Below are 72,089 nucleotides of genomic sequence, written 5' to 3' on the forward strand. Positions count from 1 at the left end.
CCAAGAATGATTAGAAATGTGCATCCGATTTTGGGTTGTCACGGCAATTGTAGAACCAGTAGAGCATTGACAGAGCATGGCCAGGGTTGTTAAAAATTCTTGAGACAGGAGACAGAGAGCTGTTCTGTATGAATGCCAATAGTGCCCCTATTGAGAAACACCAGAGTGCACAAGGTCAAAAACCAAGAGAGCCCAATGGAGGCAGCAGGCCAAAGGGCAAGAGAATGATGAAAAGAAGACACAGCTAAGGAGTGGGGAAGCCAGAAGGTTCCAGGGCTGGTGCCAGCCAGGCAGAGGGGATCGGAATGACAAAGATTGTTGCTCTTAGCGGCCACTCTATATGGCAGAGAGGGAGCCTGTGTCGGTGTGCTGTTAAAAATTCAGAACAAAAGGAAGGATCAGAGGGAATGTTGCAGAAACCCAGAGCAAACGACGCTGTGTAATATTAGGTTTCATTTTGATTAATTTATTTCAAGAGCTCTAAGCACTGTGATCCTTAGATGTACATTAAGCAAGTGAAACTTCAAGTCCTCACTAAAAGGTAGGTACAGTAGCTGCTGTTGTTATAATTTGGACTGTCCAGGACTTGGAATTTGTCCTATGAAGGGCAGTCATGATCTTGAAAGTCTTGCTGAGGAGAAAGTCACCCCTGGTTTCATACAGCTTTCCCAGACATAGATACATGCTCCCATTTCTAGTTGAAATCAGTTGTTCAAGGTAGATTGAGAAAGGGGAAACTTCTGTTGTAGCATCAAGGCTGGCTCCTGAGGGCAGTGGAGTGGCTGAGCAGTGGCAATTCTTAGGGACCCAAGGATGAGGCGGTCAGTGTCAAGAGCAGCATCTATTCTTCACTGGTGACCAAACTAAAGGTGGGAGACCACACTGAAAGATGCTATTTGAATATGACTTATGTTCCTCATGGGCCTGGTTTCCAGACACACATATTTAAAGGGCAAATCCCTCAGCTTCCTGTAGATTGTGGCAATTACTCATCATCCTCGGAATAAATTCCTCTCTTGCTTTATGTCAGCTCCAGAGAGTCCCTTTGGTAGGCAGATGCAATCAACTATCATGTACCAAGCGCTGTATGATGGCAAAATCAGACTAAGTCAGTAAGGCAGACATGTACCTAAGTCAGATTCATGGTTCCTGCAGTGTGGGTCTGACCATAGACCATAGATGCTGTGGATAAGAAACAAGGAATGACAGTGTGCGTGATTTAGTTTCTAGGGGCATAGATAGACCAGTGAGGCTGATTAGAAACTCATCAATCAGGATCAAGTAGCCTGTTAAAAATAAATAAAGGGGATTAGCTGCTGTTGTTTTTACAGTATGGGCCAGGAATGAGAACCGCATCCCTTGAGTTGCTGACACTGGAGCCCGGGATTGGACAGGGGACACAGAGCTGCACCTGGAAACTGAGTGCTGAACCCAGCTTATCTTCTTAAAGAAGTCCCTGTTTCTTCTTCTTTTGTAAGTTTGAAAGTCTTAAGTTTTCCAAAACACTGTCCCAATGACTGTGGTTTTTGATTTCATATGAACCGGATAGAAGGTGTTTGGGGAAGTAGAAGCAGGGAGAGAGTCCTAGGCTCCTGATCTCTTTGGTTATGTAACCACGATCAGTGAGCTTGTATTCTAGGCCCACAGGATTCTCGTCTCCCTTTCAAACAACCCTCCAAGCAGAGATTATGAATTCAGTATTCTAGGGCAAGCCTATGGACTCAGTTTTAAAGCTCCAGAGTGATGGTGTTGAAACGCTTGACCCCAGGTGATCTGGCTCTAGTCCCAGTTGATGTCCACAAAACACAGTATCCCGCCTCTTTTGGGGAGGGGGATCCCATGGCAAGGCATCACGTGATCTGTCCATCATTGCAGGAGTCATAGCTCACCGCTGGAGTAGTGAGGGGCTAGAGATAAGTCCCAAGCTTACTTTGAGGATTCATTAAGGTCACTTACAAGATCTCGAAGGTATCAGTCAGGAATAAATCTTTCTGACTGAAAATCAAACTCCATGATGAAAAAAATCAGGTTGTATAACCCTCCTCGGCCTGATCTCTCTCACAGGCAGAGTCCACACGTTGTGCCCAGCTATCACTGAGGTCGGTGGGAGAGTGTTGTCTGTGATCTAAGCACGAGGGTGGACTCTATGGGGTCAGATCTGCCAAGTCATAACGTTTGAACATGGAGGGGGTGGGGATATTAACAAGTCATGGTGACTTGCCTGGTGTTGTAGATCAGGATGTCAACAATACTTAACGACCACCTATGACACATCACTATTGTGTAAGGATTAAGTTGTATCCTCTTTAGTCCTCCGTACAGGTCCTTGAGGCCTTATCTGTTTTTTTTTTTTTTTGTTGTTGTTGTTTTGTTTTTGTTTTTGTTTTTGTTTTTGATAGAGAGGCACACTCTGAGAGGGCTTGTGACTTTGCCAGTATCACAGACCCTGATGAGCTATTAGGGACTCGACCTGTAACTTCCTCCCTCTAAAGCTCAAATCTCACAGCATACGTGGTATGCACCAAGCATGTCCAGCTACACCCAAGAAGAGGTAAAGTTGCTACCCTCATTCGAGAATCAGTCACCACGACCAACAATTATTGTTATATTCTGAGTTATGGACACTGCCTTCATGGTAAAAGAGAAAGAGACTTTTAGATAAAGGGACAGATGCATGTTTTTTGTTTTGCCATGGGTTTAGATGGAAAGGGTGGCTACCTATGAGCCCACGGGGAAATAGGACAATCGCAATGAAGTCACTGTGGAGCTGTATAGAGGACAACAAAGGGGACTGTGAGAAGCACTTGGCAGCACGGGAGGCTTGTGTGCACATAGGCATTAAGAAAAGAACCTTATGTGCTCACACACTGCCGGTTCGCTGGAACATTAATTCACAAGTACTTAGTTTAGACTTGCAGACTCTTTCATGAGGATTGCATATCCACAGTAAATATAACTAGAATTAAACCTCGCCTAAATATTTAATATGGCAGGCCGTGGAAGATCTTCAATGCTTTAAAGAACTGACTGATACTTTTGATTTTTCTAATCATCGATGCTGAGAAGGCCATATTGCATACATATACAGCCCGAAGTACAGAAATATGTGTAAGGCCATTGTAAAACTTGCTGGAAATCCTGCCTTAAACCCAAGCAAAAGTTAATTGAATGGTGTTGTGTAGGAGCTCAGCAGTGACTTGGATAGCAACCATCAAACATTCAAACACAACATGATCCAAATCTATACTCATGGATGTGACACTCCCTGGCTGGGGCCAGATGACAGGAGCATCTTTGCTTTCCCTAATTCAGCTGTTAACATTTCTAGAAGAGCAGAAAGCTGTGCATATGATAAAATACAAAAAAAAAAAACCAAAAAACAAAAAACAAAACAAAACAAAACAACAACAGCAAAAAACCCCGCAGTCCATAGCGTGCAGGGCGTCTGAGCGTGATGGTTCAATGGACTAGTTGAGCATGATAGTTGGGATGAGTGACGGCATCCATAAGCATACAGGCTCCTGTGTGTTCCGAGCTGAGAGTACAGAGAAGCTGTGCGGTGTAACACAGGCGAGCCTAGCCTGAAGCACCTTGGGATTGTTACACAATTGAGGCTGAATTTATTTTTGATCATTGCACATCCAGGAGTCTTCTGCTATTGTCACTGTCTTTAGAACGGTCACCTTCAGCTAAGCGACCCTGTAGTGGGGTGACGACTTACAGTCAGACGAAGCTGGGCTCTGTAACATCTTTAAATATGCACACAGTATTAATACACCAGTGCAAATGCCTTATGAAAATAGAACATATTTACATATTTTACATTGCTAACCCCACTACTGTGGTGGCATGGGAAGCTGGGTAGCCAACTGATTTTTAATGTAAGATATTAGAAATACTGGCTTTCATATTCATATATATGTATGTATGTATATATATATGTATGTATGTATATACACACACACACATATAGTATGTGTGTATATATATCGTATGTGTATATATATACACGATAATATCGTAACTATACTACCTATACATGTGCATATATATATATATATATATATATAAACTAATTTGAATTGCTACTCCATTGACTAAGTACTTACGATGAATTGTATGACATACATCTCCAGACCCGCCCCCCTGCCAGCCCTGAAGGATATACCTCACTCATTTTCTTTTCTTTCAAGAAACCAATTTTGCTATCTTCAAGCAACCACTTCTTTTGTTGAAGCAAAACAGAACAAACAAACAAACAAAAAATCAACATTAAGATTTTCCTAAGCATTTAGAAACATGTCGAGCAGCCTGGGACATTCTGGAACCCTGTCAGAGCCCTGGTCTGTGAGCTAAGGAAACAATTTTGTTTGATAGAGTTACTATCTTCTGCAAAGGCTGAGTGTATATTATGTCGCATAGTCAGAGCACTGGGGGACACCCCCAGAGGGAGCTTGTGATGAGTAAATAACTTAGTAAGGCAAAGAATGGACACTGTAAAACCATTCCTTAATTCAAGGCCACGTGTTACTTTGGGATTTAAGGAAATATATTGGCATCTTCTATGTGATAAGATGCTTCAAGCATTTATCCTTAAAAAGGACTAAAACCCATTTTTTTTTCTCTCCTGTTTGTATCATTTCCTCCTCCTCCTCCTTACCCCTTCCCCCCCCCCCCAGTCCACTTTTCTCTCTCCCTCCCTCTTTCCCTCTCCCTCCCACTCCTATTCCCTCTGCTTCTTCCCCATCTCCTCTCCTCCCCTTCTATCTCTCCATTCTCCCTTCCTTCCCCTCCCCCTTCTTTCCCTGTGGTCATTGAGACGAAGTTCTTTTAACTAACATCCCATTTCCGCCAGCAGAGGGCACTGTTTGCGCGTTTAAGTAGATGTCTCCGCTTTGTTTTTCCAATGTGAACAGTATCTGAGTCACAGGCAGGCACGCTATTCGGCTGGAAAGATACTGGGGAGAAGGCCTGCCTGAGTGGTAGTGTTTCAACATCATTTTGCCGAACATTTCCTTTGTTCTCGGCTGCTTGGAGGGATGTTCATTGCAAATGCCCTTCTAGTTCCCGGTGGAAAATGTATGTTTTGAATGTGTGTTTTGAAGGCAATGGCATTGGGTCACTCAACGTCTAAATATCACAAGTGCTTCAAACCACTTTAGGTGTCAAATTCTGAATCAAGGTATCAGCCCCAGAGTAGATCGTCTTGCTCCGGGAGCATCATAAATAATTTCTGTAGCAGCATATGACATCATAAAGCAATCAGGCATTCCCTGTACACCATAATCGATGGACTTAGATGTCTTCGGATGGAAGGGTATGGTGAAAGACACTTTTCCTCTCACTGGACTTGAGCACTTTAGAATTAGTCAGTGGCTGCCTATCAAAAACGAAGTGAGTCACGTTCAACTTCCAATATATTGTGGAATATTTTCTCAAGAGTTTCATACACATCATTTATATAATATTGGATTATATATTTTGTGGTGAAGTAAGTACTTTTACATTTTTACGGCAATTATTTAAAAAAAATTAATCAAAGTGTAGATGAGAATGGCATACTTTAACAATGAAAGTCACGGTTAGTCAGATACCTACTTGACTTTCCCAGTCCTCAGTATCTCTCTCAGCTCAGGTATAACTTTTCATTTTGGAACCTGTATTTTAGTCCACCCCCCCACCCACCATCTCTGAAACAATCAGCTTGTCTTGCTATTCTCTAAGCTACTACTTTTAGATGTTAGCTGCTGTTTGACTGTAGCAGGAGTATGTTGCCCAGGGTTGTGTGTGTGTTTGTTAAAGCTCGGTCGCCAGTGTGGTGATGCTGGAGACAGGCACCTTTAAGAGAAGGTGGGGTAATTAGACCAAGGTAATTATTTCACACGGAAGGGATCAAAGCCATGTGTATGGGAACCCGCTGACTTCCTCTTAGAGTGGGTTGTTATAAAACATAACGCTCACCTTTCTCATGATCTGGCTTCCTGCCTCTGCCATGTGTTGTCTCTTTCCTTGCACTGGCTCCCCCACGGCACCATCTGCCACAGGGTAGCACACATAGGGGACTGTCACCAAGGGCCAAACACTCTAGGTTTACCCAGGGTTGAATTGTCAGACTCAAAAATTGTAAGCTAAACAGATCTCTCATCATTCCACAACCCAAGGTGGTTTGTTAGAGCCAAGCAAAGCGGGATTGTCTAATACTGTGAATTGTCCTTTTGGAATGTACCGATAGATAAGACTCTCACCTCTCTGTCCCTCTGCTCACCTTATTTCTGTCACATCTCTGTTGGTTACCTGTTCAGCTGTAGGAAGAGCACTTAGACCTTCCATGGTGAGCAGTCTACTCTGAGTGGCCTTGCTGTTCTCCGATGCCTTCTGCCGCCCAGGTTTAGTAAATTTCCTCTACACGATCAAGGTTACTAATGTTTTCCTTGTGCTCTCTGGGCACGATGATAACGTCTTTGTCTACAGTATGTGAACTTATCAATGGCATTTTCCCTGAAAGTCAGGGTTGCTTCTCACGGCGACCGATCGTGTGTTAGTTATTGTTGTACTCCTGTCTCTTACTATGGTGTGGCGTGTGTGCGCGCGCACGCATGCGCAGGAGCGCTTTCTTGTATTTCCATGTGTGGGGTTGCCTATGCATGCACATGCATGTGGAGACCTAGGGTCGATGTGAGGAGGCTTCTTTGATTGCTCTCTACTTTATATAAGAAGGCAGGGCTCTCACTGGCACTGAGACTTCACTAATTTGACTAGTTCCAGGGTTAGGTGGGTGCTGGGCCCTGAACTCGGGTCCTCAGGCTTGCGTAGCCGGCTTTCCTTCTACCCATCGACCCACCTCTCCTTCTTCATTTTCCTTTTTCTTAAATGCTGTTTGTCTTTCTCATGTCCGCATTTTTCTTTTTGTTTTTCTTTTCTTTTTCCATTCAGAGAGAGATCTGAATTATATAATCCCCGCTACCTGTCCCCCCCCAATTTCTTCTACGGCTGCTTCAAGACAAGCGTGAGTGCCCTACCACTCTGTAGCCATCTCCTGTGCTTCACTGATCTCCTTTGTCATCTGTGACCCCCCTTTCTTGGCGTCCCTTTTGCTGCCGTGGGATGTGCTCACACAGTCCGCAGGAGAGAGGGGAAGATATGTTTTTCTGTGTTCTCCCCATGTGTGGAAATCAACACGTGGAAGTGTGTTCTACCCCCATGCTTAAATAATAATATTATAAATCAGTATGGAAGATACAATTATAAAGTAACTTTAGAACTTTGAAGGCATTCTCCCTTTCTCTTGAGTGTCTGATATGCTGGTGTGAAGTTCAATGCTGTGTAATTTTTGCCTTTTGTGTGGAGGCTCTGCCTTTCTTATGGCTTATGGGACAGCCACTTGTGAGCTCAGCCAGTCTGACACCTTAAGCCTTTCAGGCACAAATTTCCGTTGTATCTTTCAGATGAACAATGTCCTCCCCTCCTTCCTGTCTTTCCTCCTCTCCACTTTCGTACTAATTTCCCATAATTCCTAATAATTACATGTTAGTTTCCCTAGAATGGTGTTTTATTCTATTTTAATTTTATCTTTTAGGGGATTTTTTTTTTAGAAATTAAATTCTACAATTTTTATTCCTTTTTCTGAAGCTTGGTTTGTTCTTTGCCTAGCCCTTTCTGTTCTTGCCCACTGCAGACAATGCACTTGTCAATCTTTCTGGCAATATTAGAATTTTTACAAAAGTATGCTGTTCATATTTTCAACTGAATGTGAGAATCAGTTTACAGTGTAAACTTTCCTCATCAGAACGTCTTATATGGAATCCCCACCCCCCATGTGTGAGGATCTATCTGTTCCTATTGTGGAGCACAGCCGGCAGTGTGCACTGGGCTGTCATTTCCACAGTGGAGGAACAACTTTCCTGAAGCTCAGGTTTCCTTGGGTTTCTCCTGATGCTAGGCTTGTGTTTTACACACGACCCTTTGCCGTCTGAAACTTCAGGATCAGGAGCGCTGTGCCCTTTGAACAGTGCTTTATCCTCATCGCCACATCTCTCTTCCCACTTTGTTTTGCTCTGATCTGCCATCCTTGAATTCCTATCATCAGTGACATGTCTCCCATCTTCCGAAAACTTGTAGACCTGTTTTTATCAATAAAAACCAACTCTTTATTGTTATTTTTACATTAGGAACTTGTATTTATTTATATTCTCTTGTCTCTCTCCCTGTTTGTGTATGTGTGTGTGTGTCTGTGCACAGGGGAGGGTGCTGGTGTGTGTGTGTGCGCGCATAGGGGAGGGTGTTGGTGTATGAGTGTGTATGTTCCTCTTTAAAAGTTCACAGAAGTCAGAGGAATATGTCAGCAATCCTTTAATACTCTCTGCCTGGTTTCAGTGAGACAGGTTCTCTCACTGAACTTAAGGCTCACTGGTTCAGACAGGCTGGCAACCCATCAAACCCCTAAGATCTGCTTGGTTCTTTTCCCCCACAGTGCTGGGGTTACACATATGCTCTGCCACGCTCATCTTCTTGTGTGTGCTGGGGGGACTGAACCCCAGGCCTTCATGCTTGCTCAGTAAGCACTCTTACACACTGAGCCATCAGCTGGCTACTGCTTTCTTTAATGACACTTTAGTGGGGCTTTGGGTTAGAAGAGACTATAAACACCTGCACAATCTACCATCCTTATCTAGAATCCCAGACCAGTTTGCCTGATGTGAAATTTTTATGCATAGTATTTATTCATACCTCACATTCATTGTTTTGAAACACACACACACACACACACACACACACACACACACACACACCTCTAAGACTTAGGGATCATCTCAGAAGTGGAGACAAAGATGATGATTTGAGGGTACTGTATAGGCAGGGAGGCAGTATTTACTGGACATAACAGGCCTATTGCACAATGAACTCACAGCAACTCTGATCACGTACACAAGACCAGCACAAGACCAAGCCAGCCAAAGTCCCAGCATGGGTGAGGGACGGGCCGGGGGAAGGAGAGTCCTTTTTCTTTCTTCATGGCTGAGGCTTTCAGAGACTGCCCATGCTCCAGTGGAGGGAATAGGGGTAGATTTGAGCAAATGTGTTATAGGCACGTATGGAATTCTCAAACAATACAAACAGATACCTTTTGGCACACTTCTTTTGTTTGGTCCCAATACTAAGAAGTCCTTTCATTCTGTCCCAAGTGGTCTGCCCCAAACACTAAATAAACTCAATTAATATTGGAATATGTCATACTAATTCAAACATCTGTTTAATCCATTTTCAGTAAAACAAACAAACAAACAAACAAACCAACCAACCAACCATACTTCAATTATTACAATTTTTGGTTCTTTATAACAATAGTGTGAAATAGATAGTATCACAATCTCATTTGAAGCTGGAAATGGAGGGTTTTTTTTTTTTTTTCCAGAAAGATGAGTCTGCTTAAGATCAAAGAGCTGATGGGCTGACTGGCTTAGAGGCAACCTTTCGGTGCTTTTAAAATCCTGTACCGCACTATCTCTCTACTGACCCATGGATAAAATCAAATAAATGCAACAGCACAAACAAACGATTTAATCTGTCTGCATAAATTCCTACTGCCCCAGGGTTTCATGGTGGGGAGTGCTTTAGTTTAAATCTTGGGCATGCTCTTAATAGTATTTAAGACTAGTCCTGCCTGAATGTTTGGTATAGTTCCAGCATTTCTAGCTTTTTCTACACGAATGTGTGGAAGACTTCTCTATACAGAATAAATCCTGTTGTGAAAAGGAAAGTTGTGGTTTCCATAGTGGGGGCCCGGGCTAAGGTGCAACTATGTTATTCTAATTGCTTTGCCTTCTTCTCTATCTTGCCATATTTTAGGTCAGATAATTTGGCTTATAGCATTCAAAACTGTATTAATTATGGGATTTTAAGACAGGGTTATGCAGTATCTGTTTGCCAATTGGGAAAGAAAGATAATTATACTTGAATGTAGGTCACATTTAAGAAACTCTTTCAGGCCTATGGGAACCATGTTTCCTTACAACTCAATGTTAATGACATTGTGGAGTGTGATATCTACTATGTGACCCAGTTCTTTTGGGTAGAGATGAGTTTGCCACCCCCCTTTTTAAAAAGTGGGTGTACTTAGGAAGAGAAACCTGCTTGATGTCATGTAGGGCAAGCTGGTCAGTTGTGGTAGAAGATGAACTGGATCCTGTTGGTTCTATACAGCTGATGAACCCCTGCTTTGCCAAGTTGGGTGCCTACGGGTGCGTTTCTAGGGTTATTTATCATAAACATCACTCTCCCGAACTCCTCAAAGCTGGTTTCTACTGATTTTTTTTTTTTTTCTGGGAAGATCTTCATTTTCTATGTAGTTGTTTCATTTAAATTGGTGATGTTCAGACTTTTAGTATTTTGGATCCAATCCACTCCTGGATTTTTTTCTTTCATTTTATCCAATAATAAACCTAAATACTAAGTGTGGGGTCCAAGGAGATATCCCAGTCAATTAAACACTTGCTGTGCTTGTAATCCCAGCCAGTACTGGGGGTAGAGGGTGGACTCCTGGTACTCACTGGCCAGATCACCTTGCCTAACTGGTAAGCTCCAGGCCATCAAGTGACCCCTTGCAAAAGGCAGTCAGTGGTGCCTTAATAATAACACTCAGGGTTGTCTTCTGGTGTAAATATACACTTGCATGAGTGTGTGCGTGCACGCATCCTATCCCCAACACACACACACACACACACACACACACACACACACACACACACACATATATATATATATACAGGAACAAGTTCCTTGGAACCTAAGCATTTGATGAGAGGGTTTGGTACATTGTTTTTTTGTTTTTTGTTTTTTTTAAATCCCTGTATCTCCTCCATGCCTAATTAATCTTTTAAATTAAGGTATTATACTTACTATTCCCAAATCTCTGCCCTATCCCACCCAATCTATTCCTTGCCACCAGGAAAGTAGATAGATGTAAGAGAATAGCGGACTGCTTAAAATCGATTTCACGGCACACAATGAAAATGCTTTCCAGTGGTTTCAGGTGAGTGCCCTGAATGGTGTGTGATTGCACATGAGATGCAGCTAGTTCCACAGTCCTAATATGCAGAGCAAAGTTTGGGCTTTTGACACTGTAATTTAGATGATTTAGTGGTCTAACCGGTGCTGGGCTTAGGGAAAAATTGCTTCTCTGAACAAGGAAGGAGGGAATCAGATTAGTGTAAATTTTAATTGACAACTTTAACTGAGCTGGGATTTTTATCCGGACTATTTCTATTTTCATGTTTCCTCATCTTCGCCATGTATGTGTATAGACAGCATCAGGCTAAGGCATACAATTTGGAATGAAGAGGAAAGATACGGAGGTCGGTTTTAGAGACCTGGCTTATTTCTAGATAAGTCAGGTCAACAGCATGTGCATGCAATTAGCCCAGCAGCTTGACTGAGTGAGTCTCTTAAAGGATGCTTCCTATTTTGTTCTCCATTGACAATATATCCATGAAACTGTGATGCTGTTTATGGGGCACAGTAAAAACTCAAGGGTATCTGTCTGGTCCAGATGCATCTCCTTGCCCAGTCGTTCATACTCAGTTCTGCCTGAGTCCTGGGTAAAGAGTCTATAAAATATAGCTATTCATAAGCCGATGAAGGCTGTTAATCTCCACCTCAGAGTTCTTTCAGGTGATGCATGAGCTGGTGGATTCAGCAGGGTTATGAACTCCCTGATGAATAAGGAAGTCTGAGATCAGCATTGACCAATAGGTGAGCCAGGTTGTTTGTCTTTTGGGTGTAGTATGTTTAGCTTATGCTGTTGACCACAGTTCTAAATGGGTGTCTCTGGCTATGTCTTTAAGGGAACGATGTAATCTTCAGGCCATGGACGCATGAAGAAATCCTTCAATTATTCTTGACACTCCTGAGGCCTCAAAGCAAAAGGTGGATTTATTTATTTATTTATTTATTTATTTATTTATTTTTAATCGAGATTTATAAGATACCTGAGAAAGAGTGCACGAACACTGCCTTCATCAGGCTGGGTATTGCTCAAGCTTCAGTTCAGGAAGAAGCAGAGGGCAGCTTTAAAGATGTGACTAATAGCAAGATCATTCGTTCAGGTCAATAGGTATGCCCCAGTGGTTTGTGGGTAGTCATCCTTTCATTTCAAGATTTTAATTTTTTTTTTAGATTTTAAATGTTTTTAATGTGTATTTATATTGCTTTTTCTCCTTCCTTTTCTCACTCCATTGGCCCCCTCCTAGCGGCTGCCCTTTGAACTCCTCCCACAACTTCCATTCTCACATTGATAACCTCTTTCTCTTTCATTACATTTGTTTCTGTGGGAATTCATTTTTAAATATTGGCAGAGCCAGACTTAGAGGAAGGACTAAGGTTGTTTAATTTAGTTGTGTTGCCTTCAGTTCTTTTGAACTCTCTAGGACAGTGGGTCTCAACCTGGGAGTCATGATCCCTTTGTGAGGGGTCACGTATCAGATATCCTGCCTATAAGATTTTACAATTCATAACCATAGCAAAATTATAGATATGAAGTAGCAACAAAATAAGTTTATGGTTGGGGTCATCGTAACATGAGGAACTGTATTAAAGGGTGGCAACACTAGGAAGGTTTAGAACCTCCACTGTGGTAACTAAGACTTGTAAATAATGTAAAGAAGTTGTTCCATGGATGGCCAAAAGTGGAAGAGAGAGAGAGAGAGAGAGAGAGGGAGAGAGAGAGAGAGAGAGAGAGAGAGAGAATTTAAAGTCTTATTAGGAAGGGGGCGATGAGTGGGTGGAGGGAAAATAGACATGGGATTGGCATTACTCACCTCCTACTCCTGTCTCACACGCAAGTAGATGGTTTTGTTCATTATTTCATTTAATCCTTGCTAAGGCCTAAAGGATTTTATTATTGTCATTATTCTAAGTAAGGAAACTCAAGGGAGAGGTTAAGAAAATCACCTTAGGTTACACAAAAAATCCACAGGGAAGACATTTTATTAACTCCAGTGTCTAACTAAAACAATGCTTTAGCTGGTACAGCACACGTAGGTACTGTTTCCATTCTCATTGAATGCTATTGGTCTGTGACTGTTCAGGTCACCTTAACTCTTTCAGGTCATGGCTGATTGAATCATCCTGCTTTGTAGGACGTTGTGAATCCTGAGTAGCGCCTCCTGAAGATGCACTCATTCGTTTAATACACAGTTGTTACCTGTGAGGTGTTGAGCTAAGGACTGGTATTCTATCAGATGATGAGAGGGATGTGATTCTGAGAGGCCAGATCTTCTGGGTTCAGACTCCATCTTAGAGATCCTGACCTGAGGTTGAACTCAAGTTAACAGGCTAGTACCTACCACCATTTTCTAGGCTACCACCCAAAAAGACCTGTGTCTAGCACCAGTTTGCAGGTTGTTCCCCCAACAAATCTGCACCCCCAAGTTACAAGCCCTCCCCTGACACCTCACTTCCTAACAACCACCAATCAGGAGGAAAACAGAAGTTAGGTTTATGGTTTGGCTCCCAGCACCAGCCATGTTAAAGGCCATCATGGGCCCCCAATCAGATGTGCTCAGTCTAGATACCTCCTTCTTGTCTTTATAAACACTTGCCTGAAACTTTATAAATGCTCTACCTTCCTGCTGTGTCAAGCTTGACAGAGGGCCCAAGCTCGAGCTTGAATAAAGAGACCCTAATGCGATTGCTTTGGATTCAGCTTCTTGGTGGTCTTTTGGGGTTCATGAACATTTCCTGGCACAATAGTTCCTGTCTGTGGGAATGTACACTCTGGTTGTGAGTGTTCACTCTTTCCACATTGAAAGAGGCAAGCTGTCACATTCAATGAGTGGGACCAAATGGAACTCAGCTCCAGGAGGCTATAAGGATGATATGTATAGGCCAACTGAATATTGTGGTTATATATGTATGGATATTATTAGGAACTTGGCCTGGCCTGAAAGCATGATGAAGTTCTAGGTGAGTAGGCTATTTCCCCCTTCTATTTCATTTGAAATGTTACTCCCAATTGCTTGCTAGTCCTTTCCTTTCAAGGATTTTTTTTTTTCCTGGATGTCACTGGTACCAAGATTAGCAGAGTGCAGCATCTCCGTATGAGTGATGCCAACCCTGTTTGAAGGTGCAGTGTTTGCCAGGAAGGAAGCAGAATTTTCACCTTTCAGATGCCACCTGGTTTTTGTTTACAGTGCCCTGAAAGACATACAGGGGAGTTTAAAGTGAAGTTCTCGATGGTTGACATATGAAACTATCTATCAAATTATACTATTTTAAAAAATACATAAGCATGCAGAAAAATGTCTAGGAAGAAAAAAAAATACCACACACAGAGGAAGGACCTGGGACCATAGTTCACAGTCAAATGGAATTTTATTGTTGCCATTATGAGATTTTTAGAAAATATATTCACTTGTGATTCTTATATTTAAAAAACAACACAGCAAGCAAATTTAATGAACTGATCTTGTGATGTTCCAGGAGAGAGTGGATTGTTGACCTGAAATAAGACAGAGGATAGCATATCCCAGGAGCTGAGCACAAAAGCTCTTGTTCTAGAGGGCCTGGGCTTGAATTTCTGCTCGCCAGCTGTGTCACCTGGATACATGACCTGGCCTATTTGTGTCATAGCTGTTCGATCCATCAATAGATTAGGACCTATAACCATACATAGATTAGATTAGTGATTGTTTCAATCATTACATGACTTAGGATATGGAAATACTTGATTATTCATACTGAGGCCCCTGTAAATATTACCTAGTATTTTAGGGAAACAGACAAGATTGGAGTAGGCTCACTAGGGAGAAAGGATAGATATTTAAGACAGAAGTGGACATGTGACGACTGATGCTGTCTTGGAGGTATCTCTCAAATCCCATAATCCTTTGATCATCCCTTCACTTGTACAGCCTGAGGTCAGGTGGGGTGACTTGTAAAGACTCTACCAATCCTCTGGCAGGTGTTTAACTTTCTGATCGGGAGCGAAGGGTCACATCCCTTAGCGTCTCCGGTCAATTCTGTGATTAGTGGGTTGTTAACTAGCCACACCACCCACCCTTCGTGCTTACATTTTCTCTTGTAGCTAACACAATGACTATTCATATTACAACAGATATAAAACGGCACTTCTCCTCTTTCCCTTCTTCACCCTGTTCTATTTTCAGTCACAGACAAGTCTACTTCTCTGAAGAATGTTATGGAAAGTCAGACAAGTCAAAGGAAAGTCTTTCTACCTCTCCTGCATTGCTTAGATGAAAACACAAAAGTCGAGGTGGGGTAGAGGTGGGAGGAACGAACACCCTGGCACGCTGCTCAACGCTCTAATTATTTTAATACAGGATGAGAAAATACTCTTTGAGAAGACATACAGCATTGAATCCATTAGTATTTAGGCACTGTCGAGAAAACTCTACATGGTTGTGTTTTGAATAAGCGCATCTACCAAGTTAGTACCTCTCTTGTCTGCCTTGTCTTTGAGTTTCTCAACCATTGTGGAAATTTGGTGTCTTATTTGCTTCAATTCATAAGACCCAGGTAGAATGGGTTCTTAATTTCTATCTAACTCTCCCTTCTCTTCCACCCACTGTCTCATGTCTACATGGTTTTTCATTATGACCCTAAGTGAAGTTTTGATGGCACTGTAGACATTCATCTGTCCAGGCAATTCTTTGAGCTTGTCCTGGAGGTCTTTGTTTAGCTTTTTTTGCCTTGCTGTGGATCGGATCATAAACCTGGCCAATGTCTAGAGTCTGCAAGAAGTGTAACCAATATGTGTGTGTGTGTGTATACACATATATCCTAGCCATGACCCCAGTGCCTTTCTCTGGTCCCCTACCTTAAGCACACATTCTTGTTCCTGTTGCCCTTGTTAAATTCTTTTTTTTTGTACCCAGAGTGTGGATTTATGTGTTTTGGGCTTTTCCTCATATTAGATTTTTTTTCTCATTCATGTATTGGGAATGCCTTCATGTAGCATAATGAAAGTGAAACACGATTCTCAACTGAGAATGTACTCTAATATCTTAGGAAGCTCTAAGGCGTGCTCTTGAAAATGTTCCTTTATTGCAGTGTAATTGGCATACAATGAACTGCATCGATTATGAGAGTCCAATTGTGAGCCCAATTATGAGGCTTTGTCTAGAAGCCCCTTCTTAGGGATGAGCCTGTCTTTCTGTCTTCAACCTGAACCTCTCAGGGGCATTGCCTTAACTCTCTTTAATTACTTGCCTTGTAAAAGTCCATTTCCAGTCCCTCTCAATCAGCCATCTATTTCCATTACTCACCTAAAATTGCTCTTTAAAACTTTCAGCTGCCGAATCCGGTGGGTATTTGTCTAGCCTTTTAAAAATGGAGATTCTTTTTGACATTTACCCCCATTGGCCAATCTGTTATTTATTTATTTATTTATTTATTTATTTATTTATTTGGAAAATTTAAACTTTCTCGGTATCCACTGCAACCACCTTCTGGCACTCTCTTACCACCGACGTGGTTGCTTCTCAGTGCCCATGTTCCGCTGGCTTACACTCTCTTTTGTTTATCCTCCTCGGCTATCTCTGTCTCTATACTGTCCCTACTACGTGAGCACCAGCACCCATTGGTTTAGTAGTATTAAATGCTTGTGAATGAGTTCAGCAAATTATTTCATCTTAAGCCTTCCTGATACTCAGATCCGTAAGCAGGGCTGATAGATGAAAAAAAAAAAAGTTCAATCAGCCAAGCAGATTAGCATAGTCAAGGGCTAAGTACTAACTTCTACAGAGCAGAGACCTCATCCTTTCCTAGACTCAACCCCTGGGGATTTCCCATGTGTTTCAGTGTATAGGCAGGTGGGGGTAGGGGTGGGGTCCTGCTCCCACAAAGTTATATTTCACCTCCACCTAATTAGACAATGACTATGGAAACCTTAACAAGGATACGCTTAGAAAGAGATAAATGCCTAAATGCCGCAAGGAAAGAATAGAATAGAACGGCCTAGAAAGCGATAGGAGGCTACGGGGTAGGGGGTGAGGGGTGGGGCGCTCCTTAGACAACATGGCGGGAGGGAGAAAGCGTCTCAGGGGTGAGGCACTCCAGCGCTTTGCTGGGCGGACACATGAAGCTTCCTTTCTCCCGCAGCTCTGTAGAAAAAGGCTCAACCGATCCCAACCATTCGAAGGAATCCGTTGGATGAGTGGGAGGCCTTGCGTTTATTAGACTCCCTCCAGTGTAGTCGGAACAAGTGTTCGTTTTACTTTCTTCAGTATTTGAGATGAGATAATCTCCTTCCTGACTTAAATTTTGTGCGTGCGTGCGAGAGAAACATCTGAATCGAGAGGGACTTAATGAGAAAAGCTTGGTCCCCTCCTTACCAACTGTAGCACCTTGAAGCCCTGCAAGTTTTCCAACATACAAGGAGGAGATCAAATCCACTTGCCTTGTAAGTGACATCCTGAGTGTTTATGGAGAAACTGGGTTCAGGGTACCGGGTTCTGGAAACCGATTCACGCAAAGATTTTTCTGGAAGGAGAAACAAACAGTAAAAAAGGAAACATCAACAAACGTGTGTCCAGAAGTGATAAACACTGTTCATAAAGAGGGGGTTGGAAAGTAATGGAAGAGATGAAACTTTAGAAAAAGAAGCATCTTCTAGGAGCAGATATTTTTATTTGGGGGTGGGGATTGTTGCAGTTCCCCCATTTATTTATTTATTTATTTATTATCATCATCATCATCATCATGTATAGACTGTTGCAGGCAATGGGTTTCAATATGACATTTCCATCAGAGCATTTAATGCATTTTGATCATATCTGCTTCTATTATTCTTTCTTATCCCCCCTCCATACCCATGTTCCTCTCCCTTTCACTTCCACGATCCATTTCCTTCCCCTGAACTTCATATGTGAGAGAACCCATGTGACTCCTGTCTTTGTGAGACTGGGCTGTTTCCGTTAACATGATACATTCTATCTATTTTTTCATGCAAATGACATGATGTTATTATTTTTCTCAGCTGTAAAAAGTCCCATTGTGTGTGTGTGTGTATCACAATGGCTATCTTTACCCATTAATTTGCAGATAGACAAGGAGGCTCATTCCTCAAGCCCGGCTGTTGTGAAGGGGGTTATGATAAACACGGATGTGCAGGTATCTTTACGGGGAGCTGGCTGATCCCCTTGGACAGAGCCCCGAGTGGTCCAGCTTGATCAGAAAGCCTTTCTATTTTTTAGTTTTCTGAGGAAAGATGATCCTCAGGTGGAGAGAGACATTTTCAGCCATGAGGAGAGTTAGGGAGAGATGGAACCTCGTATCTTCACAGAAGGTGGGGCTGGCCAGTTTGCCTAAAGCATGGCATGAAGGGGTGATCAATGAAGCCATTGCATCAAAGGCAAGGTCTCCTACACCATGGAAAGGAGCCGAAATATGTCCTCCATTCAGAGGGAAGCCAGGAAAAGCTTTGAATCATGGGAGCTTTGAATCATTTAGTGGAAGCAGCGACTGTTCTGTAGAAAACGAAAGCAAGGCTGTGTTTTAATCTGGCATGGTTTCTGATGCATACATGAATCAGACAAATATTTCTCAGGAAAAAGGAGTCATCAACCTATTGTACATATAAATGGATAGCTCTGGCCTTTACACGAGTTGTTTTCTTACTCCCCGAGAACAACACTACCCAGACGTGTAATGGATGTGGCTCATTGTCCCCAAGACCTGGGAACAAAATGTTTTTTCAAGGCAGAGGGCAGCAAGTCTGTTAACCAGAGGTATGGCCTGTTCAGCAAAATGATAATTTCCTGTTCTTGACTTTACTGTTTATATAATTTATACCTTTTTATAATCGAGTCACAAATATGAAATTTAGGCTAGAACACAAAGTTCTGTTGTTCTACAGACTCCGGTGTCAACAGAAAACTATTTTCTCCCGTGTTTTCATTGTTCTCAATAAACCAAAGTCTTAAAATGTCCGAGCTCAGTTCTTGTACTAGATATAAGATGGATAAAGAGTTTATGTGTCATGTGTTTAGTTTTGTTGTAGAAGAGGGAGGCTATGTTTAAGATAAGAGTCTTGCTGCCCTACAAGAGAAAGGATATGAAAACGAACCTGTTCCTAACTTTGTTCTTGATGGAGGAAGAGTACGTAGCAGGGGTTCCTTTGCCTAGACCATTTGGCTTCTTCATCGAAAGTCTCATAACCCTTTCACCCCCTAGGAATTACAATTTTTCATATGTTGTAAGGAAAAAGAACTAAAGAATTGCTACTGCTAAAGAGAATACAGAAATCCTTGGGTCTTGATTTTCACTGTTTTAGGTTTCTGCTTGAAGATGCTTGTTCTTAGAGAATGGATAATGCCAACCAGGGGAATTTCTGCTTGAGATTTTCAAATGTCCCAGCAGGTCACTTGACAGAAGCTTGTAGGAAGCATTTTGGGAGGAGCATGGGCTTTGAAGTCAACCTGGATCTTTGAGTCCTGTCCCCCAGAGTCTTGCTATGTGGCTTTCCACAAGTCACAAAAGTCTTTGTACAGGAAATGAGAAGCCAGCAAAATTGCTGACTGTAAAGCACTTTGAAAATACTGGTCCCCTGTTTTGATGATCATTGTTGTTATTCTGTTGGCCAGTTTCTCCTTCTAAGAGTGAATTTACTTAACAAACTTGTTTGGGTTTCTGGTAGCATCTTTACTTTGGAAGAGCATGTTCTGATGACTTAAGCACACATCTAAAGTTTGGAAGAACGAAGGTCTTATTAGAAGGTTCTGGGACAGGTAGTCCAGGAAGCTTAACTATAGCTTATCTTGAATGAGCATCAATTCAGAGCTAAGGATTGCAGCAGTGTTCGAGGATGAATTCTGTTCTGGGATGGGGGGGGGGGTTGGGGGGGGGAGCAGGGGAGAGTCTTCACAGAAAGAGGTAACTCAGTGGCCTGCACAGAGACAAAACAGACTGAGAAAGACCCTGTCCCAGAAGTAGACCAGCCCCTGTGAGGGGGCAGGCACCAGGCAGAAGGATCTATCAGGAAGTAACCCCAGCAGGTACAGCATGCATCTGGTGAGCATGGCAGTAGCCAGCCAGCATGTCATTTTTCCAGCATAGCTATCAACAGAAAACTGAGAGAAGGAAGGAAGGGCAGGTCCCCACAGGCCTGGTGACAGGCACAGAAGAGAGTGATAATGATAATGCTCTGTAGCCAGGCAGCAGCTAATCCAGACCAGGAGGTCTGAGAAGGAGGGTCTTAGAGAGCTTTCTTACCATTATGCCCTACCTTAATCTCCACCCCCATCATCACCTTCTATACCAAACATGTACAGGCCATATACAAATACACACACACACACACACACACACACACACACACACACACACCCCTCAAACACACACAGCCCATACACAGTTACACACATACACCCCCACCTTTACCCCAAACACATACCCTCACTCCACACACCCACACACAACCCATACACAGATACACACACACTCATTGCCATCACAAACACTTACAATACACACACATACACACTTACCCCAAACACACACAACCCATACACAGATACACACACTCCCCACAAACACACACACACACAAAACATTTAAAGATACACACACATACACACACACACCCTCACCCCAAACTCACACAACTCATATACAAATATACACACATGTAAATAATATAAAGATACACACACTCACCCCAAATATACACAGCCCATACACACACATACCCCAAATACATATAACCCACATACAAATGCACTTGCACATACACACCATCACCCCAAACACACATAGTCCATACATACACACACTCACCCCAAACACATACAACCCATATACAAATGCACACACATATTCACCCAAACACACACACACACACACACACACACACACACACACACACTCTGTTAAAAGTTATAGCTACTTATCCAGCAAAGGCTCTAGAGTTAGAAGGCTCTAGTTTCAGCCCTGTTTCATCACTGAATATCCATGTGGTTTGAGCAAATCTCTCCAACCTTTTCTAGCACAGGGTCGCTGTAAACTCTTCAGCAGAGGGTTACTGTGAGGAGGAAATGCCATCACGTACAGGAGGTGAGACAGACATTCATTCCTGAGCCCGGAATGTACCGTCAGGTAGACTCACTGAGAAGGATGGATGAAAACAAAACCTAGAGTCTAGAGGGAAAATGGTTCCACAAAGAGATGCTCTTTTGGAGGAGGGACAAGCCAAGTCAAAAGCCAGATCCCAGAGGGCAGAGCTCATTAACCAGAAATGTCTTTTGTCTGAAACTCCGGGTTGGTTTTGTAGTGTTGCGCAAGGCTGCGATTCTGGAGAGAGTCAACAGGAGGCACGCTGTGTCTAGAAACACGGGACGTATAGCACTTCACAGCAAGTAGAGGTGTGTGAGCGAGCTGTTCTGGAATGGAGGTAGAGGCAGCAGAGCCACACATTCACAGGCAAGTCTGGAAGCCGGATAGAGGTTGAGTCCCAAGGTCAAAACTGAGAGCTGGAGGTTGGCTTAAAAAATAACCAGGACTCAGCCTGAAATGTTCAGGAGAGTAACACATGTGTAACCCTGGGTTTAGTAACAGATGGGCCAGGGTGAGTGAGAAAGTAACTGAACAATAGTGAGCCTAGCTGGCTGGCCTGGTAGGCAAGTTCCAAAAGAGAAAGGCAGAGTTACCTGAAGGGTGAAGGAAGCCTTCTTTCCAAACAGAAGGGTAACGATTGTGAGGAACATAGAGGTGGAAATGAGAGAAGATGACAATGGTTTGAAGTGGTGGCCTCTGTCTTAGCGCAGAACAAAACAGGTAGGCTGGCTGGTCTTGTGGCAAATTGACACACAGATTAGTGTCATCTGAAAGGAGGGAACCTCACTTGAGAAAATGCCTCCCTAAGATCCTGCTGTAAGGCATTTTCTTAATTAGTGATCAAGGGGGGAGGGTCCAGCCCATGGTGAGTGGTGCCATCTCTGGGCTGGTGGTCCTGAGTTCTATAAGAAAGCAGGCTGAGCAAGCCAGTAAGCAGCATGCCTCCATGGCCTCTCTTGCCTCCTGTTTCCTGCCCTGTCCTGGCTTCCTTTGGGGATGAACAGTGACAGGGAAGGGTTAGCAGAATAAACCCTTTTCTTTTCAACTAGCTTTTTGGTCAGAGAGTTTAGTTGCAGCGATAGAGACCCCAACTAAGCCAACAGTCATCTCAGAGGGGTCAGCAGAGGATGAAGCCAGGGTATTAGTAGAAAATGTCAACTTTCTGATTGTGGAGAATTTGTGAGGGAGCTGGCTAGAGATGAGTCAGCCCACGGTTGTGGCTTGTGCATCTCTGGAATGTACCTACCCAGGCTGGGGCTCGTATGGAAACAGAAAGTCATCCATACAATGGCCAAAAATAGTAAAACCAGCCTCCACCCTCCATCCTAGCTAAGACCAATCGCCTGCGCTGCCATCCACAATTCCTACCTCTGCTTCTCTCTTTCACACCGCTGGGCAGTTTCAGTCCCACCTCACAGTGCCAGCCCAGCTCAGTGAGGCCACCCAGGCAACCCGGAGGCTCGCTACCTGCTCTTGGTTCTCACATACTAGATCTGCAGAATTCGAGTCCTCTTTCTTCTTGAAGTGCTGTTCCTATGTTTTGTGTGATGTGATGGAGTCTTTCTCAATTTGCACACTATTAATAATTAATTAATTATTTTACAAATGCACTTGTTGTTTGTTTTTTTGTTTGTTTATTTATTTATTGAGATAGGATTGGTCTCTCTTGACCATGCTGACCTTGAACTCTCTTTAACCTCCTGGCTCCACCTCCTGAATGCTAGGATTACAAGAGTTCACTACCACATCCAGTCCCAAGTCTCGTGTTCAAAGTCATAAGACCAGGCTTTCCTGAAACCCTACGGGAAGGCCTGTTGCTACTCTGTGATCGGATGTGCCCTCTTCAGAAGGCATATAACAAATAAGGGCAAAATATAGGATGCTTCGCTTGGAGGACAGGGTCTCCTACTCAGAGGTGAGTTCCAGACATATGTCGGAAATGAGATACCTGAAGTAGGTTTCAAGGAAGCCTCTGAGCAAAGGCCCCACATTTGCCTTCTTTCCTGGAGTCTTTTGGTGGATTCTACCTGCTTTTATCTCTTCTACCTAGGTTGATATCCATCATCTCTAATTCCATTGGCTATAAAGTCTCTGTTTTGATAAATATACACACAAGGAACCTCCTAATGGCTGTGGCAGAAGAAACAAGGGACTTGGGTTGGGACTTAATGACCTAGAAATCTTACTGTGGACCTCGGAAGTCCTGTGTAGGGAGTTTGCCAACAGGGTGTCTCAGACACAGCAGGGAAATCAGCGTTATACTCTCTTCAGAGACTCCTGGCTCATCTCTTCAATTCCTCAGTGTGACCCTTGGTTGTAACCCTGGCCAATTTAGCAACATGTCTCCCCACACAATGCCTGAATCAACATCTGAATCTTCATGTTTGAGGCTGGATGGGTCAACATCACATGCCTTACCATTTTGTAAGGCAATGTGAGTCTGTCCCTCCTGGTCTTTTCAAATGACCTGTCTTTCACAAGGATACACTCAGGTATGGTCCAGGGATCATCTGAACCTCTAGAAGCTACAGGTACAAAGCCCTTCATCGTGTGCTTGAGAAGGCCAACCTGGGGGTAATTATTAAGTCCACAGCAATAAGTATCGTGTAGACTGCCTCAGAAATTAACTCAATGCAGAAATTGAGGTCATGTGGCTTTCTGAAGTGCAAGGACAGATGGCATATGGGTTCAATTTTGCCTTCAATTTCTCTTTGAAGTTAATAGGCATGGCAGGTACTTATCTAATCATGCCATTTGGACCAGCGTGTTCTGCACATTCAGGACTTTGTAATGAGATGCAATGTTTATGTTCCAGGCTCTTCCCTACAGACTGCAAAAATACCCTTTGCTCAATCCTGTCTAATCATTACAAGTGTCAACAGTCAAAGCTAATGACAGAAAGTAGGTTTATAGGGCAGTAACCCTGCCTGCTTGGCACAAAAGACCTATTCCCAGAAGGGGAAAAAGAAAAAAGATTTAAACAATTATGTGAACCTTGGTATAGCTAAGGGAGTGGTAGTGGCTTGGGGATTTCAAAATCATAATAATATATAATATATATTATTATTATTATATACATACATACACACACACACACACACACACATATATATATATATATATATATATATATATACATATATATAATCAGATTGAGCCAACATTTAAATGGGCAGTATGGGAAGGCTGGTGCTATTTAGAAGACTGAATAGGTGTTTTGCCTTCTTTTATTTTTTTAAGAGCAAGCTTAGATCCTCCCAAATTTTCCTCTGTGTGTCCATCCATCCAAACACCAAAGAAGTCCCCTTTAAAATTAAGTTCTATATATTCAATATTTACCAAGTACTTTCTGGGTTCCTAGTGTTGACCTGGCTATGGAGAGTCACAGATATCTGGGGACTGAGTGTTAGTTTGTTCTCAATGTGATTATGAATCCCTGTGTTATAGTCTGGTTAGAGCCTGGCTTCCAGACCTTGATACTCAATGCACACCCTCTTAGAATGAGCTGCCTAAGGACTATCTTAAAAACTTGTAAAATATCCAGGTGCGAGAGCCCTAGCCCAGAAATTCCAGTCAGCCGGACTTATAAAAATCATGGGGAAGTTTTGCACTTTTATCTTAGCTACAGTTTTGGATAAAGCTAGCACCCAGGGCTGTTACTGGCGCAGTAACTGGGAACCTCTCCTGAGACGTTAAACACATTCTCAGGCCACAGAAGTGCTGACAGCTTTGGGAAAGACAGCTTTAGTTGTGGTCCTAATGTAATCTCTGCCCCTATTCCAATTGGATTCCTTGGTTTGTTTGTTTGTTTGTTTTTAAGGAATAATAGCTTAATTGATGTGTGTGTTTATATGTGTTTATATGTATTTATATATATATATATGTATTTATATATATATAGGTGTGGGTGGGTGGGTGTGCCTGTGCATGTGCATGTAAATACAGTGCCCTAGGAGGCTGGAAGGGGCATCAAATCCCATAGCACAAAAGCTAAAAGCAGTTGTGAGGCACCGGACATTGCTTTTGGAAGCTGAACTCAGGTTCTGTGTAAGAGCAGTGGGTGCTCTTAGCTACAGAGCCATCTCCCCAGCCCACAACTGTAGTTTTGTAAAACAAAACAAAACAAAACAAAACAAAAAAACAAAAAGCAAACAAGAAACAAACAAACAAACCCCTTCATTTCTACTTTTGTTTCAGCATTTTTTAGATAGTGGGCTTGAGCTGTTGAAGATGGAAAGGGTTGAGCCGTACTATGGGAAGGGTTTCATTTGCCTGCCTCACTGTGTTCTCAAAACAGATACATGAATATCATTCCACCACCACCCCCGTCCCCCCCCCCCCAGCTTGCTCACATGACAGGTGGTGACAAAGTACTCAAGACCTATTAGTGAATAGAATATTTGGAGCCCGTGTCTTTCCAGTCCAGTTTTCTGTTTCTTTCACAGCAATGCAGGACCAACTGGCTCATCACCTCCCTAAGTGTGCGTCATTAATATGGAGCCTGCTGATCACACTTCTCTTTGTAATTTCATATGTTTACACAATGGCAGAGTTTAGGGGTTTGTAGCATTGGCATGCAGCAAAGACCAGAAATCTTTTTTTTTTTTTTTTTTTTTTTTTCCGGAAAGTCGATCTGTGATCTGCCCAAAAAAAAAAAAAAAAAAAAAAAAAAAAAAAAAAAAAAATGGAAGTGATCAAGTTCGAACACGATTCTCAACTTGTTATTTTCTCTTCGCAAACACAAGGCTTGGCATAGACACAACCCTCAACCCATTCCTCTCATTTGTCACATCCAGAAACCTAATCCCTCTGTCTCCCATCCCTCTGCCTCTGGTTGTGCTCAGTCACTCCAGAGTGACCTTGGGGAGGGCATTGTTTACACTTCACTGAACCTGGGACTCTTCTTGCTTGGAGCTCAGGGAAGGGACTAGAAAAACCCGCAGAAGGAGCTCAGCCATTTCAGACTATAAACAAGCAGTCCAATGGGAATAGGGGCAGAGATTACTCTAGGACTGCAATTAAAGGCCTTTCCCAAGGCTGTCAGCACATCTGGCTGAGCAGTGGCCTGAGAATGTTGCTCACATCCCAGGAGAGGCTGCCGGTTACTATGGCAGTAATGTGGCACTGGGTGCCTGCTTTACACAAACCCCAATGTACCTTGCTTTATCAAAACAATGTTTTTCACACATGTACATATGCCTACTAATGTATGAATACATGGTTTCCACAGTCTACACATAGAAACAGTGGGAAGTCTAATGCTAAAGTTTCATTAGAGGTAACAAAATTAACCTTCAAAGGTTAATTTGTCTGAGGGCAAACACTTGGGAAATAAACGAGGACAATTTAGTTAACAAATGTTGTGTCGCTGCAATGGTATCATTTTCCTATTGGTAGCACAAATCTACACTAATTTTTAAATAAAGTTTTTACTGTGATCATTTGGGAGACACAGAAGAAACAGGCATTGTGCTTTCTGCCCTTTCATATTTGAGGAGAAAAGACTATGTGTATATTATTGAATGAGTTAATGAGATATGCATAAAACCACAATGAAGGGCTAGAGCAATGGCTCAGTCTTTCAGACCCCCTATTGCTTCTGCAGAAGACCTGGGTTCAGTTCCCGGCACCCACGTGTGGCTCACAATCACCTGTCACTTCAGCTCCAGACGATTTGACTCTCTCTTCTGACCTCTACAGATACAAGGCACAAATGCGGTGAGCATACATGCACATGCAGGGAAAACAGTCACACACGTAATGTAAAAACAAATAAACCTAAAAACAATGGCGAAGCCCCCAGATGAATGAGATAAACATTGGCTTTAATTCAGAGGAGAGGGTTTTCAAGGTGGATGGAAAAGAGAGGGAGGGAGGGGGTGGGGAGAAAGAAGGAGCAAGAGAGCAAGAGAGAGTGGAGGAGGCAAGCAGCCCCTTTTATGGTGAGTCAGGCACAACTGGTAGTTGCCAGGTAACTGTGGGGCGGAGCCTAGACTAAATGCTATAAATAGCGCGCTCTATGAGCACAGGCTGGAATACTCTGAGGCCTCTTTCTTTCTTTCTTTCTTTCTTTCTTTCTTTCTTTCTTTCTTTCTTTCTTTCTTTCTTTCTTCCTTCCTTCCTTCCTTCCTTCCTTCCTTCCTTCCTTCCTTCCTTTCTTTCTTTCTTTCTTTCTTTCTTTCTTTCTTTCTTTTTCTCATCAAAAGCTTTTTATTTCTTTTTTTTTAATTAGGCATTTTCCTCATTTACATTTCCAATGCCATCCCCAAAGTCCCCCATACCCTCCCCCCACTCCCCTATCCACCCACTCCCACTTTTTGGCCCTGACGTTCCTCTGTACTGGGGCATATAAAGTTTGCAAGTCCAATGGGCCTCTCTTTCCAGTGATGGCCGACTAGGCCATCTTTTGATACATATGCAGCTAGAGTCAAGAGCTCCGGGGTACTGGTTAGTTCATAATGTTGTTCCACCTATAGGGTTGCAGATCCCTTTAGTTCCTTGGGTACTTTCTCTAGCTCCTCCATTGGGGGCCCTGTGATCCCTCCAATAGTTGACTGTGAGCATCCACTTCTGTGTTTGCTAGGCCCCGTTATAGTCTCACAAGAGACAGCTATATCAGGCAGGGTTCTGAGGCCTCTTTCAATGTTCAGACATCACAAGTCGGGACTTTGGGGCTTCTAATGTAAAGGGCAGCCTCCACGTGTTCTCTGTGTCTCCAAGTGCTTTTTTTTTTTTTTTTTTTCCTCCTGGAAGATGACCAGATATGGCCCACAGACAGAATCAGCACTGACTACACACCCATGTTTTCCTTTCCCCTTAAAAAATTCAAGATTGTGACCCACATTGGGTACTTTGCAGCAAGCTTGCTAAGTCTTGACCAACTTGGTTTTGGAATAATGAACAATGAGTCAGAGTGGAACCATTCAAAGAAACCCACAAAACATTTCTTCGAGAAAAGATTTGCGGGTAAGGAAAATGATGCTCAGATGTCTAATACGCCCTGCTTGTGGTCATGTAGAGTAGGTTATCCTCATGAAAACTGGAGAGGTACTTGTGCTTTGCACTAATCCTCCTTGTTTATTCATGGAAGTATTAATTGCCTTATTTCTTATTTCCCCCAAGTAAGGGCAAAAGGTAGCTCCCGATACTGGGTCCAGGAAGAATAAAGCTAAGTAAGATTATACACTGGCCATTTCTTATGTAAAGTGCTGCCCTTCATAGAGAGACCTTAGGAATTGTTCTCTTCCTGGGACAGCCAGTGAGTGTTAACTGCTGGAAGCATCTCTCAGCAGTCTACGTAGACAGCTTATTATTTTGAGGGCTGTGAAATGCCATTTAGGTATGGATTGATGTTCTTTTGTTGTTGATCCTCAATCTTCTGAAACAGGAGACCTCAAGGGGTCTATTTTCATGAAATGCCCACCAAAATTTTGCCTCAGTCTGAGCCAACTAGTGGATCACTGATTGCCAGTGCCCAGATGATGACTACCGCCGTGTTTCTCAACCTTGCCATGAGGATAGCACTCTGTGATCTGTGACAATGAGTAGTGAAGTCATTCTTAGGGGCTTCTGGGACAGCTTTCTTTGTGCTCATCCACTGAGTTGATGGTTGGTGACTTGAGGACATGATGCATGAATCACAACCTCTGCCCTGATGTCTAAGGTACTACCGTCTGACTTCCAAGACAACTGTGATGAGTCAGATCTCGCCTCTTAGTAGTTAGTTACTTGTGCTGTTTGGAGGGTCTCAGATAAGCCCTTGGGAAGTTTGTCAGCTGGTCTGGTTGACTAGCAGGATTTTGTTTCCCATAATCGGGTGGCCATTTAATAACCTTCTTTGCCTTTGGGTTCCCAAGTTAATAGAGCTCTGAAAAATATAATCCCTTCTAATTAAGTTTTACCACATGGTTTAATGCTATAAAGACTTTTACCAGGGGGCTTAGGTCATACTACAAATGCCCCTCTTCCCACTCATGTGGGGGGACGTCTCTGCTTGCTTTGAAACTGAAGTGTTCCCAGATAGTATAACCTTCCTTCAGTTCTTACACGTAGGCTTCCTTATGGGCTTTGATTCTAAAAGAGTAGTTAGACAGTGCTCCTCAGACTGGACTGGGGCTGAGGGTTCTGAAGGCATCCTGCCCCCCCATGAATGCTAAGCAGTCCCGGTGACCACAATGTGGTTGACATTGTCCCAGTGAATGACAGGGCTTGAGAGATGGGGAAACCACACAGCCGTAAGAACTGGCAAGCTTCCACACTTACTGTGTGCCAGAAGAGGAGCCCAGTGGTTTACATGTGCTCTATTATCTGATTTTTCATCATAGTCCAAGAAATGCTTCTATATTCCCACTTTGCAGATGCGACTGTTGAGGCTCTGAAAGGCCAAATTATTTGCCTAAAGCCGTATACACAGTGACAGACTTATGTCACTTGTGTAATTTGGATCCATGGGCTGTTGAATTCTGGAACCTATACTTTAACTGTTATACTGGCTTAGTTCTGTGCAGATACTGCCAGCATCAAGAACAAACTGTATCTAGATATAAATAACACATAAATATGAGCAGGCCTGGTTCATGGACATATTCCTTTAGAGCTCTAAGGAACAAGTTAGCTTTGTGACTTTGACAGAAAACAGAAGGTAGGTTGTGAAGTTTCTTGGGTAATTCTAGGTACTTGGACACCTGTTCAGCTATTCTGGGATTCTGTGGTGGGGGTAAGGGGATACAGGGAGGGTGAGGTCATTATTGCAAAAACCATTTCCTGAAAGCTTGACTTCAGGAAATGCAGGAGCATTAAAAATACCCATTGTGTGGGAGCCGTGGCCAGATCATGACTCACATTTAACAATTGTGTCCATAGGTCACAAAGGATTTGAGGAACATAGGAGATATTCATACTAAACTCTGTCTGTGGGTGGTTCATTATGAAGCGTTCAGTAGGTTGCGAATCATGTTACCATTTCAAGAGTGACATTTACAAGTTTTCCTGGAAACTGTGAGGCCAGACTTCTTCATTCATACATTGATTTGCAATTAGTTGTCCACCTACTAAGTACAAGGAACTGCATTAGTTCCCTTAGGATATTAGAAAAAGAACTAAGTTGCGTTCTTGACCTTTGCGGTGTGTAGGAAGCACCTGCAGGAAAATGGCCTTCTTTGTAAATTTGCCCACATCTTTGCTTTCACAAAAGGAAGGCCAACTCTTAAAGGAAGATGCTTCAGTTCATTTCCACCACAAAGAAAGGGCTCTAAGTAAATCTGCCAACTCTCAGAACTTATTCCCAGCAATCCCTGGGAGAGGCTTGGCTTGGGCTTGGTAGGTACTTTTTCTGTCATTGTAAGAATGAGACCAGGTGAAGGGAACAGAAATTATTAATTGAATGATCCTGTGCATTTTTTTTAAAATTGGCACTGAGAATGTTTTTGTTTATTATTTCTAATTTATATTTTATTCAAAGTTATATATTCTAAATAAGATATATACATATGCATTACAAAAGGCAGTAATAATCTTCTCCTAGGAAGCTACCCCAAACCCAAGGTTCAGAATAGCATCAATACTTTGCATTTCCCTATGCCTTCTTTCTCTGTCCTAGCATCCCATCTCTCCCCTTTGGAGGAAGCCATTGTCTTGAAACTATGCTTACAAGATAGAGAATGGAGGTCTCAACTCCTCCAGTCTGTTCACGATGAGGCAAAGCTGAAGGAGAAGTAGCTCAGTACTCAGGGTTCATTTCACCATGGCAGAAAGACTCATATTGGTGGCTGTGTTTATTTCCATACAGGCTCCTACTGGTTACATGGAGACATAGTGTCTGGCAAAGGAGTGGATCATCTGAAGACCTTGGTATTAGAAGTGAGTCCAGGACCAATCCTAATGAATGACTCTGTAGGAACCAGGCAGATATGAAGGCTAGGGTGATGGCTCAGTCAGGAAGAGCTCTTTCTGTGAAAGTATGAAAACTGGACTTAAACCCTAGAATCCATATAAAATAGTAGATGCAGTCACATGTGCACCTATAATCCCAAGTGTCTGGGAGGACAGAAAACAAGAGGGTCACTGGGGCTTGCTGGCCACCAGCCTGGTAAATAAGGCAGAGGACAACAAAACAGGGTGCTTGATGCCTTCCTCTGGCCTCCATTGAGATACACCTCCCTGGGAATGAGAATGCTTGTGCTCACTCACCACACACACACACACACACACACAGAATCACAGGATATTTTATAAAAAGTAATAAGAAACTATTTAGTATATATTATTTAATATTCTAATTTTTTATTGTTTTGAAAAATTCAACTAAATACCACAAGTTAATAACTGGTGATCAAAATAAACTTCAGAAGGCTGAAATATTAGCTCACTAGAAACACGGAGGAAAACATGTTATTATCAACTCTTCGGAGAGGCCATGATCTTTTTTTTTTTTAAACTTTGAAATGACAGAGGAAACCACAAGGAGAAATGATTGACACTTGCAGTTACGTAAGAAAATGGTAAATATACAACCAGCAATATAACTTAGGCCAGCAGATGGAAGCGACTTTTATCTAACATGACACCCAAGCTCTCATCTGTGGGGGAACCTCCCAGGAAGCTGAGTACAGTGGCAAACTCTTTCCAATGTGTTGGATGCAGAAGGAATAGAGAAAGATGGGCTCCAGGTGGGAACAAGACATCTGTTCACACTATGCATGAGGAGAAGGTTGTGGGCCTGATACCCAGCTATGTCTCCTGACTCTTTGGGAACTGGGGAATTGGAATGGTTCTAGGACAAAGGAGATTGTTGCGATCTAGATCTTTGTCTATTGAGGTGGGGTCACTAGAATGTAGGAGCTACAAAAGCACTCAGATATAGCATTTGGGAAGAATTAGGAAACATTTCTCAAGACTCTGACAAGGAAATGAGCTGTTTCTGCTGGGTAGGGAGAGACAGTGCCTCCCAGAGATTTTATGGCAGATAAGGACATACTGCAAGGAAGTAGTATTAGTAGTAGACAGACTGTCTTTTTGCTTTAAGAATCCACAGGGTAGTGGGTTCATAGGACAGTGAAACAGGACTCAAAAAGCCACACAGGAACTCAAAGGGAATAGAAGCCAAGGCCTTTCATGGATCTCCCATTGCATGCTTATTTAATATGTGGGGAAAATGATGTAAATCAATTCAATCAGCTGCAATGACAAGCAGCAAGGAAAAATAGAATAGTAATTTCCTAGCAGTAGCCAACAACATGCAGTTGAAAGACATCCCATTGCTGGAGGATGCATGTCCCTGACAGTGGGCTCTGAGAGTATAAAGCTTTGAGTTAATTTCAGGTGGCACTCTCTTTGCTTCTTGCTTGCATTTCAATATGTGAGCATTGAACCATCTTCCTGATATCATGCCTAGTTCTTGATGCTATAACTTTCTGCTGAGATGGTCTCTTATCTCTTTAGTATCATAAACCAAACAAGCTCTTTCTTCTGTAAATGGGTTTGGTTATGGTATTTTATCCCAGCAACAAAAAGTAACTTATGTATTCATGAGTGGTATCAATGACCCCAGAGAGACCTCTCCTTTCTCCACAATGAAAAAGCAGCCACTTGTGATTTAACGGTCTGAAAATTTCTGAAGAAAGACCCCAGAATCAGGTAGTATGCAAAAACAAATACTGTTTATTTTGTAGAAACTACTAGCATGCTAGGGTCACCATCGTTTCAGAATGATCACATAGACAATGATATTCAAGCCCCCTTTATAACAGAGCTGCTTAACTGCTTCTGAGATAACAACAGACTTGTAAAACCTAGAGCATATTCCAAGGGGTTACAAAGGCCATTAACCAAAGATCATAAAGAAGATATATACCACAGGACCACAGGTGCAAAGACAGGAGATAAGATATTGACTGGGTTTATCTATACAAAATTTCAGGGACAGCTTAGTTATGGTTTTTAACTTTCCATGAACCTGTAGCCAGATTATTATTCCTAGTGGATAAATATGTAGACGTTCTCTGTTATAAACCTCTTATTCAATTTATGACCTGAATTTATGTGCAAACTCTTAGTGAACTTTTTACCATGTGATCACACACTCTGAAAGTCATACGAGTGCTGAGAACAAAAGGCAGAGACAGACCTCCCTCCCCTGTGCTTCCTAAGACTTCCCCTGCACAATTCTCTGCTGAGATAGACCAGAGGCTGCTTTACCTAGCCTTCCACTGTTTTACTATGAGGTGCTAAAACTGAGACTGCAACTTCTCACCTCAGAGCAACCCAGACAGGCAGATCAACTGCTGAAGCAAATTGCCTTACACTTAGAATGGGTAGCAAATAGTTTGTGGCCTAGTTTCTGAATGGAGACAAAATGGGATAAAAAGGATCCTTCAATGAACCAGGAAGACTGTCTTCAGGAGACATTGAATCTACTTGTCATAAGTTTCCTGGATTCTAGAACTGTGAGAATATTAAAATTTTTACCAGCACTCAGTGTAAGTGATTCTGTTATATAGTTGTCTAAATGAACTAAGATAATAGATAAAATGCTGAAAGCCACACACTACTTAACTGACATGATGATAGTAATAAAATAGTTTTTGCTCATTTAAAAGGCTTGTTAAGGAGACCACAGGAATGTGGAGAAACACTTCAATAACATCCACTCAAGGAACAGAATATAGAGGCTTCCCTGATGCCTGTGATGTTATTGTTGTATGAAAAAGCTGTAGATGCCTGACAGGGATTCCAGCATAAATACAATGCTCCCGTGGACACCACCACCACCACCACCACCAGTTATGTGACTGCTGCTGTTGGAACTGTGTCCCGTTCATGTACCTGATGTCCTCTCATATTGACAACCACTTTAGTGCTAAGCCTATAACTGGTCCCCAAAGCATACAACCATAACTGTTAAGCATCTCAGAAAGATTTTTTTTTGGCTTTTTTGTTTGTTTTTTATTAATGCTATTGTTGCTGTTTTGGTCGTTTTTAAAAATTCTATTAGTATACTGTCCTTGTCTCTAGACCTCCAATATGGAGGCTGGGTGGAAAAACATTAAATACTAAAGAGGTTTGGTGCTTATTTCTATATTGTGTTGAAAACTAGCTCTTTTCTCTGATACTGCTTGTTAAAAGCTTGGGCCTAACTCTAAACTATTCAAGATTAGACTTTTTAAGGAACCTCCTAAAGACATTTTCTCATGCAAACCAATCTCCAATGGGCCTGACCTGTGAGCTTCTACACATGTCCAGTCATGCTCAGACATGTTTGATTCTTTTGGTAACAAATTCTGCTCAAATGCAAATTGGGACCTCTGAAATGCTATAATTATTCTTCTTTGGCAGTGTGATTTGCTATGGCCTTTTAATTTGACAGTGTTTCTATATTTTATACTTACACAGAAAAATCAAAGATCAGCCTACATTGATATGTACTTATTTCTTGTGTTATATAGTTTTTAATTTAATTTTCAAACATTTCTGATTCAAAACTTATCTAAAATATCCAGAAATTTATAAAGAAAACATTGATAATTTTTCCTTATCAATACAGTTTTTACTCTTTTGAAAAAACAAATGTTAATAATATTGTGCCCTTCTATGTTTCTGTTCTGCACGTTTATATACATAGACATAAATGTGTGCTCCATTTCTCGAAAGGTATTGTGAACATATGATGTCCATAGCATGGTACGTGTTTGTCTTTCACAATGTCAGAATTAATGAGAAACCAACTCACAATGTACATTAGTTTTGTTGGCAGTAATTTGTTAAATAGTTCTATTTTCTATGATAGCTGGATGAGGCAAACACGGGTTATTTTATTCTAATTGTGTGTGTGTACTGTGTGTGTGTGTGTGTGTGTGTGTGCATGCATACATGTATGTGTATGCATTTTGAGTCCATGGGTGCATGTGTGTGTAGGTGTGTGTGTGTGTGTGTGTGTGTGTGTGTGTATGCATGTGCATGCATATATGTATCTGTATGCATTTTGTGTGCATGGGTGCATATGTGTGTAGGTGTGTGTGTGTGTGTGTGTGTGTGTGTTGTGCTATAGAATATCTAGTTACAGAGGGGTCAAAAAGGCTGCAACAGAGTTAAGAGTTTCAGGGAGCCAGAAGCTGTGAAGCTCACAGGAATGCGAGAATCATCTGGACACAATCTTAAAGGAAGAGATGTCTGCACTGTCACTATTGTACCTATCATTGGGGGATCTCTTGCTGGGCCAGCCATTGCGGCTTACAGGCTTACACCTGGGTAAGACTATTAATTATGTTTTGGTTTTTTTCTCTTGGCATTTTCATGGCACCTTCTGATACAGTGAGAACTAGACCTCAGGGAGGAGGCTTCCGGCTCAGCACCAGAACGAGTCTTCTAAGTTCTGTCTCTGAAGTTTGTGATGTCTTCAGTAACAAAGCTTACCCTCCAGTGTTTGGAGGTAACCGAGGGCAGTAACTCCATCTTAAATCATTTTGGGAGTCTCTTGGATTCACCTGACCCACAACTTACAGGAAGGTTTCTCTTGCCTGGAGTATCGGTTATGTAGTTCATAATTCCTGGAGAAGTACTATCATTCTGTGTGTCATAATTTTACACACACACACACACACACACACACACACACACACACACACACACACACACACCCCACAGTGTATAAGGCATTTCAGCATGGCTTTTGCAGACATCTGTAGTGTTATTTATCTCTCCTTCCTTGTTCTGCCTCCCTCTGTAGCATCCTCTTTCCTCTTCCCTAGTTAAGCCCCTGCCTCCAGTTCTCCTTTGATAGCACTTGTGTGACATTTACTCTCCTGAGCTCCTTCTCTCTGCCTGGCCCTCAATGTCATAGTCCCTGTCCTGTCTACTTTCCTGGCTTCTATGGTCACTTCAGATTAATTTTAACAGTCAATTTGACACAACTTAGAATCACTTGGAATGAGAGGCTTAATAAAGAATTATGCAGATCAGGTTGGCCTGTGTGCATGTTTGGGGGGTGATTGTCTTGACTGTTAATTGATATAGGGGGCACCCAGTTCTCCGTCAGAGGTACCATATCATGAGTAGGGTTCTTATCAATATGAGTTAAGAAAACCAGCTAGAAGCAGAAGCAGGCCACATGGATGTTTTATGTTTCTCTGCCCTTAACTGTGGCTGTGTCATGAGCAGTTGCTGCCTTGAGGTCTCTGCAGTGATGGACTATAATTTGGAATCATAAGACAAATAATCCCTTTCCTTCCCTATGTTGCTTTTGGTCAGGGAATTTTATCACAACAGAAACAAAACTAGAATAGTAATGGAAAGAACTTTCCATAAAAACAATAGTGGAAATAACTGCCAACATATTTGGTTGTACAGGAAGTTAGAAACATTAATCAATGGCAAAGAAATGAAATCATTAATACAAAAGAACCCTTGAAATAAATTAAATTGATACTTTCATAATAAAAGAATATTATGATTTTTTAAAAAAACGTAAATTCAAGTCATAAAGGAGGGAATTCTAATTTGCAAAAGCATGCTAGGAGATTCTTTCATATAATATTTCATTAATTCTTTGAGCATTAAATACAATGCATTTTGATCACGTTTGTCTCAATTCTTCCCTCTAACTCCTCCAAGACCCACCCCCCCAAATTAATGCCCACTATTTTTATTTAATAACACACTGGATTCTATTTGTGCTGTTCATGTCTTTGAGTGTTGGGGTGACCATAGAAGCAGAGTCAACATAACAGAGGTCACATCATCAAACAAAACTGATTCTCCCTCCCCCAGAAGCCATCTACTTCTAGTAGGTCTTTAGCTAGGAAGAGGGCATTCATGAGCCCCTTTCCCCCCCATGCATGTGGGAATGTTGACTGACTTGATCTTGTACAGGTCTTATGCAGATAATCATAGTTGCTGAAAGCTCATCATGAGTGTAGCAATCTTGTCATGTTTCTGCATTAACTACTATATACTGCACAAAAACTTAATGGCAAGTTTTAGAAACTGCAGTAATCTATGGGTAGAAAGATAGATGGCTAGGGGGCAATTTTATACTATATGTATTTACCAGAGTCATAATTACAACTTACCCCTTTGCATCCTATGAGCTCTCAGTCATGTGTTCTAGGCCAGATTTACAGCACCAGGCATGTGTTTCCTCCTGCTGAGACCTTAAATTCAAACAGAAAGTGGTTGGTTACACCTACAACATTCATACCACTATTGTGCCTATAGGCATATCTTGCCGCACAAGTCATTACTGTAGTTCTCAGCTTGGTTAGAATGCTGATGACTCCCCATACAATAGCCTATATAATACTTTCTGGTATTATGCAAGCTAGCCAGCCTGGAGAAAGCTTCCTGTGTAGTACCAAGTTGATTTCTCTAAGTCTTGTGATCAATGTATGCAATACCTTAAGCAATAGGGTCTTACTATAAAGTTCTGGTTGGAAAACAAGAACAATGGCAATAGATTGTATTGTTTTTGGGTCTTGGGGACAGCCCTAACCAACAATATCAGGGGCAGTGTCCCATACTTGGCACTAGGCCTTTTTTTGGCCACCTATGTTTTCTGAGAAGAACATTATTCCTAATTAAAGTTTTTTATTTTGGAAAATAATCTATCATTTATTTATCTATCTATCCATCTATCTATTATCTATCTATCTATCTATCTATCTATCCATCCATCTATCTATCTTCTATCTATAATCTATCCATCTATAATCTATATGTTATCTATGAGGCTCATAAAGTCTATTATCTATCTATCTATCTATCTATCTATCTATCATCTATATGTTATCTATCTATGAGGCTCATAAAGTAGCAGGTTTCCATATATCTATGTCAAATGTCTTTAGTATTAGTTATCCTTCCCCCTCCCTTTCTGTCTCTTACCCTTCCACTTTTCTCCCACTTAAACTTCCTTCCCCATTATTACTCTTTTCCACAACATATGAAATGATAATTTAAAGGAAAGTATCTAGCACATTGGGTAAATTGACTCATGTCATTTTGAATCACTTCACTCTCTGAAAGAAACACACCAGGCAAGAGCCTGAGATACTTGACATTGGCCTGGCCCTTGCTATGATAATGTGAATGGTATTCAGCTCTACTTTGTAGCATATATATGGAAACTAGAATGGGTCGCCCAGGAAGCACCACACCAATGATTGCAGAGAAAATCAGTCCAATGGGAGGTAGGGGAATTACATTTACTTAGTCTAGAGAGAAAAGAGTGAAATGGAAAAGAGTTATCTAGGAGAATAACAGGTATTTGATAAAATGATTGTTTCATCTTTATGATGGACAATAAAATAAAAAGGATTTGGTTAAATTATGCCAAAAATTGTCTAATTAATGCTCTCAAAACTCCAGGGTAGATTGACCAAGGACCACCTGTCTTAGTATGTTTCTAAGCAATTTAAACGATACCTATTGTGTGGCTTAGTTATAGAACAATAGCTGGCTGGGCCTTGATTAGAATCATAGGCTTATAGACTCCTAGAGCTGAAAATAGTCATAGTAGATTAAATAATCCCATTTGTATGGTTTTTAGATTTTCCTTGCCAGGCACCTACCAATGCGTAACAAGAACAAAAGGACATATAGAATATGAAGTCTTGAAGGTTACAGTTCTCATGAGGTTAAATGGATGGAGTTTTTCAAAATGTCTGCTTGGGTTATGCGAACAGATCTTAGTTATATTGTATGAATAAACAAACTTGGACATAAAGTTATGGCAGAATGGTGCAGTTCTATAATGTTTTATTGTATTTCAGATTAAAGATGAAAACCAGCTGTTGATTGTGAGAAAATGCATCCAGGTTCATAAATCCGGACTCCAAGTGTAGTGACCAAAGTGGAGGTGCTGTGGAGTGTAATCATCAGAAGACCAGATGGGCCTCTTATATTCTCATCTGCATGAAACCCCCCCCCCCTTACTTCTAGCCTTACCACATTGAGGATTTTATATAGTCATTCATTTGTTTAGACAGGCTCTCACAATACAGCCTAGGTTGTCCAAAGCTCACTATATATCCCAGCTAACAGTGAACTACTCACACTACCCCTGCCTCAGCCTTCTGGGTGCTAGGATTAGAGCCATTAAGCCACAACCCATGACAACTTCAAATAATTTTTCCAAATCCATTTCCTCATCTCTGAGGTGAGGGGCTGATGCTAAAGCATAAATCATAAGGTGAGTTTAGAAAAGGAGATGGCGAGACCCATAGCAAATGCTATCAAAAGGTGGACAGCATCCACCATGGGAGTTTGGGAGTAAACTGATTTCATGGGTCACAGATGATGAAGAGGATAATGGAGAATTTTTGTTGTGGGAGGAAGTCATGTGGTTACATGTGGAAGCCATGAACAGGTGTACAGGGTACCAATACAAAATATTTCCTGTTGTGGATCATGATCAATAAAGTTAGGTCAGCATTATGGTCTATTACTTTTGCCCACTTATCATTTTGTTTGATTTTTTTCTCATGGTTTAGAATGTATCTCATTTTCTTACTGCCATTTTGGTAGTAACATGGCCATCGCCTCACATAAGAATAACACTCCCACAAAACTATGCCTTCTCCATCCTTCCAGCCATGGCAGCCATGATACGCATGCATTTGACTTCTGTGCATCTTATAAGTCACTGAGCAAGTTGCTATCCATCATTATGAATACATTTTAAGATTAAAGAGCACAGTGTAATACAACATAAAGAGAAAACTTATGGAAGTTGCACGACTCAAATATAATAGCTAATTCAAACGATTAAGTGGACCGAGTTGCAGTTGGTAAGTCATAAATATGCTCTGTTCTGGTCTCCTGCAGTGAGGAGCAGAAGTAACTGAAAGCCCAGTTATTCTTTCTCTAGATTAATCACAACATTCACAGCAAGAACAAGCTTCTATAGGCTGCTCCCAGATAATGGCTGAACATGGCAGGATATTAATGTAAACACATTTGGGTGAGATGCTTGATTTCTTCAATACATGGCTTTAGATTAAGAAGTTTCAGTAAATATATCAAAATCACATGCAGACCTGGGGTTTCTTCATGAATATAAAGCTTCAATAATGATTTAAGGGTTCTGTATACTTTGTTCAGCTTCTTATCTTTACCTTTTGCAGATATTGCCTCTAATTTATACATTAGATGTCTAATTCCATCTTTCTCACCCTCCCCCCCTTTCTCCTCCTCCTCTTCCTTTTCCATCTCTTCCTTTTCCTTTTTGAGACAGGGTGCCATGTAGCCCAGACTGTTCTCAAACTCCTGATTCTCCTTCTGACCCCTCTCAAGAGTTGGCATTATAGGCATTTTGCCCAGCTTTGTCATGTGTTTCTTGAAGGATACAAATTATCATTGAAAGACTGTACACTCAGGAGCAAGCATGAATGGACTTGAGAGCAAATCAGTAGATTTTTCTAGTCTATCTCAGAGAGGAAACTGATTGGCATGAAACAAGAACAGCAGGTACCTCAGTAGCAGCAGAGATCAAAGCAAATGTTCTAATGTGACTAAGCCTTAGGGGATGGGGATGAGGGAAGATACTCAAAGAACTAATGTCAAGACACTTTCAAATTTGATTAAAAATGTACTGCCAAGACTCAGGAAACTCAGTAGATACATAGCAGAAGATGCATAAACCAAGCAATAGTGAGGAAGATGTTGGATAAATTGCTAAAACTCCAGGATAATAAGGAGCTCTTATTCACACTGCGGAGAAAGTGTTATTTGCAAAAAGTGAATCATTACATCGAAGGGAGCAGCGTAAAGGTATTTCTTGGTCTAGTTCTGCAGAGACTACTTCCTCTTAAATAAGGTCACAGTTGGACATTCCTTTCATGTCTCATATTTTTGTTGTGAGCAGCATGTACAGAAAGACAAAGAATGAAGTACACACATTTTGCTTTTATTTATTATGCTGTCTTTGACTAGGGTGAAAGATTAGTCATTCGCTCTCTCCTTGGAGACATTGAGAACCTGCTGGATCATAGATAATTAGACCACGTGTACCGGTGGTTCACCATGTTCCTGCTGATTTAATCACGTCAATAATATTTGATCTGAGAAGAGTCTTTACTGTAATTTTATCACACCATCCAAATCTGGCCTGCCCTTGAAATTCAAGCATGCCTAGACTGCAAGAGACTATGTGACGATAGTGTCTTCTTCAACCTCTTAGTTAAGATTTCCATTGCTGTAAAGTGACACCATGACAAGGCAACTCTTATAAAGGACAACATTTAGTTGGGGATAGCTTAGAGTTTCAGAGAGTCAGTCCATTATCATTGCAATAGCATTATGCATGGCAGTATCTAAGCAGGCATGGCACTGGAGGAGCTGAGAGTTCTTCATCTTGTTATAGAGGCGAACAGAAGAGGACTGGCTTCCAGCCAGCTAGGAAAAGTGTCTCAAAGCCCACCCCCACAGTGACACACTTCTTCCAACAAGACCATACTTACTCCAACAAGGCCATAACTCCTAATAGTGCTACTCCCAGGGCCAAGCATACTCAAACCATCACAGCCCCCACTCTGCCCTCTCCTTTGTATGACCATGAGGAGGATGGGATGTGTTAGGAGGGGATTCTGGCTGAGCAATTTGGTTTCCTTCTGGTGCTTCACTGGACTCTAGTCTTCACTCCCCAACCTTCATTGTTAATAAGGGCTAGCTAACTTTTCCTTCATTCAAGCCTTTTCATGACACCCCACAGTGGGACCTGTATACTTCAGGGTCCCTGCAAGGTACTCCTCTCAGGTGTGGCTACATCTACTCTATATCATCTTTAAAAGGATAAAAGTTCTTTTTTCCCTCTGGAACTTAACCCATCAAGGCATGTGACTTTTTATTTGCCTATTTTTTGTTTTTGTTTGTTACTACTAATGCAGACATAAAGGTCCTCTGTATTTGAATACTTAAAGAACCCAAGGAGCCGAAGAGGTTTGCAGCCCCATAGGAGGAACAACAACATGAACCAACCAGTACCCCCAGAGCTCTCTGGGACTAAGCCACCAACCAAAGAGTACATATGGAGGGACTCAAGGCTTCAGCCGCATATGTAGTTGATGATGGCCTTGTGGCACATCAATGAGAGGAGAGGCCCTTGGCCTTGTGAATGCTCTATGCCCCAGTATAGGTGAATGCCAGGACAGGGAAGCAGGAGTTGGTAGGTTGGTGAGCAGGGGGAGTGGGGATGGCATAGGGGGATTTTTGGAGGGGAGACCAGGAAAGGAGATGACATTTGAAATGTAAATAAAGTATCTAATAAAAAACAACAACAATAAAAGTAGAATGCTGCTATAGGAGGTTATTGTTATCTCATCAAATCTCAATTGACAGCATTTGTTTTGTGATTGTCCTTGTCCTCTTTGTGTTATAAGGTATAGCAGGGTAACTTATGAGCACTGTGTATTTATTTGTACACAGTGCTGGAAGCTTAGCTATCTAAGATTGGCAGGAGCCAGCCAGACTCCACATTTGGTAAAGGTTCACTTCTTGTCCATGGATGGCTACCTTCTTTTTGTGTTCTTTCACAGTGGGAGTGACTTTTTCTATTCTAAGTTCAGTTCCTGAAAACCCTTCTCTTGTGCCATAATCACACTGGGAATATAATTTTAATATATGAATTTTGAGGTAATGACCAAATTCTTTCTATAGAAGTATTAGATCTTTAACTTATATATATTTTCTTAGTCCATTTGGGAATGATTTTTACCATGTTGCAAGGCTTCAAAGTGTTGCATCTACTCTTTTGAAGCTGATTTTTGACTTAAAAATTATCACAAAATCTATATTAGATAACTTTGTAAAGAACACCATTGGTGAAAGAGTTACTTATTATTTCCTTAGAATAGTTTCTTAGAACAGGATTACTGGGTATAGGTCACACAAACTCTGAAGTCTTTATAAATCTACCCAACAGATACTACCAACACATACCTTGATCAGCATTGAAGACATACTTTTCCTTAAAAGTCATACTCATGTAAAAAGCTTTTTGTTGGGACTGGAGAGATGGCTCAGTAGTTAAGAGCACTGACTGCTCTTCCAGAGGTATTGAGTTCAATTCCCAGCAACCACATGGTGGCTCACACCCATCTGTAATGGGATCTGATGTCCTCTTCTGGTGTACATGAAGACAGCTACAATGTATTCATAAAATAAATAAATAAACAAGTCTTTGAAAAGAAAGAAAGCTTTGTTCTGTGGGTGCATAATCCAATGCATGGGCATGCATGTGTATGAGACAGAACAGCACTCATGTGGTAGTCAGATGACAACCTTGGGTGTTGGTCCTCACCTTCTACCTCGTTTAAGACAATGCCTTTTATTGTTCTTTGTTATATACAGCTGGCTAGCTAGCCCAAGATGCTTCTGGGGATCATCTGGTCTCCACCTCCCATCTTTCCCCAGAGCACTTGGGTTATAGGTGTGTCCACTACTATGTCTGGTTCCATGCAAGCTCTGAGGAGTCAAACACAGGTGATGGAAATCATCTCCCCAGCCTTGAAAATCATTTTAAGATAAGTTTGATAGTGTGGAAGGATGGTTTGTTGTTTTTACCATTTCCTTTTGTGATTAGAAAGGCTGAGCATCAAATTAATGTCCTTAACCCCTTTTTATGATGTGCCCTCATTGTCTCTAGTTTTCTTAACCTCCACACTGACCACTGAGTGCTATGAATACATGAATGATATTTTTCAGACATGTGAAATTCTCTCTTGTTTTGGAATGTCTACTTCTGCTGCTTTTGTAGCCTAAGGTGTTCTGTGTCAAGTCCTCATTGAGATTCCAGGGTGACTTCATATGCTACCTTGTTGTAAGGTCTTTCCTCAGTTTTTATACCCAGGAAAACTGGCCTGTTTTCTTATACCTCTTACAATCTACAGGGATGCAAAGCTGTCTTCCGGCTCAGTACTTGTCAGTTAGTTGTCTGTCTTTGAGACTACACAAAACATACATAGAAGCGTCCCTCATCCCAGCCACTGGCGGATCCCCAAGCTTCAGAGGATACCTGATACATGGTAGGCATCAGAAACATACATTGAATGAGGAAATATTTTATGTTGGCTGAAATGCTATGTTTATTATTTGAGTTAATGCATCAGACCGCAGTCTTTGCCCTAAGCATTCACACATGTTGCAGCCCTAGTTCCCACTGTGAAGGTCTTTCTTGGTAGGGCACTGGGCAGGCAAGCAGGTTTAAATGAGCTTTTTAGGGTGGTGCCTTTCTCTTTTCTTCTTTAGGATGGAGATTCTGGTTAAAACCATCAGAGGGATGTTCCAAGCGCTACAATTAACCAACATTTCATTTTACAATATATCTTCTTAGTGTAGTTGTGGAACAATGGAGAAGATATAATTTATTTACCTATATTTGAAGCCAATGTTTCTTGGTGCTATTTAGTGCTGATGTAACACTACTCATTACATTTGGCATCAAGGCCAAGTGTTAAGGATCTCAGGCTTGCAGGTTTGCAGATTTCAAACTGTCTGTCTCCTTCTGATGTGGTTCTTCCAGTTGCTCATTCCCACTGAAGCTTGGAGATCTGAGAGGCAGGATTCCAATCTCTGTGTTTTCTTAGTGCTGTCAGAGGAACCTTTAAAACCACACACTTCCTGCTTGGCTGTTGCTCTCCCTTCTTGCCATGTCTTCTTTCTCTGGTTCTGTGACAGTCACTTCCACCAAGACCACTTCTTGTGTCATCTCCTTTGAAAAATCTTTTCCAAAATCTTCTACAGATCTGAGTAAAATAACTATCTCTGGGATACTGCTGTGTGAAGGCTTCTGTGAATGAGATCTAAATGGGTCTGCATGACTCCGCTCCCAGAGCCCTTAATTTATCCAATAGACAAGATTGTAGCTTGACGGTCGTCCACCGAATCTATGGATCTAAATTTCTGTTCTTCTCCTGTTGTAACTTGGTTGCTTACTCACTTGGGCTGCTCTGAGTGTAGTTAATGTGCATCATGTGTGTTCTTAGAAGAAGGAGGAGGAGGAGGAGGAGGAGGAGGAGGAAGAGGAGGAGAAGGAGAAGAAGAAGAAGAAGAAGAAGAAGAAGAAGAAGAAGAAGAAGAAGAAGAAGAAGAAGAAGAAGAAGAAGAAGAAGAGAAGAAGAAAATGTGAAATGATTTAAAAAAAAAACCCAAAAACAAAACCAAAACCAAAACCAAAACCAAAACCCGAAGAGGGCCCCTGCAAGATACACTCTTATTTCCCTCTTATTCATCACAAGTCAAAGCAGAATGTAATGTTGGTTACTTATAGACTTTCAGGGACTAAGTTTCTTCCATCTATTATGTCTACCACCTAATACGAGTCCTGAGGGTCCTCTCCAGTCATCTAGGAAAAAAATAAGGATCACAGAGGAGAAGGTTTTATTGTTCAGGCCTGGGGGGTGGCACCCATTACTTTTGCCCATGTTCTGCTGATGATATCTCAGTTGCATATAAGAGCCTAGCTGTAAAGGAAACTGAGAAATCCATTCAAGTTCTATGCCTGGGGAGAAGTCAATGGGCTGTTGATGAACTCAAGCATGTGGCCCAGGTTGAATTAGAGGACAGCAGGAATGGATTAAGCAGCTTAAATAAGATGGCAAGAGAACTTTTCCACTATGAAAAGACAGAATTTTCTACAGTGGCACATAGTTGTTCAGTAGAAGTCTTTGGTCATGGGAAATCACATACCCTGTCATAGGTAAATATAATTGTGTGGGAATGTAAAAAAAAAAAAAAAAAAAAAAAGAACAACTTATGAGACACCGTCCAAGATACACTAGAACACAGTGACACATGACACATGGGAAATGTACTTGCCTTAGGTCTGGGGTGAGGCCACTTGGCATATGTTCAGTTATCTTAAGGCCTAAGGTACAATTACCAATCTCCTGAAAACAATTTGATCATCATTTAGTTCTAATTATGCTGACTCTCCTCCTCAGACCCTGCAATTATGTCCTTCAGAGTAATGGCAGCCGACAGTTCTCAGGGTTATGGGAGCGTGATTTCTCCTCAGAGTGGGTGGAGAGTAGGAGAAGAGGTGGGCAGGTAGACATTTTGTGCATCAGATGCCACTGTCAAAGCACTGAATGAGAGGCACCTAGAGCACAGAGACACATGGCTACGATTACACCCTTATTGCCGTCATTATTTTGGTTTATCTGTTGAACTTGAATTGCTTATCACGTTGAAATACCAGGAACAGCCTTTGCCAAAAAGTGCTTCATCTGTGAGATCTTCTCTTTCTTAAAGGATGGAAGACAAGCTATTTCCCTGGTGACTCATGAAAAAGGACCATGGGTGGGTCTTCTTCAGCAATCTGCTTCCCTTACAAGTGGGTTTCCTAGCGGAGTGGCTATTGTTATAAGTTAGCATTAGTTCCTGGGTCTGAATGATTCTTGTCCTGTGTTGTACACATTAAGAAATATTTGGAGTCAGAGTTAGGCTCTAGACCCGAGACAGCTTGAGGAAAAGGAGTTGTGGGGTAAGGGGAAGCCACCCTCTCATTCACTGATAGGATGATGAGGTATCACAACTCAAATCGCATCGTCTATGTGTCTGAATTTTCTTAAGAGGGATTACAAGATTCAGTTTGTATTTTATAGATGCACACTGTATATATTTAAGTGATCATTAGATGTTTTAAAAAGAAGATTTATTATTATTTTTACTTATGTGAGTGTGTGTGTGAGTGTGAGTGTGTGTGTGTGTGTGTGTGTGTGTGCGTGTGTGTGTGTGTGTGTGTGTGTGTGTTGGCCAGAGGTTTCAGGTCTTCTGGAACTAGAGTTAAAGGCAGTTGTGAGTTACCTGGTATAGGTGCTGGGAACTGAACATGGGGTCCTCTGCAAGAGGGGCATGTGCTTTTACCTGCGGATCCATCTGTCTAGTCAGGGAAGTGAGTCTCTTAAAACTGATTCAAAAGAAAATAAATCAAGCGAGGCCAGGATTTTTGAGTCAGAGATACTTTTACTATGATGTCGAGCCATTTTCCTTTGTGCCTTGTATGTAACTGTCTGCCTTTTAAAAGTATTCAGGATGGGTAGGAGTAATGCCAGGGTGCATTGAATGGGAAATACTGTCTGGGGTATTTCTGCTTATTTGCTATAAAAATAACAACTCGTTCTTCCCACAATGTAAGGGATAGGATGAGGCATACCCTTAGCTGTGGCGTTAAAATTTGCCATTTATTTTTATGACCACATTTAAAACTTCCGTGGGATACTCTATAGCTATGAGTGACCATGGAGATGTCATGCTTCACGCTGGGACTTTTGGTAGAAAGTGAGATTTTTATTTCCATTGCAGATTTTGGAAATTCTGGCCTCGGGTGGATGAATTAGGGCCAATTCTTTCATTATATTTACTTAAAATTTAAAAAAAAACCTGGCTTTTGAAAATGTAATGAGAGTAATTCAATATAATTTCTTAGATTTCCAGAAAACCTTGCCAGTCTCAGACACCGTACATAACTCTTAACTGCTCTGACTTCCGGTTTGGTTGTGTTTCCGGATGAGACTCTTAGGTGACTAATTCTGTAGCCATGCTCAGCTATCTAAAACTGGTGTCAGTGATGGGCTGTCGAGACTGCTTCTGTACATACGTCTTATTGAATATCTCAAAGACCTGACACATTTAGGGGAAGGGAAATGTTGCTTGAAAACAGAGAATAAAAGTTGATAACCACATACCATGATTCAAATACCAAGGATATGGAGGAAGGGATGGAGCATTTAACTGGGATTGACCTTGAAATAGAAAGTCTACGACAAAGAACCTCTTCAGTACAATAATGTCAACTTTTAAGTGTCAAGTTGCACATGAGGGTAGAATTTATGGTGCCAACGGGCATGAAGAAAAGCTTATGAAGTTGAACTGAGTTTGTTGATGTCCAGCCAGCCTGGGGGACATGGGAATATACTTTAGAATGCTTAAAAGAAACTGTCAAACCTCCTGCAAATCCCAAATAATTTTTAGAGGATATCTTTCAAGGTTTAAAGATTTGGTACTTGGCAAGTCCTTTTACTATTTTAGAGGTGTGGACTGAATTCCTAAAAAATAACTGCACTTAATTTTTATTTAGCTTTCACAATATAAAATATTGTTATAAATGTGTTATATACATTATATATTGATTACATATATAATGTACATTATATATAAGCACAATATAATGTACACATATTATACATGTGTATTATATATACATAGTATATATTGTGTTTATACTTGTGTCAATCATTTCTGAACCTTCCAAGGACTCTCATGAGTAGATTTGTGGTAAGGAAGAAAGAAAAAAAGAGAAGGTAATTGAGGGTGTGTGTGAAGTAAGAGTTTAGCTTATGTGGCTGGAGAGGTGGATCAGCAGTTAAGAGCATTTGATGCTCTCACAGAGAACCCAAGTTCTGTTCCCAGCACCCACAAGACAGATCGCACCTATTTAGAACTCCAGTTCTAGGGGATCCAAAGACCTTTTCTGGCTTTTGAGGGCACCCAGGGCACATACACTGGGCTCAGACACTCATTTTTGTTTCTTGTGTTTAATATATAGACACAAAAGAAACCCATCTCTAAACAGTGAATTTACCTTATGAATGCACCATCATGGGCTCAGCAGATAGTTTATGTAAACCATTTTTGTCTTTGGTGAGTTTCTTCTGCATTTTCTCTCTGCGGTGATGCTATCAAGAGGATACGTCAGCGAGCTCTAACTAATCTTACTTCAGTGTAAATCAGGAGATAAAGCTCTCTTTAAAAATTTCCTTCCCAGAAAAGGAAATCCCTTCTAGATAACAGGGATTTTTTTTTTATCAGTTTTCTCTGTAATGCAGTTCTCTTGGCAAATTCAATAGGAAACAAAGAAAACTCCCAGGCAGGTGGTTCCTGTCTCTTTCCAGCCAAGAAATGCAGACTATGCTCTGTCTTCAGTGCTTGGCTCTGTCCCCTTTCTCCCTTATTCCTGAACACGTGCTTTTCTGACTGGCAGCTGTTGGCATTCTCAACCTGTGGGTCGCAACCTCTTTAGGGGTCAAGCGACCTTTTTACAGGGGTCGAACACCAGATATCCTGCATATTCGATATTTACATTACGATTCATAACAGTAGCAAAATTGCAGTTATGAAGTAGCAGTGAAGTAATTTTATGGTTGGTGGGGGTGGGGTGGGGGGGTCACCACAACATGAAGAACTGCCTTAGGAAGGTTGGAAACCACTGGTTCATTGGATAAAAATGAGGGGTTACCTGCTCAAGTGGACTTGGACTCTTCTGTCACTCAGGTTCTCTGACTCAGAATGTGAGTTCAACTAGACGTATTTATTGTCCATTGAATAGAGTGTACCAGTCAGGGTTATGTTACGGTAACAAATGCCCCCCCCCCCCATCTTCATCACCTTAGAGAAGCACTGATATGTTGCTCCGCTTACTGACTGTAGGTCAGGTGTGGTTCTGTCCCTTGTCCATTTTCTGTGTTCCTTTTCAGATCTGTTTGACCGAGGAAGTTCCATACAGGGATAAAATGAACCCGCATTAGAGGGAAGACAGGCTTCTTCTAGGCCTTTCTCTTCAATCCCTGGTCATTTGCCGAAGGACATCTGGAGTCCCAGACTGATAAGATTGTAAAATCCAACCCCATGGAGAGACTCTTTGGATAGTCATGGACTTTGCTAACATATGAGGCACACTGTCTAATGTCTCGTTCTCCCCTAGAGGACTAACAACCTGGGTCAACTTGAGCCCTTCCAGACTACGTCATAATCTATTAGCTTTATCTTTTCTAGAAAATGCCAAACCTGCGGGGTGAGGTTTGTTTCACAGTATTTTGAAAGCACTAAGACTACTGAGATAATGCAACTGAGTGTTGTGAAGAAACCTTTAAATTATGTCTGGATATCGATCTCTTCAGTTTTAGAATTTACCAATCAATGTGTTCAGTAAGCGGTCTTCCCTTCAGCGGGCCTTAGTCCATGCATGGACACCTCTCCTTACAATAATAGAAAAGAATGGCAGAATACTTCCCTGCTTCATTCTCCGAACGGATTGGAAATGAACTCAGGGACAAGGTGACACCTCGAAAGGGAAGTCACTGCCTGTGACCAATCCCTGGCCCATTCATTCTAGCCACATTCATTCCCCAGAATGAGAAAGTGATTCGGCTGTTGCTTTTCTCTCCATCAGCACTGCAAGAGAGTGTGAAGCATTGGTATTCGATTAGTCATGTCTTACATAAATACGAGTGCCCTTTCTTATCAGCCAAACTAAGCCGGGCGCTTAACAGTGGCTCAGGCAGCCTAAATTTTTACCCAGAAGGACCTTCTAGTTGGAATGAGACTGCGGCACACCTTATCCTCACACAGACAGCTGATGACAACCCGTGACAAATGTTAAGAAAGATGCTTATAAGGGGACTTTGAGAAAAATATAAGAAATATGATTTACTTTGTTTTCTGGTTAAGGCTTTTTATAAGACAACAACTGAGCTGAGATCCGAATGCAGATTAGAAAGGATGAGGAGGAATCAGTTGTGGGATATGCAAAGGCCAAGTGAGGAGACAAAGAGAGGCCAGTTGGGAGGGAACACAAAAAGCCAAGCAGCCACAAAATGACAGGTGGGTAGAGCCAGTTCACGCATGGACTTGCCTGCCCTTAGAAGGTTTGGGGTGGTATCCACGGACAACTCTTTAGGAAGAAGCGAGTAAACAAAGCAGAATCTTCAGACATCACTCAGGTTATCATGGGAAATCGATGCGGTGATAACAAAGCAGGACACCGACAAAATATCTTTCGTAATTGTGGAGATGATAATTTCCCACATTTTATCAGATTCACGTTCCCCAGTAGATTAAGATCCATTGATTTACATGATCATATGACCAGCCCAAAGTCACCTCACCCTTAGACTGTAAGCCTGGGTACAGCTTGATCTGTTTGGAAAGCTTGGGTGAATGCTAGAGTTTAGCTCTCTTTCCTTGAGAAGAATTTGTGGGACATAGCTTGGCAGAGACCTCATTTCCTAGCCCATTGTATCTTCCTTCCCTCTTCTGTGTGTGTGTGTGTGTGTGTGTGTTGGGGTTGTGTATCAAGTGACTGTATCTGGTCATCAGAGCATACATAGAATACCCAGTTGACACTTGAGTCTATGTCTTAATGTTTCCACAGTTTTCCTGGTTTTCTAGCAACCTTGGGAAGCATGTTTTCAAAATGGCAGCGTCACAAGTAAAGGATCTGTTTTCTGAGTTATGGAGGCAGCCGGGACAGCTGTCCAACTGTGAACACCTGCACTGTGTTCTTAGTGACTGAGGAATATGTTTTTATTATCTTACATAATTGAAATTTACAGTTCTTTATTGGAACAGTTAATCCACCCTGGCAAACAAAAGTAGCATTTAACCCAGAGAGATACAGTAAAATAGGTGCATTGGCTGGGCAAGAGACCTAGCCTCATTTCTTCTGGAATCAAAATTCCAACTCAATTCTTCTCTGAGATAGAAAGGGCAATTTGCAAATTCATCTGGAATCATAAAAAAAACCTAGGATAGCAAAAACTATTCTCAACAATAAAAGAGCCTCTGGTGGAATCACCATGCCTGACATTAAGCTGTACTACAGAGCAATTGTCATAAAAACTGCATGGTACTGGTACAGTGACAGACAGGTAGATCAATGGAATCAAGAAACAGCACTGTCTGACAGGCCATAATTTCTGGGTATTGTTTTGCAATGTGTGAGTTACTCTGAGCCCCAGTTTCTCACAAACGGTACCCAGAGACTGTGATGGTCTTGGACCACAGGAGCTATGGCTTTAATATTGGTAAAGGAGACATACTTTGAGTAGAGATATTTCCTTACTCATTATTGGATATTTCCATACCCAATAAAGATATTTATTGACTTTCTTGTCAGACAGTTTTTCAAATTTGCCTGGGAAGGCCTAGGGATTTAGCTCAGTGGTAGACTCTGTGCCTAGCTTGCTCGCGATCCTGAGTGCAGTCCGTGGCCTGTGTCTCAAAATAAAATATACATGAGCTTTAATTGTTGTAAGTTATGGTAAAGTGGCAGAGGTGAGTGCCCTTGCGGGATGAGTTTATTGCTTATATTTCTCAAGATCAGGTATGCTCTGCCTGGAGCCACATGGGGAAGTCCTGGGGTTTTTCGGGAGGTTTGAAAAGCTGGGGCAGCAGCCTTATTTCCCTTTTCATAGGAATTGGTGTGTAAGACAGGCAGTCAGATTGGATTCTTCTAGAAGGCTCTAGGTTTCAGGAAGAGGGTAGCATTTGGGACCCATGATATCAAGAGGCACATGGGTCATGGTCATGGAGTCTCCATTAGCTGGTTTGTACATTAAAATTTTTGCTAAAAAATCAGGCTGTTTAGTATTTTAAAAAAAATAATGAATTCATTTTTTTTCTGGTCTGCAAAGCCCTAAGATGTCAAAGCATAGTAAAATATAGACTATAAAAACACAGCTAGCATATGATGTATCTAATACAGGTAAAACTAAGAATGAAAAACCAATTGGCTAAATCATTATAAAGATGACAGAGGCTTACAGACTTGATATTTAGTAAACACAGTTTCTTGTCATATTACTGTGCATCTTGGAAGTCATTTGGACTACTGGATATTTCTACCAAACTTTGCCCAAATTACTATATTCTTTAAGTGCCACCAGAGTAACGTGAAAACTCATGAGTGTTTCAGATTTACTTTGAGGGGATTCTGTGTGCTTTGGCGTTTATACTTTGAATTTATATGGAAACAGGAACCTGAAAACTCTCAAAATTCTATAGTGTTTCTAGAGGTTAAATGTAATCTCTTTAGCAGGTATCTTTGGTCTTCCCACCAACTTCCTAAAACAGGATTTAACACTGAAAATGCCTGATGATCCCCCTTCCCTACTTGGGACACCTTCAGAGATCATTCATTTTAAGAGTACCACAAAGGGTACCTTTGTCATCCCCATCCATCCGTCCATCTGTCCACTGTACTGTCCCTCTCTTGCGCTATGTTCTTAATTGTTTTTCTACAGATCAGCTTGGTGCTGTCCGTGTTAGCTTTATCTAAGCAATTTTTGCATCTGGCCAGTTGTAAATTCAGTGTTAAATACGTGCTTTTTCAGTTTGTTACCCCCCACCACACCCCCCAGGTTACATGAAGAGTGGTAGGGAACTATGAAGTCTTTGTGTATCCTGGACCGAAACACTACCACCAAGTAGGGAAATCCCAGGTGGGTAGTAGACCAGGAGGCATACTGTCAAAGCTGTTCACAATGACTGCCTCAACTCTATAGCTCTATTCCCAGCTATGCTTGTGTTCCTTGTAAGCCTGCCTGAAGAGATTCCTCCTGCCTCTCCCACACTGTGGTCTCCCTCCACAAGTCCCCCACAGCTCTTGAAGCGCTCCTTCCTCACAGCCCTAAATCAGTGCTGCCTGAAATGGCTGTCTCTCCATGGCTGGTTTTTATCTTTCCAGACAATGACTCTAGAACAGTATTTCTCAACCTATGGGTCCAGACCCCCACCCTGCATATCAGATATTTGCATTACGATTTACGACAGCAGCAAAACTACAGTTATAAAGCATCGACCAAAAAGAATGATAATCTATGGTTAGGGGTCATCACGACCTGAGGAACTGTATTAAAGGGTCACAGCATTAGGACGGTTGAGGACCACTGCTTTTGAACGATGTACAAGTATCGTTTTCCAGTAGCACAAACTACTCTATCCTTCATGGTTCTTTTCAGGGCTCTCTGCTTTCAAACTCTGAACCCCCTTAGCCTGTCTGACCATTTCACATAAGATTCCAAGGTTTCCTGGAATCTTAGTCACAGCAGAATACTGCAGCCAGTTCTTTCAGCTCGAGGGAAACCACGGTCTAAAAGCCTTTCTTTTTCGAATCTAGTGTGTTCCTTGCTGGCTCACAACTCAGTTTCATTACCACCACCTCCAGGAAGCCTTCCTTGCCCTTCACTATTAGGCAGCAAGAGGTTTTTCCAGTTCCTTGGATTTATCATGCTTAGCATAAGTGCCCTAATTATTTGTCTCGGTATCTGCCCTTGTGTTTGGGAATTAATTTTAGGCATCTTTGTTTCCCACGCACTCAAGACAATGCCTAGTGTTGTCGACAGTACCTAAGTAGTGTTTATTAAATGCATGCATCACTTAAGAAACTAGAAAGGTATTGTGTGCTCTGAAAAAGAGCTTTAGAGGTTTGTTTCTGGGTATGTTAAAAGAATAGAAGTAGAAATAGTCTTATAAAAATGACAGGGGAAAGAAATAGCTATTGACCTTCCCCTCACCTCTGCCCGGAGTTCTGATTCCTGAATCCTACCTATACAGGAGAGATGGAAGCTTGCCTAACAAATCGGAGCAGCCGGTGACCTGTGACCCAGGGGTGAAATGTCTCTTTCACACCCAGTCCCAGGAGAGGCAGTAAACGGAGCCCCATGAAGAATTCTGTTCGGACTAAACACTAGGAAAAACACTGGGTATTTATGCAGACCGTTTTTCCTGTTTTAAGCTGGGGGAGGGGGTGTGTAAGAAAGGAGGGAAAGCCAAATTAAAGGCACCAGCTGGTTTAACTTCTCTTTTTACATTTTTCCATTGCAGCCCTTCTTAGTCATAAAGGCTTTCTCAACCATTTGGTTGCTTTTCATTTGGCTGAAATTTTAAACATTTTCTGCGTTGAAAGAGAGCACAGATTTAAAGGTTAAGTGGATTGTGCCTCTACATTCTTTTCCTCAACCCACCTCCTCACGCACACACCACACCACACTATCCAGTTGTGTTTGCTTGAAACCAGTTTCTGATAACAGTATTCAGAAATAGGATCTCTCTCTCTCTCTCTCTCTCTCTCTCTCTCTCTCTCTCTCTCTCTCTCTGTGTGTGTGTGTCTATGTCTGTCTGTCTGCCTATGTTTCTCTTTTTCTCTGTGTCTGTATGTGTATGTTTATCTCTGAGTCTTTCTCTATCTCTCTCTTTCTCTGCATCTTGGTATCTGTGTGTCTCTGTCCCTGACTTCTCCCTCCCTCCCTCCCTCCCTCCCTCCCTCCCTCCCTCCCTCCCTCCCTCCCTCCCTTCCTTCCTCTTTCTCTCCCTCTCTCTTTCTCTCTCTCTGTGTCTTTGTGTCTTTGTATCTTACTATCTGTCTCTGTGTCTGTGTGTGTTTATCTGAGTCTCTCTGTATATCTTTCTCTGTCTCTCTGTCCCTCTGTCTCTCGGTGTCTGTTTCTCTCTCTTTTTCTCTCTCTCTAACAAAAATATTAACTCTCAGTCCCCAACCCTGCCAGCCGGTGAGCCCCACCCACTCCCACGCCTGACCTTCTTGCATCAAGACTTTCTAAGCAAAAAAAAAAAAAAAAAAAAAAAAAAAAAAAAAAAAAAAGACTTTCTAAGCAACCGGAACAGCTGCTGAGCACCAGGATTTTCATGCAGAGCCAGGAAACAGACAAGGCATAATTTTCTTGAGCCTTCCACCTCTGTAAGGTCCATAGAATGAGTGTTTTGATTCTGTGATGGAGGGAGAAGGGAGAGAGGAGAGGGCGGCTTCCTTTCCACTTTGTCTTTCTCTATCCTTAAAAAAACAAAAGGGAGTGTTCACTGGGGCATTGTAGGTGCTTGTTTTGCCCAGAACTTAAATATCAAAAATGACAACAATATAAACAAACAACCCTGCCCCCTACATTATTCAATGTGTGTGTGTGTGTGTGTGTGTGTGTGTGTGTGTGTGTGCATGCGCACGCTGTGCTGTGAGGTTGCTCAATTGAAGAGGCCAGGCTTTCTAGGGGAGACTGGGTGGCCCACTCAGCAGAGGACAATCTGGCTGGCCCTGTTCCAGCCGCACTGGGTAAACCAGCCAGTCAAGGGGACACTTGTGGCAGTTTGGAATTTTCAAGTGGGTAAAAATAATGATAAATCCTTCAAAGAATCAAGGAGGAGCCCCGAAACTCATTTAGCCCTCAGACAGAAACCCTAGAAAATGCCCCCAGCCACCACCTGACAGAGGTGCATGGAAAACTCCAGAGGCCTGTTGCCAACATGGGATTGTTTGATCTGCCTTGAAGGTGATCCTAGCTTGGTGCTTTTCAGACTGCATTCTGGAAACATCAGCCCTAAGGCCCAAGTCCCTTGCTTTACAGGTTTCCAACAGAGACTCCTTCTTTTGGAAGACCTTTTCTTTCGGAGGGGAGTGACAAACGAAGCCAGCATTGAGCCTGGCCTTCCAGGCTGTCTCTGTGCATAGGGATCTGGGAGATGCTGCTGCCATCTCCGCCTCTGTCACTTACAAAGACCCCTCTAATCCCAATTGCCTCACACAAAAAAGAGTGGAAAAACAGTCTACGGACTGGAAATAAAAAGGAATGCCCAAGGAGCAGCTGGCACCTTAACGCCCCCACAAGACACTAGCTGGTACATCACCATGAAACCCAATCACCCTTTCCCCAGTTACGATGGGGTTGGATTTAGTTCTGCAACAACAGAATGAAGTATATGTTTTAACAAATAAACATAATTTTGGCAGAAGTGTCAGCATCGTTAGCCAGGAAATTTTTTATATACTTATATCAATTCGACATACCCTCAAGTCCCCCAGCCACGGCCCGTCAGTGAGGGACACAAATGCTAAGAAAGGGAGCAAATGTTTATGAATGTATTAACTGCCCTACACACACACACACACACATACACACACACACACAAATACTTGTGCTTCTATATTATAACCAAATATTACTTCTTCTGATCAGCATTTTTGTATTTGTCTACCTTTTATGAAGTGTTGAGCAGTGCCTACTTGCTAGCCATGTTGAATTTAATCATCTTTTTCTGAACTCTTGTCTTTTGGGCACCTCGCCTTTTCTTAGCATACACTCATCCTGAAACTCCTGGGAAATCAAAGGCAGGTTAAGCAAAGAGCTGCGCTTAGAAGAGACCAGCTCTTCTTGAACTCTCCTGGCATCCTATTGGAGGATTCTTTGTGACCCAGGATGAGCTAGGAACAGAGCCAGTCTTTCTTAGTACCTTGGCCAGGCCATTGCTGGGGATTCTCAGCTGTTGTGTCCTGTCAAGAGCTGCGGTGTGGGGGTGGGGGATTTATTGGGAAATAATAGATTGTAGTTAATTCCGACAGCTCACGGAGTCACAAGGGGCCAGATACTTCTTCTAAGCGAGAGGTAGCTGTGAGAGAAGTGAGAAGAGGATGCTGAAGGTGGGGGAAAGAATTGCAGAAGTGAAAGGAAGAGTCCTGGAGAGTGGGACTGAGGGGGAATGGCACTGTGAAGAGGGAAAGTCCCAGAGAAAGAGCCCCTTCTCTTTCCACAAACCTGCTCGCCCTCCCCCACCTCCCCCTGGCTCACAGCCTCTCATAAAGGGAGTGCTTCCCTGGGCTGCTGAGTGTGATCACACTTAATTTCAAATAGCAAAGTCCATTTCGAGCCGTATTTTCACACTGGCGGGATGAATGTGAATAATAGCCACATTGAGGCTGGTTCTGAAATGGCTCGCCCAGCTGACACGAATGTGAAGTTTTCCAGTCGAGAATGTGTTTAATGGTTCAGAAACCACTTTTTGCTGACCCTCAAGTCACCTCCTGAGTTTTGTCAAGAGCTTCTTTTTGAGAAAGGATTATTATCTCCAGTTGTTGTCTCCTGGGTGCAACTCTTTCTCTCTCTGCTTGGATATTTCACTTCAGCCTGTGGTAAGCCTGGTCCAAGCCTCTGGCTTCTTCTGTTTGGCCAACACCTTGATTAAGAGCCTAACTTGATTTTCTCCGTCTTCCTAGTTCCTGACCAAGCCTTCTCTAGACTTCTTAGGGTTTGCTTCAGATTTCTAAATCTGAGTAATTTCTAAGTTTTTGACCCCTGTTTTCATTCCAGGGCCCTGTTGCCTGAAGAAGGCCAACTCCAGAGCTCAGTGGTGGCAGGGCAGTTACAGGATTCAATTCCTGGAGAAAATGACCCCCTACCTCCTATTCTGTGTCTTTAATAGAATCTCAGCTGACTCTCCAAATCTTGCTGTCTAGACTTTGTCCCATGCATGTTCCTAGAATAGATGGGAATGACCCTTATCGACTTAGAACAGTCGGGATCCATCCTCTGGCTTTGGAAAGTATATGAGATAGTTGTACCAAATCAGTATTTAATTAGGGAGGTGAAGGCAGTGGAAAGATGTCAGGAGTTGGCAAGGTTTGCAATGTTTCCCTTCCTGTCTGCCTTTTGATCTCCTCTATGCACTTGAATCCCAGATCACTAGTTTTGGCCAAGACCCCACCCAATCTTCAGCCAGGCTCACTTTCAACAGCACTAGCCTTGTCTTACGTATGCAACTGATTCTCATCTTGGTCTTACGCACACCGCTAATACTCATTTTTCCTTTCCTGTCATTCATTTCCCTCAGACATTTTCCTGGTTTTTCTATCTCTCTTCATGGTAGGACTCATCTCTTTACTTACAGTCTTCCTTACAGTCTCTGTTCCCTCGTTTTGTACTGAATTAGTCACTAAGTCCTTTTGGTTTCTCTGGCAGGAATTTCAACCGTCTTTTTTTCCTTCCTCTTTCCTGCTTTCACTCAGTTAAGAGTCTGTCCTCATGTGTGTCTCTTCCTCCATCATCTCCCCCTTAATCCACATGATAAACAAGACACCAAATTGGTCTCCCACAACCCTCTGAGTTACTGTTTTCTTCAGAGTCGTCATTCTTATTATCTCAGGATTTAGTACAAACCACGGTCTCCTCCATCAGATTAGAGTGAGCTTCCTCCATCAGATTCAACCTTCCTTCAGTGTTTTTCCCCACTTCCATTTTATATTATACCAGTGCTCTGCCAGTCATGATGTTCCATTTGTAACTTCTTAAAACCAATTTCAAAGATGATTATTGGCTTGATTCTAGTTTGCCACATGCTACCTGTGGGTCACGTGTTATCTTGCTCATTGCAGCCTCCTATTTTTTTGTTTTTTTGCTTTTTGTTTCGAGACAGGGTTTCTCTGTAAAGCCCTGGCTGTCCTGGAACTCACTTTGTAGACCAGGCTGGCCTTGAACTCAGAAATCCACCTGCCTCTGCCTCCCTAGTGCTGGGATTAAGGGCGTGCACCACCACGCCCGGCTATTTTTTTTTTTTGTTGTTGTTGTTGTTTAGTATATAAAATGTTACTTTGCTGAGCACTGTAGGGCACGGCTTTAATCCCAGCACACAGGAGGCAGAGGCAGGTGGATCTCTATCAATTCAAATGCAGCCTGGTCTATTTAGTGATTTCCAGGACTGTGGGGCTACCTACAAAATGTGACTTAGATTCACCACAAATTGGACCACATATGGGACATAGAAGGTTCTCAGAGAAAGTTCATAGTTGGAAGATGAGTGGAATCTCTTCACATTAAATCTTATAGAGCCCTCTGGAGCTCTATAAGCTACATGGTTGAAATTCTTAACCTATCTCTGAAGCGTTGTCTTTCGTTTCTTACCCTGCTCCGCGTGGACTCCATCATGCAGACGGAAGAGCCCCACTTCCTGATCATTGCCAGCCCTACCAAATATCCACATTTTCACATCCACTCTTGCTTGCAATAGGGGTCTTCTTTTGCTCCTGCCTTTTGCTCCTTTGGTATGCAAATTAAAAGTCTTGTCTTCTGTAGTCTTCCAGGACTCCTGACTCCCATAAAGAGGAGTTTTGTGCATGTTTACATTTTACTCTTGGCTGTGTTCCCGTTCAGAACCAGAGGTCTTTTCCCATTGTTCTCCCCACACATAGCTTAGGAGATGGCTAATACATCATGATACATTTGTCGTTATTCTGTAGATTTTAATACTGAGAGAACTAATGTCTCTGACATAATCCTTCAATCATCCAAGACACTCTTCAAATACAAACCAAGCTTCTAAGTGTGGTCTGTAGAGATCTACTGGGTATGGTTTTGAGCTTCACCTTGTAGATCTCTGTCCTATTCACTTTACTGTGCACATACCTGTGGTCTCCAGTCTCCCAAACTATCTAAACTCATATATGCCTCTAGGCCTTTTTATGGACTCCCTCACTAAAATAACTCTTTCCTTAGCTCTTCATATTTCTGGATTTTGGTGGATCGAGGGGAGTTTCTTTTCTAGATCACTCCTGGCCAATCTATCCAGAAAGATATCCCAACATCTTTCAGATGTACCTGATTGCTCTCAGAGAATCCATTTGTTTACCCCCCCCCCCCCATTTTCTTCTATGTTAACATCTACCACTTGAATGTTAATTGTCTTAGAAGAAAACAGAAACACCCCTTGCTCACTAACCCACCCACTCCTGCTTCCCTGTCCTGGCATTCCCCTACACTGGGGCATCGAGCCTTCACAGGACCAAGGGCCTCTCTCATTGATGACCGACTAGGCCATCCTCTGCTACATATGCTGCTAGAGCCATGGGTCCCTCCATTTGTACTCTTTCGTTGGTGGTTTAGTCCCTGGGAGCTCTGAGGGGTACTGGTTGATTTATATTGTTGTTCCTCCTATGGGGCTGCAAACCCCTTCAGCTCCTTGAGTCCTTTCTCTAACTCCTCCACTTGTGACCCTGTGTTCATTCCAATGGATGGCTGCAAGCATCTCCCTCTGTATTTTTCAGGCACTGGAAGAACCTCTCAGGAGACAGCCATATCAGGCCCCTCCTGTTAGCAAGTACTGTTGGCATCCACAATAGTGTCTGGGCTTTGTAACTGTATATGGGATGGATCCCCAGGAGGGACAGTCTCTGGATGTCCTTTCTTTCAGTTTCTGTTCCACACTTTGTCTCTGTATCTCCTTCCATGGGTATTTTGATCCCCCTTCAAAGAAGGACTGAAGTATCCACACTGTGGTCTTCCTTCTTCTTGAGCTTCATGTGGTTTGTGAATTGTATCTTGGGTATTCCAAGTTTCTGGGCTAATATCCACTTATCAGTGAGTGCATATCATGTGTGTTCTTTTGTGATTGGGTTACCCCACTCAGGATGATATTTTCTAGTTCCATCCATGTGCCTAAGAATTTCATGAATTAATTGTTTTTAATAGTTGAGTAGTACTCCATTGTGTAAATGTACCACATTTTCTGTATCTATTCCTCTGTTGAGGGACATCTAGATTCTTTCCAGCTTCTGGCTATTATAAATGAGGCTGCTATAAACATAGTGGAGCATGTGTCCTTATTACATGTTGGAGCATCTTTTCGGTATATGCCCAGGAGTGGTATAGTTGGGTCCTCAGGTAGTAATATGTCCAATTTTCTGAGGAACCACCAAACTGATTTCCAGAATGGTTGTACCAGCTTGCAGTCCCACCAACAATGGAGGAGTGTCCCTCTTTCTCCACATCCTTGACAGCATCTACTCTCACCTGAGTTTTTGATCTTATCCATTCTGACTGGTATGAGGTAAAATCTCAGGTTTTTTTTGATTTGCATTTCCCTAATGACTAAGAATGTTGAACATTTCTTTAGATGCTTCTCGGCCATTTGGTATTCCTCAGTTGAGATTTTTTTGTTTAGCTCTGTACCCCATTTTTTCAATAGGGTTATTTGGTTCTCTGGAGTCTAATTTCTTGAGTTCTCTGTATATATTGGATATTAGCCCTCTATTGAATGTAGGGTTGGTAAAGATCATTTCCCAATCTGTTGGTTGCTGTTTTGTCCTACTGACAGTGTCCTTTGCCTTACAGAAGCTTTGCAATTTTATGAGGTCCCGTTTGTCAATTCTTGATCTTAGAACATAAGCTATTATTGTTCTGTTAAGGAAATTTCCCCCCTGTGCCTGTGTGCCTGAGGCTCTTCCCCACTTTCTTTTCTATTAGTTTCAATGTATTTGGTTTTATGTGGAGGTCTTTGATCCACTTGGACTTGTGCTTTGTACAAGGAGATAAGAATGGATTGATTTGCATTCTTCTACATGCTAACTGCCAGTTGAACCACAACAAAAGGAGGTCAAATGGAAAATGGATACATACTGGAAAGGAAGAAGTCAAAATATTTGGAGATGATATGATAGTATATTTAAGTGACCCAAAAAAATTCCACCAGAGAACTCCTAAACCTGATAAACAACTTGAACAAAGTGGCTGGATATAAAATTAACTCAAACAAATCAGTGGGCTTCCTTTTTTTCTTTTCTTTTCTTTTCTTTTCTTTTCTTTTCTTTTCTTTTCTTTTCTTTTCTTTTTTTTTAGACAGGGTTTCTCTGTGTAGCCCTGGCTGTCCTAGAACTCACTCTGTAGACCAGGCTGGCCTCAAACTCAGAAATCTGTCTGCCTCTGCCTCCCAAGTGCTGAGATTAAAGGTGTGCGCCACCACTGCTCGGCTTCAGTGGCCTTCCTCTACTCAAAGGATAAACAGGCTGAGAAATAAATTAGAGAAACAAAACCCTTCACAATAGTCACAAGTAATATAAAATATCTTGGTGTGACTTTAACTAAGCAAGTGAAAGATCTATATGACAAGAACTTCAAGTCTCTCCAGAAAGAAATTAAAGATCTCAGAAGATGGAAAGATCTCCTATGCTCATGGATTGGCAGGATTAATATAGTAAAAATGGCTATCTTGCCAAAAGCAATCTACAGATTCAATGCAATCCCCACCAAAATTCCAACTCAGTTCTTCATAGAGTTAGAAAGAACAATTTCCAGATTCATCTGGAATAACAAAAAACCCAGGATATCGAAAACTATTCCCAACCATAGAAGAACTTCTGGGGGAATCACCATCCCTGACCTCAAGCTGTACTACAGAGCAATAGTGATTACAAACTGCATGGTATCGGTACAGTGACAAGCAGGTAGATCAATGGAATAGAATTGACCCAGAAATGGTCACTTGATCTTTGACAAAGGAGATAAAACCATCCAGTGGGGAAAAGATAGCATTTTCATGCCTCCTTTTGATCCCTAAACAGTAGACACATTTTGTCCCCAGTTTTTCAAACCTGGTAGTTTCTTTTCCAACTTTTACTGTGTCCTTTTCTTGAGACCTCTGCATCAGATGTTTTCACAGGTGTCCGTTCCTCATTCACTTCTCAGCCCTCTTTCTTTGACCACCCAAAAGAAGGGCCCAATTTTCTGCCACACAGTTATCTTTATTTTCCCTATAGGATTATCCTTAACTTTAAAATTCTTTTTTTTTTAACGCACAACTAATTTATATCATTTTCCTAGGTATTTCCAATGTCTAGAACAATTCAATTTAAAATAAATGTTTGAAAATATTGGTTGAGTGGCTAGAACAAACAAGTGAGCATTCCCATGGTATTTATTCCTCAGGCATAGTCAATGGAAAGGTTTATCTCTATCCATGAAAAGCGTATTAGCTAAGGCATTCCTTACCTATTCTTGAATAACAAATTACCTAGTAAATTTGAGACTAAAATTAAAATCGTATCACTCTTTGTACATATCAAGAAACTGCATATGACATAGTTGGTTATTTTAGTTTAATGTCTTTCATCAAGTTGTGGGCTGTGGATGAGATCTCTTTCAAAGGAACAACTGGGATGATGATAGATCCATTTGAAGATTACTTATATGTTCTTGACAAATCTAGGTCCAGTATCACAGAAGCCTCTACGCAAAGCTTGCTTGTATCACAGCCATGCCTTACTCCAGAATGAATGACCCAATAGAGAGTGTTAGAGCTGTACTCATAGTGAGAGTGGTGATGCTTTCTTAATCCAACTTTGGAGACATTGTGTCACTTCTGCCACAGTGTATTAGAAATACAGCAGTGATTTCAGTGCACAGTCAAGGGAGAGGGGGAAGATTATCAAGGACATGAAGGCTAGGGAGCAGGAGTTGCTGGAGACCATGTGAGAGGAATCCTACCACAATCAAGAGTTCTTGGTCCACATTAACCGTCCAACTCACATAATTTTAAGAGAACAGGATACTTGTAGGTAGAACACGGAAGCATCTCAGAATTGAAAACTGCAACCCAGAACCAAAGGACCCTGCAGCACTGTGTAGAGCACAGTGGTTATCTCTTCTCCGGGACTTCTATTTTTGTTGTTTTAACATCGAAGCTTTCTTTATTTCTCCTTTTTACACATAGATGTTTCTTCTGGGACTCCTTTGCTAGTTTCTTTTCTCATTCCTAGATTTTAAATATCAAAGTGCTGCAGGGATCAGTCTTCAAGCCGCTTCTGTTTTCCTCTGACCCCAGCTCTTAGAGGGTAGCTTAGAGCACTGTACTTTCAGTGGTATTTGCACGCTAAATAATTTCTTTATTAGGACAATTCTGACTGGTGTAACAAATAGAATTTAAAATACTTAATGACTATGCATGGTAGACAATTGTTTTTAGCTGATGGGAAGTGTAAGATGAGTAGTCTGGATCAGTTGACAGGGTCCCTTGAAATGAAAATGTAGGTTTCTTCCATTGGGGGCAGCGGGGTTCTGGGGTCTTCAATTCATAGCTTTAAAGATTCCCATATGTGTTGACAGCAAGCCCAGAAAGCATGGGAAAAGAAAAAGTCTGGAAGCTCAAGTATAAAGGGTTTCTAGTGGGTGAGACCTAACACAGTACTCAGCTTTGTTCATATGATTCAGACTGTGATTCTGTTGTGGGCTCAGATTAAATGACAAGGGTGTCTGGAAGCTTCACTCTAGATCCAGGAAATAGACAGAGGGGTTTGTCTCTAATCACACTTATCATTTTTCGCCATCTTCGCTCATTTCCTCAACTCTTCTCTTTCGTATCAATATATCTGTTACTGATTTGCTACCTAATTGGTACCTGATTGTGTTAACACTCAGTGTGTAAAGTAAGGACAACGGAAGGGGAATGGCATCTCCTGCAATCACTGGCTTAAATATCACAGAGGAGATTTAGTGACTCTGCCTAAGTCACCTGACTTCCTCTTGCCCCAGTCACTGTCTCAGGGAGACGCTTTGTTCTGATTGGTCTTGTCTCCTCTGTTACCAGGAAGACTGAACCTTGCTACAAGCATTCGATGCAGCCACTGGAAATGTTTCTGTGGCCTGAGTAGTTGCCACAACTGGTGCTTCCCTCACAAAGTGTTGACAGCTGTGCAAAACACAGAAGTTGAGGTTTGGCCAGCTATGGTATAGACCTTACCTCAGCAGTTTTATTTGGCTCATGTGACAAACCATACCAGACATTGGCATGCACATATTTTTATTCATTTATTCATTGCTTCTATAGTAAAGAACAGACCTAGGCAGGACCCTGTATGTGAGATGCACACTTCTATTATGATATGCTAGAGAAAATAGGCATTCAGGGAGCATAGCTCATTTTCTTGTGATGCACAAATCATCCAGTTTAGCTTCACCTCAGCTTTGTGACTCAACCTAATTAACATCACTACCTGAATCCATGCGGAGTTTGTGGGGGTTGCTTCTTAGATACCACCATTGGATGAGAATAAAAGCTAAGGTTTCTGTCAGTATACCAGCTAGAGGAAAAAAAAATCACATAAAAGTTCTCTGTTCTCTTTAATGAAGTTTGCCAGGGAGAGTCTGATTTCAAGGCCATTTCCTCTAAGATAGCCATGAATACATTGCACTTACTTATAATTGATTGAAACAGTATCTCCCGGAGCAGCTTCCCCAGAGCAGGCAAACTAGGAGATAGACAGGTAGGTCAGGGGTCTGATGCAGACTTTGATTGCAAATTGGATATTTCTCCGCTAAAAGCACTTTGGCTGCCGACATCAAACTGAACAAGAAAAGCCATCATGGTCTTTCCCCCATGGTATCCAAAGAGTGAAGCTCTCAAAGTGAGGTTTCTCAGGCCCATAGTATCCGTGTCACCTGTACATTTATTAGAGACGTGAATCCTCGAGCCCCACTGCAGTCTTACTGAATCAGAGACCCCGAGGTTAAGGCCCAGACCACTGTGTCACATACTCTGGAGGAGATGTGGTGTCAGCTCAAATTTTAGAACAACTCTTTTGACCATTAATAGTGATTTTTTTTTCCAGACAATGACTAAAATGAAACTTGACCTTTTCTTGGCTCTACATTTCTGTTGGTATTTTATCTAGAAGTGAAAGTGGTTTTGGTGCAGTTAATATCCCACTTCTAACAACTTCGACCACAAGGAATAAGAAAAACCTGAGCATTGCATGCAGCCGGTATTTCATCTTAAACCTGGTAAAACTATACTTGATGTTTAAGCAAACCTGCCCCTACCAGCTCTTTGAGTAGAAGGACATAGTTTTCGCTTTGCTCTCTATTCTTCCAACCACTCTCCAAAACACAAAGACAGCTCCAGAAAGCAGAAACCCAGAATGGCCTGGAAACTTTTCAAGACCAAAGATTCAGTTAGGTTAAGCTGTAGGACTGAACTGCATCTAACATTATAGCTGCCATTTCTTGATATTCGCTCAACAGCAACTGCCACCTACCTCTGTCCTTTTGAATACAGAATATGAAACCATTCTAATCCTAGGCCCCCAGGAGATGTTTTAAAATTTCAAAATTACCTTTGCATGTTTTTGGATGATCGAGTAGGAAGAAAACGATGAAAGAGAGCGAAGGGTATCATCACACACAGTGAAAGCCGTTGAAACTGTAGAAGGCCGTGAGGATGGCACTTATCTCAGGAGGGTTCTCTAGAGCTAATCCCAAACCTGAATGAAGAATTCACATTGATCATTTTAGCAGCTTCTGTGTCCAGAAAGCCAAACACCCAAGGGATTCCACTCTAGCCCTTGAGCAGTGTTCAGATATCTGATAACCATGAATGAGAAGCTGGCATGTTCTAGTGGATCATAAGATGTCAAAGATGGGAGTCAAGTATGAGCAGTGTCTGGAGACTTCATTCCCAGGCAGGAGATTTGCAATGTGAAGTCTTTAGCTTTAATGCCATAATTCAGAAGGCTGAAGGCGGCATTGTTGATGATCTAGTTCTGCCCTTAGCTTTACAACTACTAATCTAAGAGCTTGGACCACTTACATGCACTTAGTCAGCACGTCCCAAAATCCTAAAGAATTATACATCTCAGACTGAATGGCAGAATCTTGGAACTTTTCACCTAAAAATAAACATTTCCCTAATCACTTCTTTTTAAGCCTTATTTCTTTCTGATATGTTATTGGTGTCCTTTTACAAAGCATTTATTCTCTACCAAGACTGAAGGTTATTTATTCACTGAAGGGTATTTCTGCCAAGCAGAGGAGGTTGGAGGGCATAGTACTTACTTCTTCTTCTTCTTCTTCTTCTTCTTCTTCTTCTTCTTCTTCTTCTTCTTCTTCTTCTTCTTCTTCTTCTTCTTCTTCTTCTTCTTCTTCTTCTTCTTCTTCTTCTTCTTCTTCTTCTTCTTCCTCTTCTTCTTCCTCTTCTTCTTCTTCCTCTTCTTCTTATTCCTCTTCTTCTTATTCCTCTTCTTATTCCTCTTCTCCTCCTCCTCCTCCTCCTCCTCCTCCTCCTCCTCCTCCTCCTCCTCCTCCTCCTCCTCCTTCTTCTTCTTCTTCTTCTTCTTCTTCTTCTTCTTCTTCTTCTTCTTCTTCTTTTTTAGACAGGGTTTCTCTGTGTAGCCTTGGCTGTCCTGGAACTCAATTTTGTAGACCAGGCTGGCCTCCAACTCAGAAATCCACCTGCCTCTGCCTCCCAAGTGCTGGGATTAAAGGCATGCGCCACCACTGCCCGGCTAGTACTTATTCTTAAAATCTCTGCTCAGGTGGAGTGATAGTTGTAAGACAGTTAAGAAGAGAATAATGGGGTGTGGAGAGATGGCTCAGTGGGTAAGAGCACTGACTGCTCTTCCAGAGGTCCTGCGTTCAATTCTCAGCAACCACATGGTGGCTTACAACCATCTGCAATGGGATCTAATGCCCTCTTCTGGTGTGTCTGAAGATAGCAACAGTGTATTCATAGGCATTAAATAAATAAATAAATAAATAAATAAATTTCTTTTAAAAAAAAAAGAGCTCTCTAAGCTCTCACGTTTCTTACTCTCATCTCTAGCCCTTCTATCTCTCCCTTTCTCCCTCTCTCCAGGTGGCCATGGCTGGCCTCTCTCTTTCTACTTTCTTTCTTCCTGCCTTTCTACAATAAAGCTCTAAAACCATAAAGAAAAGAAAAGAAAAGAAAAGAAAAGAGAAGAGAAGGGAAGGGAAGGGAAGGGAAGGGAAGGGAAGGGAAGGGAAGGGAAGGGAAGGGAAGGGAAGAGAAGAGAAGAGAAGAGAAGAGAAGAGAAGAGAAGAGAAGAGAAGAGAAGAGAAGAGAAGAGAAGAGAAGAGAAGAAAAGAATAACACTGGGATAATCCTTGGATAGTAAGAAAAATGTTAGTTATTTAAATTTAATAAAGGATGTCTTAAAAGTCAGGTATAAAGCTTTGTTCTGTATTTCTCTGTCATAAATAGTAAACCATAGTGTTTCATTGAGAGTCCTCAAAAGCCCGAGAAGGCAAAATGTCAATCATAAAATCTGATCAGATATATTCGTGGATTATAGTGTAAGTCGAATAGTCATTTTGCATTTTTTTTTTTTTGTAAATCTTTAAAGTGTGATGTACATGTCACACCTCTCTCACATTTCAGTTCAGACAAGTCAGGTTCAAGTGCTCCATAGACACATGTAGCATCAGGCCACTGAGGCAGACAGGCCTATCCACACCCAGTCATTGAATTAGAATGAACTTGCTGAGATCTGGGGTGGGCGTGGCCTCCTTCTACAGGTAAGAAAGCAGGCATCTCACTCTCAGGGTACTAAGACTCCATTTTCAGTCTCCACAATACAGATCTGCTGAATACTCTGTGACAATCTGGCTGGTAAAGGAGAAAAATTGTGCACCCTCTTTTTGGATGACTGAACGCAGTAAGGGTTGGTGGCAGTTTAATAATCGATGAAGCAATAGATGGGTTGTACAACCTTCAGGAAAATGGGAAAACGAAGCTCATTGGACAGAATTGCAAAAAGAGCTTCTTAATTCCCACTTTTCTTGAAAGGCGACATCTTGTTATAGGATTGATAACTGGCAACATTCCAGCTGTTTGAGTGTGCTGCCTGCCTTCTAAGCAAAAGATGACTTCAGATTAGAATTACCCAATTCACCAGAGACAAGAAGAAAATGGTTCTGCTCATTTGGCTGCATTCTGCCTAAAGTATGCGATGTATGTCTTTAAAGTCCAATATTGGTTTGGGTTTTTATTTACTTAGTTATTCTTTGAGAATTTCATGCAATATATTTTTAACTCATTCATTCCTGTTTCCCAATTCTTCCTCGGATTTGCCCCATCCCTACCCACCTAACTTCATGTCTTTCTCTCTCTTTAAAAAACACAAAAGAGAAAAGCCACCAATAAACATGAAGGTCTGCTTTGTGTTGGCCATCTACTCCTAAGTACCAGGTCTGCCCTGGAGTGTGGTTGATGCACCCAGTTGGCTGAGTCAAGGGTAGTAAAGTCCAGTATTTTTACATCTGGTTGAGTTAAACCTAATTGCTCTTATTACAGCAGCTCAGAATATATTATCCCAAGGAAAATATGGCCAAAACAAGGTGGTGGATCATTAGTATGTTAGGAGTCTGATTTCTGTCTTCTAGTTTGAGGCCCTAGTTGGTGTTAGAGTAAGTACCCTTTTCCCCCAGGACTTAGGAATGGATGTGATACAGAGGTTGGAGGGTGGGACAAAGCCTTAGGCTCAAAGGTACTTGATGGTAAAGACATCAAAGGAGGTTGCCAATGGCACATTTGACTAATTTCAGAAAGAACTGTGCAGCCAAAGGAACCCCGAGTCTGTCCTAATTTAGCTAGCAACAAGAATGATACTGAAGGTAGCTTCCAGACCCTTAATCCCAAAGCAGAGTGGGTTTCTAAAGCTGGCCAACTCCTAGAAAAGAAACCCTGGTTTCTAAGGGGTGGTTGTGCAAGATGCAGCAACAGGCCTCCTGCAGAATCAGTGTCAGGGGCCATTGGACAGGATGATGAACAAGCCAATCTATCATGATGCCTGGAACCTTGGGTTGCCAAAGGCATCATCCATAAACCTCCCTTTGCCATAACCCTGATGTGACATGGATGTGCCATTTCCACCTTGCAGAATTGGATTGTGGTTGGGGAATTCTGACTGCTGATTTTTCTCTCCTTTCACCCACGCACTACACAAGCAGAAAGTTCCTTTTTTTTTTTTTTTTCAGTTTCCTTACTCTTTGTACTAACACCACTTATCTGGTCTGATGGAACTAATTACCAATCTTTTGGTTCCACATACTCTGGGCTTTGAGTTATACAAAGTCAGTGCATGGATTCTGTACCATGTGCATATAGGTCTGTGTCCATAGCTGGAAAAAAAAAAGCATACTAGCTTTGTTGTTTTGTTTTTGTTGTCACTGTGATAGAACACCCAAGAGAAACATGTTACAAAGAAGATAGGTTTACTTCCACTCACAGGTTCAGAGGTTTTAGACTAGATAGTTGGTTCCTTTGTTTCTGGGGCATCATGAGGCCCAGATGGGAACATCACCACAAAAGGATATGGAACAGAAAGTTGTCAACCTTGTGGTATCCAGGAAATAGAGGAAAAGGGGACAGAGGGGGTTCCTAGGACAGAAGTTACTCCCCAAGAACATGCCCCAAATCTTTTGGACATTTCCCCCCACCTTCAATTAGCTGCTTCTGCAAATGTCTTCAGCATCATGGTTAGAAATATGCTTTATTAAGATACAGTTCTCAATTCAGCCCATTTTGAAATCAACACTAGCACATATAGAGTCTGCTACATTCCAGTGACCATTCTTCCTATCTTCCTCAGTAACAGAACACTGAACATGATGGGGCTGGAAGATTGCATGTCGAAGACTCCTTTGCAGGTTGGTAGAGCCATATGCGTACCCAGCTACTCAGAGAGGTAAACAGAGATAATGGAAGTAGAAAACAAGAGGGTTGAAGCTTCTAGTTGCTCTTTTCCCCTGATGCTTGAAGTACTTGTATGTAAGGAGTCTCTTTGCCAGTTGAAATGGCTTTGCCAACAGAGGTCACATACGATCTAAGTGGAAGTCATCCTGGGTGGCCCTGAATGAGTGACTCTTACCCTGGACTGCTCCCTTGGAAAGTCTTTAATCCAAGAAAATAAAACCTTGGATATTTCAGCCTCCGAGTGTGATCTGTTTCCAACTAAGCTCAGTTATTTGCAGTGTACATTGACAGAAATGAAGTGCGATTGTGATGAAATACATCTAACGCAACAGGAACAGCCAGAACAAGGAATTGGAACCCACCGGAAACAGCTTAGTCAAATTATGTCTGCTGTGATTTCTGCTTGCCTCCTTCTTTGTAGGCCTGTGTTTATGTCATCATCTTCCTGCTCCTTCTCCTCTTCCTCCGCCCCCTGCATCCTTTTTGTTTTTCAACATCCCTGTTCCTGTGGATTGTTCCCAGTCTCTGCTGAGCATTTGGAATGCTGTGGTCAGAGCCCTTGATCAGGAACATCACCTTGTTCCAACACCCTTACTGTTCTGCTGTCTCAGGCATTAAGACTGAGGGAATTAAGAAGGAGCCAGCTGTCTACTCTCGATTCAACCAGGTCAGGAGAGAAGATGGGGTCTGAGCTAAAATGCAAGTAATTGAGTCTTAGATGTAACTCTACTTCTGGAAATAATTCTACTGGCAAAAAGTTAAGAAAGAAAATGCATTTTCCTCAAGGAAACTCTCCTGCATTCTTTCTTATGGTTTCCAAGGTAGGTCTTGATTTCATAAAGCTCTTTTCTATATCTCTAATTAGAATGCATGCGGGTGTAGTGTATCTGCCAGAGTATGGGAAGTCTACCAGCAGCCACACCCCTTTAAAAATGATTCTCCCCTCTCAAACAGCTATCAGCTGCTAATAACTCCTCAGCCAGGGTCATGGTCTCATGAGCCCCTCACCTACCCATACTAGAATGCTGAGCAGCTTGAACTTGTATAGGTTTTGCCGATAATCATAGCTGCTTTGGAATTCGGGAATGCAATGGCCATGTCATATCCAGAATATTGCATTTCACACTTGTTTTCCCCATCATCCCTCAGCCTGTGCATTCTTCCCATCCCCAACTCTTTCTCAATGTTCCCTGAGAGGGAGGTGACTCAGACAATGGTCCCATTTA

At 41.9% G+C, this 72,089-nt stretch overlaps 2 long non-coding RNA genes across 2 annotated transcripts; one reads left to right on the forward strand and one right to left on the reverse strand.

The window, feature by feature from the left end:
* Nucleotides 1-17,012: 17,012 nt before the first annotated feature.
* Nucleotides 17,013-39,514, forward strand: 4930459C07Rik (RIKEN cDNA 4930459C07 gene). The gene is made up of 3 exons (NR_110448.1): nt 17,013-17,416; nt 35,375-35,491; nt 38,829-39,514. It is a non-coding gene; the product is annotated as an RIKEN cDNA 4930459C07 gene (long non-coding RNA).
* Nucleotides 17,138-49,714, reverse strand: Gm40747. The gene is made up of 3 exons (XR_001779846.2): nt 49,441-49,714; nt 37,131-37,211; nt 17,138-17,496 (listed from the first exon to the last, which is right to left on the reverse strand). It is a non-coding gene; the product is annotated as a predicted gene, 40747 (long non-coding RNA).
* Nucleotides 49,715-72,089: the final 22,375 nt, after the last annotated feature.

Source organism: Mus musculus, chromosome 10 (assembly GCF_000001635.26).
Source record: "Mus musculus strain C57BL/6J chromosome 10, GRCm38.p6 C57BL/6J".
Lineage (NCBI taxonomy): Eukaryota > Metazoa > Chordata > Mammalia > Rodentia > Muridae > Mus > Mus musculus.